This window comes from Nicotiana sylvestris, chromosome 2 (genome assembly GCF_000393655.2).
Source record: "Nicotiana sylvestris chromosome 2, ASM39365v2, whole genome shotgun sequence".
NCBI lineage: Eukaryota > Viridiplantae > Streptophyta > Magnoliopsida > Solanales > Solanaceae > Nicotiana > Nicotiana sylvestris.
The window spans coordinates 2,041,402-2,113,490 of record NC_091058.1 but is presented as its reverse complement, the minus strand read 5'-3'; the positions used below and the strand labels follow the sequence as shown (position 1 = coordinate 2,113,490).

General features: G+C 34.8%; 5 protein-coding genes across 6 annotated transcripts in view; 3 read left to right on the top strand and 2 right to left on the bottom strand.

Moving 5' to 3' along the window:
• Positions 1-1,665: 1,665 nt before the first annotated feature.
• Positions 1,666-5,021, bottom strand: LOC104249100 (protein LYK2). Its single transcript, XM_009805479.2, has 2 exons — positions 3,642-5,021; positions 1,666-3,133 (listed from the first exon to the last, which is right to left on the bottom strand). The coding sequence occupies exons 1-2, from the start codon at positions 4,339-4,341 to the stop codon at positions 1,830-1,832; spliced, it is 2,004 nt and encodes a 667-aa protein (XP_009803781.1). The 5' UTR covers positions 4,342-5,021; the 3' UTR covers positions 1,666-1,829.
• Positions 5,022-29,871: 24,850 nt separating this feature from the next.
• Positions 29,872-33,113, top strand: LOC104249099 (uncharacterized protein At3g27210). Its single transcript, XM_009805478.2, has 3 exons — positions 29,872-30,253; positions 32,032-32,112; positions 32,437-33,113. The coding sequence occupies exons 1-3, from the start codon at positions 30,052-30,054 to the stop codon at positions 32,859-32,861; spliced, it is 708 nt and encodes a 235-aa protein (XP_009803780.1). The 5' UTR covers positions 29,872-30,051; the 3' UTR covers positions 32,862-33,113.
• A 3,421-nt stretch (positions 33,114-36,534) lies between these two features.
• LOC104249098 (triacylglycerol lipase 2-like) lies at positions 36,535-43,212 on the top strand. The gene is made up of 9 exons (XM_009805477.2): positions 36,535-37,019; positions 37,146-37,256; positions 39,691-39,831; positions 39,996-40,106; positions 40,939-41,082; positions 41,511-41,551; positions 41,642-41,721; positions 41,828-41,923; positions 42,637-43,212. The coding sequence occupies exons 1-9, from the start codon at positions 36,813-36,815 to the stop codon at positions 42,957-42,959; spliced, it is 1,254 nt and encodes a 417-aa protein (XP_009803779.1). The 5' UTR covers positions 36,535-36,812; the 3' UTR covers positions 42,960-43,212.
• A 1,897-nt stretch (positions 43,213-45,109) lies between these two features.
• On the top strand, positions 45,110-47,081 carry LOC104249097 (basic blue protein). Its single transcript, XM_009805476.2, has 2 exons — positions 45,110-45,385; positions 46,541-47,081. Exons 1-2 carry the CDS (start codon positions 45,214-45,216, stop codon positions 46,888-46,890), a joined length of 522 nt encoding a protein of 173 aa, XP_009803778.1. The 5' UTR covers positions 45,110-45,213; the 3' UTR covers positions 46,891-47,081.
• An 8,864-nt stretch (positions 47,082-55,945) lies between these two features.
• Positions 55,946-72,089, bottom strand: part of LOC104228320 (vacuolar protein sorting-associated protein 52 A-like) — a 17,280-nt gene continuing 1,136 nt past the window's right edge. The window contains exons 2-22 of one of the 2 annotated variants that reach the window (XM_009780756.2): positions 70,674-70,772; positions 70,496-70,565; positions 70,315-70,397; positions 70,146-70,203; positions 69,901-69,996; positions 68,731-68,832; positions 68,374-68,457; positions 66,698-66,778; positions 65,871-66,014; positions 65,011-65,102; positions 64,046-64,127; positions 63,423-63,605; positions 62,138-62,253; positions 61,929-61,996; positions 61,476-61,576; positions 58,727-58,777; positions 57,953-58,132; positions 57,735-57,869; positions 57,207-57,281; positions 56,515-56,572; positions 55,946-56,443 (exon numbers count right to left, since the gene is read on the bottom strand). In XM_009780756.2, coding sequence (XP_009779058.1) covers positions 56,139-56,443; positions 56,515-56,572; positions 57,207-57,281; positions 57,735-57,869; positions 57,953-58,132; positions 58,727-58,777; positions 61,476-61,576; positions 61,929-61,996; positions 62,138-62,253; positions 63,423-63,605; positions 64,046-64,127; positions 65,011-65,102; positions 65,871-66,014; positions 66,698-66,778; positions 68,374-68,457; positions 68,731-68,832; positions 69,901-69,996; positions 70,146-70,203; positions 70,315-70,397; positions 70,496-70,522 — 2,121 coding nt within the window. In that variant the 5' untranslated portion in view covers positions 70,523-70,565; positions 70,674-70,772 and the 3' untranslated portion in view covers positions 55,946-56,138. The remainder of the gene's footprint in view (positions 56,444-56,514; positions 56,573-57,206; positions 57,282-57,734; positions 57,870-57,952; positions 58,133-58,726; positions 58,778-61,475; positions 61,577-61,928; positions 61,997-62,137; positions 62,254-63,422; positions 63,606-64,045; positions 64,128-65,010; positions 65,103-65,870; positions 66,015-66,697; positions 66,779-68,373; positions 68,458-68,730; positions 68,833-69,900; positions 69,997-70,145; positions 70,204-70,314; positions 70,398-70,495; positions 70,566-70,673; positions 70,773-72,089) is intronic. The other variant, XM_070167601.1, reaches the window with a different exon arrangement.

The following is a 72,089-nucleotide window of genomic DNA, read 5'->3' as shown; positions in this document are numbered from 1 at the left end:
ATCAAGATGGAATCTGTCAACTCTTGGTAATGAGTTTAAGCTCCATGTTGTCATGAATTATAAACGAACAAACTAAGACCTTGGCCAGGGCAATTGAATGAAAGAAGAAATGAGTTTCTTAGGTCATTCAATGGTCGATTATATTTGACATGAACACGTAGTTGGTCGCCTATTAGGATTTGACAGTTGAACCATATCCTAGGGTGATCCAGAGCTATAAGGACAGAAGGAATTACTATATTATTCTTCTACTCGTTCTTAAGAGTAAATTGTATACTTCATTCTATCCGGTCGTTAAAGAGTGTTTCTAGATGCCACCCTTGATTAGTATATTGATGTGATCAATTTACTACCGGCTTAGTATTGAACCTATGGGGTCGCACACTAACGAGTGTTCTGATCTTTGCTAAAGGATTAATTAACTTATTATTTGATAATTAAATTAAGGAATTTAATTAGTCAAATAGATCCAGTTTTTAGTTCAAATAAAATATTATTATATTCTTTGCTAGCACAGAGAGTATAATTAATATTGTGAACAAATTAAAGTTTTTTATTTGGAATAGATAATTAAATTATCCCTTGGTTAAAATATATATGTGATATATATAATTAATACTTATTTTATATAAGATATGTTATATAAAATAGTAATAAAATATTAATGGAAAATTACTTGGGAAATACAATGTTGAATTGAATTCACGTTAAAGTCCATCAAAGGACTAGCTGCCAACGTGCACATATAATCTCATTTGGAATGGGATATATTTTTCCAATGAAAAACTTTTACAAAGTTTATTTTTGGAACTAGACTTGTACCCAAAGTAATTCACCACCTTAACCAATAGGAAATAGGTTTAGGTGATGTTATAAAAGGGGTCATGGGAAAGTGCCGTATGTATTCCTTTTGAAACAAAACACTTTGCGAAAGTGTATGATTAAAAACAGTTCTTTGAAGAAACCAAAAACTAAGAGATATATTCTTGACAAGAAAATCAATTTTCTTGTTGCATTATTTGCTGGAGTTTTGAGAAAATTTCAGCACAAGTTTTACATTGAATTTGTTCGCGGTTTCATTAATCAAAGAGTTGATAGCAAGGATCGGTCTCGGTGTGGATACGCATAGAGTCTTCGCACTATCGAAGAATTTGAAACGAGTCTTTCTTCACCAGGTACGTCTTACATTCGATCTTTGACATGTAAATAAATTTTAAACACGAAAAGACCTGCCTAGGATTGTTATTTTCTTCCGCTGCGTGTTACGAACACTTATAAAAGTATTCTGTACTTTAGTAGAAGACTGTTTCTTCTTCAATCTGCTATGATCTCTAATATCCCTTTTGTTTTAGGGAATTAAACCAAATAGCCGCCCACCTAACTGCTTAAACTAAAAATAACCGGTGGAGGTATAATGTATGTGTAATTTATGTATTATATGTGTATAACTATGTATAATGAATGTATAAGCTATATATATGGCTAGAAAAATAAACAATGAATATAACCGGCTATTTGCATGAAGATTAATATACCTTTTGGGTTGTCCTTTGAATCAAGGGAACGAACTTAAGGTCAATCAAGAAAACAATTTTAATGAACTGAAAATTGATTGACAGCAGTAGCTACATAAGAAGATCACTATTGATCAAAGGTAGTTGCTGCATACGTACATATTTACATGTTAATAATACGCGGCATAAAGTTTTCTCTTGTATTTTGCCATAAGTGCAGAGGAGATGAAGATCTTACGAGCCATAAAAACCTTACAAGTTAAACACCTGGAAACTTAATCACTTACAATTCACAAAAGCTCGCAATTTTGGTAATCACATGGTACTGGTGGTTGCAGCCTTGAACAAAGGTTTGCAAGAACGTTCGGAGGTTATGAGTTGCTCTTCCCCTTCCAGTAATTCTTCAACCAATCTTGACAACTTCTCCACAATTTCACCAGCATTTGGTCTTAACGAGGGCTCATCCTCCACGCATGCTCTTGCCAGATTTGCCAATGTCACTGCTGCATCAAATGAATAATTCTCTCCTAATGCACTGTCTATCCATTCCCTTAACTCATCCGCGTTATCTGACTCCAAAATGACCTTTATTTTATCAGACAGCCTAGTTTCATCTTCTCCTTTACCATTGCCACTGCTTATAGGTGTTTGGCCTGATAACACCTCCAGCAAGATCACCCCAAAAGCAAAGATATCAATGCTCGGGGTAAGGTTTCCTCGTTCAAGATACTCTGGTGCCAAATAACCTTTTGCAATATCATCTTCAACGCATCGAGCCATGCCAAAATTACCAACTTTTGCCTTGAAATCTTCGTCAAGAAAAATGTTCCTGCTCTTTATATTTCGGTGGACATAAGCAGGATCCATGATATGGTGCATAAATTGCAAGGCAGTCGCTACATCTAGACAAATCCTTAGCCTCTGATTCCATGTCAAGAAACAATAGCACGAAGCAATGAATCGATTCTTCATTGCTCGACCACCATGAAGCCAGTCTTTTAACGAACCATTTACAGCGTATTCAAACACCAAGAATGAATCAGGACTCTCTGATAAGCACGTCCCTAAGTGCCTGATAATATTTGGATGATGATGAATTGCATCATTGAATAGCCCAAAATCTATTTTTGAGATATTGCAAGTCTCCATCTTTTTTATTGCCAAATCTTTGCCACTGATCCGGCCATGGAATACAGAATCCTCGATAAGATTGGAGGAATCGAAATCCTCTGTAGCCTTCTTTATCTCCTCAATAGTGTAGGTCTCTACCAACAGCTTATGTGGTGTGGCATCAATAATCTGACTGTCAAGTTCATTCTGAGACCCCTCGAATGAAACTTTCTTTTCGCTGGTAGTTCTCACACTTAAGCTTAACTTTTGTAGCTCCAAATCTGCTTCCTTACACAAATCTGCATCCCTCTTCCTCTTGTGCTGGATAAACAAGAAAACTGCTGCAAACGCTACCATTGACATAAAGGCAACCACAGCAACAGCAATATAAACTCCTATCATCCTCATTTTGGACTTCCTTTTATGTTTTTTAGTTGACGCAACGCTTGCTGCTGGATATCCCAAATCCGGCTGTTGTGAGTTTGTAAATGAGCTAAGTCTCGGTTTACCTATTGACACATAATACAACCAACATACCGTTATGTTCTCTCTCTAACAACTTAAACTTTTAAATGAGACGGTCACACTATTCAATTTGGTATCAAAGAAAGCAAGGGAACTTAGATTCAAACCTTAACACCACTCAAAAAGCATAAAACATTTCAACATCTAAATCTCACCACCACCCAAATAGCAAAAAACATTTCTTCATGGTAAGGGGACGTGTTGAGACATAAAAAAAAATAAAAAAAAAAAAAAATGCTGCCCGGTGCACTAAGCTCCAGCTATGCATGGAGTCCGGAAAAAGACCGGACCACAAGGGTCTATTGTATGCAGCCTTACCCTGCATTTCTGTAAGAAGGTGTTTCCACGGCTCGAACCTCTGACAGCAGCTTTACCAGTTACGCCAAGGTCGTGGTAACCCGTGTTGAGACATAATATTATGAAATAACTAAAAATGTGATCTTTTCAAATATTTATAATTCAGATGAGACAGTTACACAATTCTAACATTACCTCCGAGTGGAATCAAAAGAGTTGAAGCTGGTGAAAGGCTTTCAGGTCTAAAACTACCTCCTTCTAATCTCTGATTGGTAGCAATTATTCTTTCAGCTGTAGTATTGAAGCCAATTGCTAAAGCTGCAATTGTATCACCTTGCTTCACTGGATAAGAAACTAAAAGTTTTGTTTTCGGACTAATTTCTTCTGGAGAAAGACAAGCACATCTCAATGGAATTGATAGCAGAAGTTTCTCAGACAAACCAAAAGGACTAATATTTGGATTTTTTTCCTTAATAGCTTTACATGTCGTTAAACCTTCCAATGATTGAGCAATACTGTTAAAGCTCTCTCCTTTAATTGTTGTTTTTGTTAATTCAGCTTCAAAAAATCCGCCAACACATTTACAATCTAATGGAATTAACAAAGGCTGGTCAATTGTAAGAAATTCTGTATCAGACGAAAAGCCATTTGCTTCACCTAGAACGTATCGATTGATACCCAAATAAGAGCTCAGATTGAAAAGAGATGAGTAAAATGAATTGGTACGAAGAATTGCAAATGTTCCACATTGCAATGGCTGGACATTTCGGTCACATTGATAGCCAGAAGCAGCTGGAGATTTCGACTCGCAGCTTAATAAATCCTCTAGTCCAAGAGCAGAAACTGTCACAAATAAGAAGAAAACCAAAGAACAGAGTTGAAGATCGAATGTCATAGTAATGAATTAAGTGAAGGACCACTCAACTCCACGTGGATTGTGTATTTGTGTAGTAGAATAAAAAGGTTGTTTTTGTAGGAGGGCAAAGGAGATGAATATATTTTGGATCTGTACAAATCGCCGTATGAAAAGGTAGAATTTCTTGGACAAGAGTCTTGGTTGGTGCAATTCTTTTATATTTTTTAGTCTAGCTGTGGACAACAACAATAACGACCCACTACAATCCCTACAATCCCGACTCTGGCGTTTGGGTCTGAGAAGAGTAGTATATACGCAAACTTTATCTCTATTCGGGGATAGAGAGGCTGTTTCCGATAAAAACTCAGTTTTCTGGGGAACTCTATTAATTCTAAGATTTTAAATGGCTAACTGTCATGATTAACCCCTCAACGAATTCCTTTTTGGTTTGCTAAAATTGCATTGTTTATTTGTGGTCATAGGAGCTCATACATGCACTTGAAAAAGGTCATTTTGCCTAGGAAGAATGAGCAACAACAAATGAATATACATGCATTGGGGTGAGTACATATATTATGTGTTGATACGAGGATGATAAATGGGCATAACCAATGAAAATCTGCCAGAAGAAGTGCCTAGAAAACCAAGTTTCGAGTTTAAAAATTGGCTAGTGGTTTGGTCTCATAGACCCCTCGTACTGCTAAATTTGTTTAGTTATAGGAGAATAGAGGGGATAAATGCAAGGGAGAGAGGATGAGAGACAGCTCTTAAGGGAGATGGAATTTCTATATTGAACATAGCAATGTGCTCACTTGGGAACATTTTTATATGAGGAAATAAGAAGAGTTAATCACACTTGATAGGTAGACACAATTCTCCGGGCCTGCGGATCTGTATTGCTCGGACTGTTCGAAAATATCGATGAATGTATTTAATATCCTTTCAAAATATTTTTGAAAGATCTGACACAAATACGATAGTATTTTAAAAAGACCGCACAACATAAGCTGCGAGTAAAAATGTAAATTATGCCTATTGAAAGGATGTGAGTGAAATGTTATTTCCTCTTAAGGATGTAATTAGTATTCCATAAATTAGATGAGATACTTTCCTTTTTAGTCTATTCCAAAATAAATGACATATTTCTAAATTTTTCAATAATTCAATTTTAAACTCTTCATTTTACTCTTAATGAGAAGCTTTTATAAGCATACAAATATCATGATCACCCAAATCATTTAAGATCACAAGTTTCAAAAGTTTTTTTTCCCTTAAATTCCGTGTCGAATCATAATATCTAATCTAAATTGAAACGGATGGAGTACGTGATTACGTGCTGCGGCTATTTGGTGGAGGCTCGGAAAAGAAAAGAGTTTTTAAAATTGAGGTAGAAAAGAAACAATACTCTTCAAAGGAGTTATTTAATATTTTCACCAGTTTTTTAGATACTGAAGCTCGGTTTTAAGAATATGATAATCGAACCTCAGCTTCAATATTTGTAAGTGAGATACTTAATGGCCAAAAATGCTCGGGGAAAAGCTACTAATTTTGTGCACGGTTGATGATATTTAATTCCTTAATTCAATTCAAACCACATTATTAACGCTTAATAATCACTATAAAGGGTTACACACAGAGTATATTTTAATCATATACTCCATCAGTTTTAATTTAAATGACATACTTTTCTTATTAGTCCGTTTTAAAAAGAATGACACATTCCTATATTTAGAAACAATTTAACTTTGAACTTTTTATTTTACCCAATTTACACTTAATGAGAAACTTTTATAGTCACACAAATATTACGGCCCCACAAAGTTTTTAGGACCACATATTTCAAAAAAATTCTTTTCTTTCTTAAACTCTGTGTCAAGTCAAACAACGTCATCTAAGCACATGTTACCTCCACCATTATCCCACACCAAAGTGTTCGACATATCTCCACACGCAAATTAAATCGAAATGATGTTTTAAAAAGAAAGATGTTTCACAAAGAATTAAACTCAGTGTGATGATCTCTTGTCTTTGTTCATGACTTAGGGGTGGATAAGAGATCCGTACAATGGACAAGCAATATATGCCAATAAGAACTTGCATTGATGAGACCTTCATTGCTTGCTAAAGCTGAGGCATTTATAGGACGGTTCAAGTTAAAAGATGGATGACTCGAAATTCCATCTACACTTAGGGCCTAGCTATAGGTTATATAGCCAGAGGCGAATATACCTAACCACGTTCAACTGAACCAGTGACTTTAATGCGTAACTTAGATATATATATGTCCAAGATAACCAAAATTCCAATAAATATTGGAGTATATATTTTGACCTTATAATTTTAAACGTCCAATGAATTCGATGGTAAAAATATAAAAATTAAACCTATTAAGTTAAAATGATGAATCTTCCTCGGTATAAAGCCTACATTTGACATGGAACATTTCTGAGATTAAAAGAGTTTAATTTTTACCATGTTCGTTAAGTTGTTTTTTCATTTACAAAATTCTGTTTTTTTTTGGTGGGGGTGGGGGTGGGGGTGGGGGGTGATGTGGGGATATGGAGCAAAAAGAAAGAAAAGCACGTGAGACCACGTGCCCATCACCGTTTAGCAACCTCCATAGATAAACAAAGAAATGAAAGAGGGATACAGAGGTGAAAGTTACACTAATATAATTTATGATGAATACATAATTGTTATACTAATATAATAAATACATAATTGTTATAAATAGAATTTTATTTATGATGAATGTTTATATTTAGAGAGATTTTAGGGTTCATACTTGGTGGCTAAGTTAGTCTCTCCCTATAAATAGAAGGTTCTATTCTATTATAATTCATCCCAAAATCAATAAGAGTTCTCTCTCCTTACTTTTCTCTGCAATACTCTTCTTCTTTTATTGTTTCATAACACGTTATCAGCACGAGACTCTAACCTATTGAGTAGAAGCTTTGGGATTGAGCATAATGATTGTCAATTGTTCCATGAACTTCTTTCACGATTAAATTCAGGATTTAAGATAAGTATTTTACTTTTCTCTTTCAAATTCTTGACATTCTATAATTTGATTTTAAATACAAGCAAAGACGATAAATTGTGATTGTAACTCTAATGGAGTTTGAAAGAAATTACAACCACCCAAAGTGGTAAAATTTATATGCCTTGTCATGATCAAATTCATGTATGATTATGGGCAAAGAATTGAAAACACGTCCCACTGAATTTATTCCATTCTCATTCCCTTTAGAGAATGTGATAGCAGTATGTGATAAGTCTGAAAGAAGACAAAATTATTACTATGAATGTATCAATGCATGTGGACGTGGCAATAGACAAAATAATAATCGTCATTATTGTGGTAATGAGAACAATAAGGATTCTCAAAATAATCCTTCACTCTGTGATAGTAATATTTGTCATCGATTTGACATGAGATTTTATAAAGCACATATAGATTATTATTGTCCATTCATGATGTGAATGTGACAACATCTAATTTATGAATACATATTCATTCTTGGAAAAATATGAACGTGCTAGTAGTAGTGAATATACCACACTCACCTCTAGAGGGAGGTTTGAGATAAAATAAGAAAATAATGTCATTATTATGGCATAAATGGTCGTTAATCACGTACTTATTGTACGCCAAAATATTTTGGCAATATAATTATTAAAAGACAACGGTAATGCAAGAAACAGATCTTGCATATAATTTTGACCATAACTATAATGATATAACTTTCTCTTTAAAAGAGATATTCACCATATGGATGTTGATAAACATGTGGTAGTACCAAATTAATTGAGAGCTCTGGAAGAGCCACTTATTACTATTTTGGAGAAACACAATTGATTACCAATAAGGTATTGTGTTGTAGTAAATCTCAAAGAAACTTATTCAGTTTTCAAAGTACACGCGAAAGCGGTTGATTATATTGAGACTATAAATAAAGGAAAGATTTAATATCTTCTATTACTACAACTTGTAGCGGGATAATATGTATGTGAAAAATTACCCGTTTTATTCTCCAATTTGTACTACATAAATAAAAGAATGCCACAATAAAGTGGATGTTTATTAATATAAAAACTCATATCATAATAAACTTAGAGTTTATTGGTAATGCACATGTCATGTGTAAATCTGAAGTTTATCAATATTGATAATTTATTCAGTTGGCATAATTGGTTTAGCCATATTAATTTAAGTATGATGTGCAAAAATAAAAGAGAAACTACATGGGTAAATATTAAAGAACTAGAAAGTTCTTTACGAATTCTCTTATATTGTTTGTTCTAATTAATTCATAGACTAACTAAAACTAGGATTGAATCCCATGGATGGTGGAAATATAAAAGGTGAATATGGGCCTATTCTCCTGCCATGTATACCACATAAGATGCATCTATGAGATGGTTACATGTGCGGTTATTATTAACCCGCAACATGATGTTTTTTGCAAGATAACTTGCTCAATAATTTGATTTAGAGCATAATTTTCAGATTTTTTATTCAAGATAGTTCATCTTGATAAGTTGGTTTACATCAAAGTTGGTTTAGAAAAATAATTTATTGAGTGTCTCCACTTAATAGCTAAACTATTGCTTGTGAGAACAAAGTTATCTATATCAGTTTGATATACGTTATATACGAAAGTATATTATTTTCTCCCCTCACAAGTGGTTCAGGATCAGGAACCAAATAATTACATCTTATTATTATTGATGTGCGGTGTATATTTTGATTAACACCATGACACACAAAGATGGACTTTCAAAGTTGAGGAAGCAAGTTAGTTTTTCTAACATGAGGGGGAGACATGATAAACAGTTGAGAAAAAGTTACGTGGAATGAATTATCATTAGTATATCTAGATCCTCGAATACGATAATATGAACTTGAAGTTCATAAAAAGATAATTCATCTGCAATATATTGCAAAGTATGCTAGACGCATTTGTTGACCCAAAGAAAGTAACTCTATTCTCATTACAAATGCACATATTAAGTCCTAGAAGGACAAAGTCTATGGTACGCTTATACCATATACACAAATCGGTTTCAAATAAACTTCTTGATAAAGAAGATGAGCAAATGATCATAATAAAGGAGGCAGGTGATCTAGAAAATCACATGACATAACACTTCATAAAATCTCATGAGAGATTCAGGTATCTGAATATATGAGTGAAGAGATCTCTATGTTATATCTTTATGAAAAAATATTGGAACCGATATAAAATGTTTGTCGATAACATCTATCATAGCACTAAGTATAGATGAGGATCTTAAGTCTATCGAATATAGACACAAAAGTATTGGCCAAATGGAAGAGACATAATTCAAGTAGAATTGATTCCATATGAAAGACACATAGTTTTGGACATGCAGTTCAAACACTTGAAAGTATAAACTATAAAGTCAATGATGTATGCAATTACTTTTATCAATCTTATATGTCTAGCATGACATAAAAACTTGATATGCATCTAAAGTCTATTTATATGGCTTATATGACAATCCTTGAAGGATTTTAATTGCTTAAAGCATGTACAATTCTTGGTCCTGAAGTACCATATCCTAAGTGCAATTTGTGCACAAAAGTATCTTGCTATAACTATAAGCATGATAATATGATAGCAAGAGTCTTTACCCCTATGTGAAGATATTGAAGTGACGATTCCAACAAGATCAGATGAAGACAATATATCTATCAGGGATGATGATTTCAAGGTGAAACAAATTCGTTGAAGTTAATATGGCTGATTTGTTTATCAAATCTCTACCAACGATATTTTGAAGATGGTGCACAAGATTGGAATGCGAAGGCTCAAGGATATGAATTGATGCTCTTATGAGGAGGAGTTAATACGCGTTGTACTTTTTTTCCCTTACAAGATTTTGTCCCACTGATTTTCCTTGCAAGGTTTTTAATGAGGCAACCAAAAGGCGTATTGTTAGATATGTGTACTCTTTTTCCTTCTATAGAATTTTTTTTCCATTGGGTTTTATTTAGTTAAGGTTTTAACGAGGCACATTATCTGTTGAATAGACATTCAAGGGGAGTGTTATAAATAGAATTTTATTTATGGTGAATATCTATATTTAGAGAGATTCTAGGGTTAATACTTGGTGGCTAAGTCAGCCTCTCCCTATAAATAGAGGGTTCTATTCTATTGTAATTCATCTCAAAATCAATAAGAGTTCTCTCTTCCTACTTTTCTCTGCAATACTCTTCTTCTTCTTTTATTGTTTCATAACAATAATAATATATTCTATCGCATGCACGTATTAGTAGACATATGTACTGCATCACTATATCATTAATTAATATATATTCTTACCTTAATTTATAACTTAACCATAATTTATAGTTTGATATAAATACCGAACGCGATACATATATTCATAAAGCCAATAAGCTATCACCCCAGATTTCGAGCTCGTGAAAGCTATCTTATTGAAAAGTTAGCTGCGTGCAGATCATTGATCAATTTGCCTGATCTCCATATAAACGTAAACTCGTGATACATGAAAGCAAATACAAGTTTAAAATAAAAAACATTTATGCACAATAATTAAGAAGTGCATCTACTATCTTTAAATTCTGAATTTGCACCTATGGCTCTTTAGATATCGGCTGGATCTACCAACATCATCGGCTGGTCAAGTTTAAAAATTTAGGTTTTTTTTTTTTTTAATTTTTTTTTCTTCGTTTTTCTGCATTAGCCACTCCCCACTCCCAAAATTTTTTTCGACTTACACATTTTAAGGTAAAAGACTTTTTTATGCAAGATGAACATGATTCTAAAATATGGGTCAAGTTGGGCGGGTTGGATTATGACTCATTGTTTAACCAATCTTGACTCAGCCCATCTTAGCCCAAGTACACTTTGGGCTGGGTTGGGCAATGACCCATTTATTGACCTAACCCATCTTGACCCGCCCAAATTCAGCCCAACCCGCCCATTTGTCACTCCTAAATTTACACATTTGTTTTTTTTCTTTTGGTAATAAAGATAGATATTCTATTAAACAAACATATGCATACAGAGGTTTTCGTGGTCAGGTTGCACTACATAAGGTAAACCATTACTACTACTAGCTATATTGTTTGTAGTTTTAGCAAGCAAGTTACTAGTACAACATCCCAAAATATTGTGACTACTGACATAACTTCTAATTTCACACACTGCAGGTTGTACTTGCAGGACATATGTACAATGTGGCAGCAAGCGGGTAGTAGATACACCAAGCTTGTCCTTATCCCATATCTTACTAACAAAAAGTGGTGGTTCAACAAAAGTCTGCATAGTAGAGTCTCCATTCAAAAAGTTTCATGCATTTGCTAGTCGATCTGCTAATCTATTCTGCTCTCTGTACGCATGGCTTACTGACGGATCATGTAGCTGTCTCAGTAGGTGCCTGCAATCATTTAGTATATTAGCATGTAGTATATTATTATTCTGGAGTAGGCTAAGTACCTCTTTAGCGTCAATTTCCACTTGAATTGGTGTTAAATTGTGTTGAACCGCCAATGTAAGTCCCTGTAATAGAGCAAGTATTTCTATGGTAATAGGCGTTTGAGAGAGTACTGTACCTGAGAAGCCCAGTATCCAATTTCCCTCATGATCCTAATTATTCCGCCAATACCATTTTTATTAGTGTGTTGCGAATGTGCTACATCAGTATTTAATTTATATATGCTAGGTTCCGGAAGAATCCATTTTAGTGGTACTCTAATCTTTTTTTGTATTTTATGTGACGAAGCAACTAGATAACAGAATTCAGTCGCTTGTTGCGTGGTGAAATTCTTATTAATGAGATCTTGTCTGCCCTCATACATATTTTTATTTCTAGTTATCCAAACATTCCAAAGACTTAATGGAAGATAAGTGTGCCTATTTAAGTTATAAGGAAATTTTTTCTGACTATAATTTAGTAGAGGAATTAACCATTCCTGGGGTGTGTTATAAGTTAACAGAGTATTTATAAAACTCCCATGCCCAATGGATTCCAGAAATTTTTAGCATTCGTACATGTAAGAAACAAATGATTTAAGGATTCTTCTTTGTGACAGTAAGTGCATTCTGCGTTATCAGTGATGTTAAGATGATGTAGGTATTACAAGGTTGGTAGTCTATTATGGTTAAGTAACCAAATGAAATATTTGATTTTAGGATTTATTGGCAGGTCCCAAATCTATTTAAAATGTACAGTGGTACTATTTTCATTTTTAATTTGATTATGTAGAGCTTTATAGCTAGAATTTACCATAAATTTCCCATCCCTAGTTAATGTCCAGAAAATATGATCAGCTTCGCACTTGTACTTAGAGATATAAGTGCTCCCAGTTACATTTTTTAATTCCTCCGGGAACTGGAAAGGGAAGTTGTTCCAGTTCCAACTATTGCACTTGTAAATTGAACTAATATTATTATTAAGATGTGAATTTGGTAATGGGCCACTTATTAAAGAACGAACCGTTAGGCCAAGCTTTATCCACGTATCATCCCAGAATTTTATATGCTCACATGTACCAATTTTCCACTGTAATACTATTTGGCAAGATTTTCATCCTTTTATTATGTTCCGCCAAATAATGGAGTAATAGTGGCGGAACTTAAAGAAACATATTTATTAATTAAAACTTTAGCCCATAGACTTTGACGCGAATGAAATGCCCTCCATGCTAAACTACCCAGTAAATTTATTAAATGGGAATAAATTTACACATTTGAAGATCCAATGATATCACAATTAATCACTCAAATTTTTAAGTTATTGTACCAAAGTTACTAAACTATTTTGGACATCTGAAAATTGTGTATTTAATTTAGATAGAGTGAGCACATAAACTGTTAATGATCTGATTTCTTTGGAAACATACTAAAGTGAGAAGCAGTGGCAACTAGGATCGAAATATTACCATGGAGTGTATCCTTTTCAACTCCCATCTAGAGGGATTTTGTACTTGTTATTTTGAAAGGCTGGCGAATTAGAATTGCACCCAAGCACTTTCTTTGAATCTCTCATAAACTATGATTCTCTAGGAGTTTTCACCTAATTATAATTTAAAATAGGCAGACTCAGCTTCATTTTCTGAAACAGTTATTGCTTTATTTATCCAAGGGACTCCTCATACTCTTTTGGCATCAAACACGAGATATATCACGATAACTGTTACGCGGTGCCTTCCTTAGATTCTTTGAAAGGGCGACATAAGGCTAAGCAACTGATGTCAGTACAATTATTATCCGCCAATTGAGGTCCCCTCCGTATGCTAGACGAGACTATTAGTGTCGTAAGGAAAACCAATGTCAAGAGAAATTAAGAGAACATAAATGAGAAATGAGAATTGAGAATGAAAGAAAGTTTGATTTTATTAATGAAAGCTATTACAGAAAAAGCAACATGGTGTCAAGGGAGAGAGACACCAGTGTAGAGAATTGTTTGCTTGCTAGAAAGTTTGATTGCTTGATCCCCACTAATAGTGCTTAAAAAAAACCAAAGTTACAAGACTAGACCTAACTAAGCTAGAGAAACAAAATGGAAGTACATGAAATAAAACTACTTTATATCTATAATGAAAAGGACTTAGTTTTCTATAAGGTAGAAATAGGTCCGTTGTCAGCAACCTTATCTTTGGTATCACGATCTGTGCGCGCGGCGCTGTTGGCATCTGCCTGCGGCTGGGCGCTGGCGAGGGATATCAGTGGGGCGATAGAGGCACATGCACGCTTGAGGCCACGGGGCCGTCTGTGGCGCTAAGCGTTGGGAGGCTTGCTAGGACGCCACGGGGTGCGTCCAAGGGGTCATGGGGAATGGCTGGAAAGTCGCCCATGACATAACGCTCGCGGTTGGCTTCTACTTATGCAACCACATTATTAATTTTTGTAGGCCACAAGTTGTTGTTGAGCCATAAATTGTTTTAAGGAGAATCAAAATATAAAGAATTAGATACACGAAACAATGTAGAGAATTCAATATAAAGTAGTACATTTACATAAAGAATAATTTACCTAGTTATACGGTGTAATTATCCAATGAAAATGAGTATCAATTGATATTCTTTGGACAAAGGTGACTCCGCCACTCGTCACAAGCGCCAATCACCTGCAAGATAAAGCCCATGCTATGTAACGTGCCCTAATTAAAGGTCAAAGGTATTGATGAAATCCGAAAAGAACGGCTCTCTGACATCTATACTAGAACAGTAATACGTGAAAGTACGAAAAAAACTTATCCGCACCGGATATTTACACCCGATTTAGTTAAATTAACCACACAAGACATACTAAGGTCTAGAGGCATATTTTTAATAAAGAAAAAAATAAAAAATAAAAAAGAAGCGAAGTCATTAGCGTATAACATTTACAATTGTTAAGGTTGCCATCACCGGGTTTTAGTCATTAGCGAAGTCTTTTGAATTTTGATGGTAGAATTTACATACATTCAAGAAAATCCTTGATTGCTTATGTAGGCTAGTAAAACTTTTGTAGGAAACCCTTGAATGCTTTGTTGGCTAAAACGAACAATTACATAATCAAAATTGTGCTCTTGACTTCATTATATTGGTTGTCGAGTTTGTGAATGAAGATATACCGTAAGCTTTTCATTAGAAAAATTCCTCAATTTAAATGATTTTATCCTTTTAACTACTAGTTGCACACAAATTTCTCATCTTACCAAAATCTTTTTCGTTATTGCAAATATCTGGTTATTATATTCAGGTATAATATTGGCCGCCTATATCACATCTCATATTCTTAACTAAGTTGACATAAGGATATTTACATGAAATAGAAATATGATAAATGAATATGACGATAAATTCAAAATCAACTAATCTTAGCATGGACGTAAATTTCATGTTCATTCTGGAAATAATAGAGTTTAGTGGCATAGGAGTTTTATGAGATTTAATTTCAAGGGGATGTTTTTAACTATTGAAATAAGATCATGTCGATAACTGAGTATGCATGAAGATTTCAAGAGCATATGAACGAAAACATAACAAAACCTACGTGTAAATAGATTGTCGTCATTTAGTTGTTGTTAGATGTTAATTATTTTATATTATTAATTAATATTATGTGCAAAATATATGATAGTTAACCATAGTTAATCACTAATAGTAGTAGTTAAATAAAGTGCCATGTGTCAAATATTTTAGTCGGGTGCAAACACCCGGTACAGGTAAGTTTTTCCCGTGAAAGTATTGGCGTGAAATTCAAAAATAGCTAGATGTACAACTGGTAATTGAAAAATAGCCACAGTTTCAAAAGTAATATAAATTTAGCCACTTTTCATGTAAAGATAATATCTGGAAAAAAAATAATGTCCGAAAATATTCCAACATAATATGTTGGAGTTCAAATTTTTACATATGAGTTTCCAACGTAATATATTGGAATTGATTTTATAGTGTGGTGGATTTCCATCATAATATGCTGAAAATTTAGATGCAGGAGCTCTATAATCTCGCATATTATGCTGAAACTTTTTGTGTCCTCGAGTTCCAATATAATATGTGAAAACTTTATACACAGAAGCTTCATAATCCTGCATATTATGCTGGAATTGTCTATATTTTAGTAAAACAATGATTATTTTGCAATAATTTCGCAAACGCTGGTTATTTTTCGATTTCCAATTCGAGAAATAACAATCCGAGAAATAACTAGCCTGTGCTATTTTGACAAGTATTGCTACAGAGAACCATCAATTCAGCCCATGGATTTAAAGGAAGGGCCATGTCACTGCTCCTCTGTCTATTGTTGTAGCCCACGGAAATAAGAGAAAACATCTTGACAAATAGCAGCCCATGACAAAATATAAATATTTTGGATGATATTTTTCTTATATCTCGTTTGAGCTAGTATGCGCATTCTTTAGATCAGAGGCGGACCCAGGATTTGAGAATAATGGGGGCACTATCAAAAAAATTGTAGCAAGGGAGTTTCGAACCCGTGTCATGTGACAAGGAGCAAGTATTCTTAGAAGCGGGCCATTGCTACAAGCATAATTTTGTTAATGAGAGTGCCAAGAAAAATATTTAAGGGGTCCCCAACGTACATACAACTATGTATATATAGAGTTTTTGCCGAAGTTAACGGGTTAACGTGACCCCTCAAACATGAATGTAGGTCCGCCTCTGGTTTAGACGGCACCCTTAAGGTGAAATGACTAAGATTATCTTGACCCGTTCTATTGTTAATCAAGGAAAGCTAGCTAGAATCCAAATATATTGCTATTTAAATCCAAAAATATATTAGACAAATGTTTAAAGATTAATTGTCAGGTTAAGACAAATTCATCAGGCAAAAATGGTAGGTACTAGGTTCGTCGTGGCGCTAGCAGGCTAGGAACTTGCCATTACATCAACGCATCAACCAATTCGCTGTCTGTTTTTTCCCATTAAAATTTTCTCTATATTAATAAAGCTGTCTCCTTTAAGCATTTTAAACAACGCTTCTAATTATTATTAAAAGGCTTAAGTAGAGGTGTCAAATGGACGGGTTAGAGTGATTTTGCGCGGGTTAAAAATGGGTTGAGTCAATAATCCGTCCAAAAATAACTTGGGTTAAAATGAGTTGGGTCAAGTTAGGCTAAAATTTGGGTCATAGCCCAACCCGTCAAATTCTTACCAAACTTTAATTAATGTGTATTATTTTTTTATGAATTGTTTAATTATCAAATAAGTTTTTTTTTTCTTTTGTTATGGTCATATATAACATAATAAAAAAAATTATTTTTGAGATCTTTTAGCAAAGTTACTCATGGATTAATTTGGGCTAAAAATCAGCCCAACGTTTGACTTGAAATGGGTTAAAAATCAGCCCAACGTTTGATAGGTTAAAATGGGCTAAAAATCAAAATGTATTGAGTTTAACAAATGGGCTGATCAATGACCAGCCTAATCTTGGACAAGTTAGACGTGTCAAATGGGTTTGGACTTAAATTACCACTCTTACGCTTAAACGTAGACTATCACAACTTATATATAGTTCATAATTTATGTATTAGACTTACTTAAAAAAAGGTTTGGTGTGTAAAAAATATTTCGTGCTCATGAGGTTTGTCAAAGGAATTTGGTCTCATATGCAAAGTATGTATTCTGCCATTATCTAACTATGTTTTTTTTTCTCTGAGAATCTTAAGAATGAAACGCACGAAATTTCTTTGAAAACTAGAAAAAATAGATTAAGAAGTTTTGTGTAAAAAAAAGCAAGGGCTAGTTAGTTTTTGGACTACTAATTAAAAAATATTAGCGTTTGAAAAGTCATTAAAAAATAGTCACCATTTTGCCGCAATACGAAAAGTTCCAGTATAATATACTGGAGATTGAAGCACCTGTGTATGAACTTAAATATGTTGGAACTCCAGCACACGAAAAGTTCCAATATAATATACTGGAGATTGGAGTATCTGTGTATGAACTTCCAGCATATTATGTTGGAACTCCAGCATATTATACTGGAACTCCAGTATATTATGCTGGAATATTTTTGATTTTGAACAATTTTTTTGTTTAAATTTATCTTTACATAAAAAGTGACTAAATTTTAATTAATTTTAAAATTGTGACTATTTTTAGTTACCGCTTATAAATCTAGCTATTTTTAAATTTCACTCGGATTTTGCGACCGACTGTAAAGTCCAAGGAAATAAGATGATAATTAAAAAAAAACGTGCATAAACAAAATAGTCATTATCAGTTTCTGATAAGTCATCGAATTTCCTTTCTAAATAATTTATTTAATCAGTGGGTGTCAACATCAACGGTAAGTGTTAGCATTAGATTTGTCAATTTAGTCGCCTTAAACAAATTAGCCATTACGTTTTTAAAATTCGATAATCCAAAATCCTTACATTTGTTTTAGTTACAGCTAGTAGTAATTAGATGACCTTTCCTTCCAAACTCGCCAAACGTCGTAAATAAAATTTATTTTGTTTTTCATGTCTAAAGGCAAATATATTCTATTCTTTTGATTTTCCAATATGAAAATTGAGTAACATAAAATACTTTACTCCACATAGTTTACCAAAAAAAACTATAGTTGGTTGTATTTGAGATCCTAGTAAGTGACTGTGATTCTAAAGAATTTTAATCATATCAAAAACTTTATTCTTTTTTATTTCTTTTTTCGTGGATAAATCCGTCGAGGCCAATCTACGAAGAATATTTAAAATGAATAAGTGCTTATATTCCATCTATCTATTCATGTATATTTCTTTTAATATATCAATTATCATGATTCACATATCACTATTACGAGGAAATTGATGGAAATGGTCTAGCATAAAAGCCAATTTGGTAATGAATTGGTGATGGAATTATACAGAAGAAAACAACGAATAATAACAATAGATAATGATGGTCAAAATAGTGATTGATTACACATGAAAATTAAATAATAAACGATTAATGAAATATGACATGCTAATTAGGTGCCGACCCTTAATTTGCCTCCAATCAGCATGAGTCATGAATCAAATCGCCCAGGTTCAATTCATGCCTAATAAACCATTCATTTTCTCTCTAAATTATGTTTTTTATTTCGTCTTTTGCGTTGTTTTTTTTCTTTTTACATTTCTAGTTGTGCGTGACTGCTAGGTACTAGAAAAATTCCAAACAAAATTATTTGGACTTACATAAATTTATATATGTTTACCCTTAAAATCGGATAACAATTGAATTTATACGCGGTTTTAAGGATACGTGATGTAATTTGATACAAATTAAGAAGACAGATTAAAATTGAACTTGATGATAAGAAAATAAATGCAAACCACACAAACTGAACAGCCGTAGCATTTGAGTTTGATCACCCGCAAGCCAAAAGATGCCTCAACCAACGTTAGAACGAAACAACAAGATGATAAGAACTAGAAACGATCAGTATATTGCTTTCTTTGTGCGTATTACAATGTCCTTTACAAATGATCAAACCTCCCTTTTATATAGTAGGGGAGTCATACTCTTGATACAATTCTATATAAGGTAACCAATCTCATGATTTGCTAATTAATCGGCCTCCCCTTGATACGTGCCGAGAATTCTGCCGTGATCTCCAACCGATCCCGGATATTTTGGCCTTCCGTTATTTGGCTCGGCAAGGTTCCCTCGATCTTGTTCGGTCTTGGAGTCACGAGCTCAACGATTTAATATCGCGGCTTGGTTCGATATAACCCGGGTTCAAGCTCTGACCTATTACATTTCAGCCTCGACTGGTCATACAATGGATGAACCCGATTTCGACCGTATACAGATAGTCCCCTCATTTTTCGGAGAGAAGATGACGAGAAACGATATGAACTTCCGAACCCTGCTTCGATAGATCATGACATAAGCGACAAAAGGATACTGAAACGTCCCGTTGGTCCAGTCTCCAAGGCATTAAATGTGTGTCAGTCGTTGGCCGGCCACTACTGGTTTTGAACCGTCATTAGCAAATTATAAATATCCCAACTTTCATTCATTCAAACTTTATGTTCAAAGCTTCTTCTACTCTTGTTTTTCAAGAATCTCTTCACTCTCCAACTTTTGTACCTAGATTTGTTGAACCTTTTACAAATCATTAAGTGTAACTTCTTAATTTCCTATTCTTCATCTCTACTTTAAAATGGCGAAAACTTCTAAGATTGTTCCACAAAAGGAGACCGCCTCTTTATCACGACCTGCCGGTGACGGGACTGCGGCGAAACCACACCCTAAAGAGTTTGTTCCTGGAGGGTGCTCGACCGTTACTGATTTCAAGGTCGAAAAAACTTCCTCGGTACCGGGTCAATGCGAGTCGGTCTAGAGATATATATGTTTGATCACCAATGATCTCCTCTCCAAGGACAAAAGATGATTGCAACTGGACCGATAAGTATGTGGTGGTTCCTTCATTTGAGGAAGAAATTACTACCCACGTTGAGGGTTTTTTGAGTATTTACACTTACCCCTTCACATTGGGTCCCTTAGACCCGATCATTATCGCCTTTTGCAAGAGGTACGAGGTGACCCTCAATCAAATTCACCCCTCCTTCTGAAGGATAGTGATTCTTCTCTATTTTTTTGTAAACAAAATCGAGGGGTGTCTTTTCACCCTCGATCATCTTATGCGCCTGTGCAACCCCCGGATCTATCGAGGGGGATTAATCAAACTTGCTCGACGGGACACTAGGGCCCTGTTCTCGAGTATAGATAAGGATCAGGACCGAGGCTAGATGGGCAAATTCGTTCGAGTGAAGACCTCGAACTTGATCCCTACCGAGGACATGCTATTTCTCGAGAAATAGAATATGAAGCGTAAATATAACTTCGCCTTAAAGATTTATTTATTTTTTCTCCCATTCTCTCCCTTCTTATCACTGTTTTGTGGTACAACTGTGGTTTGGATGCCGGACGTAGTTCCTCGACTCAAGGAGTGGGTCGAGGACCTTATGTCACAGAGACCATATTCCGAGCACGCATGGCGGGAGCTGTCGAAGGGTCGTTGGGAGGCCCGTAATCATGGTAAGTTTTCTTTTCTGATTTAATAATGTTGGATTTTCTCCTTGCATTGTCGAATTCTTATGGTTTTGCGTTCGTTTGTAGGTCTCCCCAAAGATGTTACTATGAGGCCTCCATCCGGTAATGAAGATGTGCCTCTTGAGTCCCTTGCTCTGAGGCAGGGTGATGAGAAGAAAAGGAAAAGGGCCTTGAGTTCTCCAAACTCGGAAAAGAAAAAACCAAAGAGGAGGCCGACGTGTAAACCCAAGGGAAACACCAGCGCTCTACCCTCGGACTCAGTCCACCGACTAAGGGATGAGTTCAAAGGAGAAGAAGAAGAAGAAGAAGAGAAATCCAAGATGGTGGCCCACATAGTAGGAGCGGTTCAGTCGGTATTCGTCTACGAGAGGCGCACTCGTATGCCTTTCGAGGCTTCCCCCATGTAAATATTCTTAGGTAAGGGTCTCCCGAATAAGGCGTTGTACCTCATGTCCCCTTCGATCACATAAAACTTGGTATCTAGGGTGATTCTGGCTACGTTTACTAGCAATGTTATTTCTCCCTTAGTAGTTTCGCAAGCCATATTGAATCTGCTTAGCACTCGGGCCGCAGGCATGATTTGGTCCAGTAGGCCGAGTTGCTCTACGACCCTCGATCGAATGATGTTGGCCGAGCTACCTAGATCAATTAACACACATTTCAGTCGACTTTTATTCATGAGTACAGATATTACCAGTACATCATTATGGGGTTGCATGATTCTTTCTGCATCCTCGTCATTGAAAGATAAAGTTCCTTCTTGTATGTAATCTCGAGTCTGTTTTTCCCTCGTGATCGATATTTTGGTGTGCTTTAACATCGGACCTTAAGGAACATCGCTTTGATGATTATATGAATGATGTGTTGATGCTCTTCTTGTTCGTTTTGTTTATTGAAATCCTTGTTTCTAAAATGATTCTTGGCTCGGTTGCTCAAAAATTCCTGAAGGTGCCCGTTGTTGAATAACTGGGCTACTTCTTCTCTTATCTATCGACAATCCTCCGTTCTGTGGCCATGAGTGCCATGATATTTGCATATTTGGTTGGGATCTCTTTGGGCTGGAACGGTTCATAAAGATCGAGACCATTTGGTATCTTTGATGCGTCCGATAGCAGATACGATGGCAGCTACATCAACATTAAAGTTGTATTCTGATAATCGTGGTGCTTCTTTAGGTCCGATAGGCCTGTCAAAACCGTTCTTGCTCATGAGCCCTCGAGAGCTCTGGCCTCGATCACTTCTCTTTTCATTTCGTCCAGAATTTTGCCCAGATCCGCTGCTCCTACAATCTTCATTATATGGCTGGTATTGATCTATGTTCAACCTCGGTTCTCGATCAATATCCCTCTTGATTCTATCAATAGGTCTGATAGGATAAATGGACCCGGAAGGAGCCCCAAGTTGATCGTCTTTGACCCTGATCTTCGATTGGTACCAATTATGCATATTGGCCCAAGTAACAGCTATGTATTCTATCAGATTCTGCTTCAACTGCTATGAAGCCACCGAGCTTCGAACATTGAGTCCTTGTGTGAGAGCTTGAACATCCCAATCATCAGCGACCGGTGGCAGGTCCATCCGTTCCATTTGAAATCGAGACATGAATTCTCTGAGCATTCCGTTGTCCTTGTGCCTTACCTTGAAAAGGTTCAACTTCCTGGTTTCAACCTTGATGGCCCCGACATGTGACTTTACAAAAGAATCTACAAGCAAAGCAAATGAGTCAATAGAATTAGGTGGTAAATTGTGGTACCATATCATAGCTCCCTTAGATAGGGTCTCTCCGAATTTCTTTAGCAAAACAAATTCAATCTCATCATACTCTAGATCATTCCCTTTGATAGCACATATGTAAGAGGTGACATGCACATTCGGATCGGTCGTTCCATTGTATTCAGGAATCTCGAGCATGCGGAACTTCTTGGGGATCGGCTTGGGAGCCACACTCGGGAGGAAAGGTTTTTGCACGAACTTTTTGGAGTCCAGACCCTTCAATATCGGAGGTGCCTTCGGGATTTGATCCACCCTGGAGTTGTAAATTTTCATCTTCTTGTCATTTGCCTGATCTTCTTTTCCCCCGACTCAATTCGTTTTTTCAGTTCTTCGAGCATCTTCATGATTGCAAGATTGGTCTCCGATTTTTTCTCGTTCGATTTCCTTGAAACCGATTCGACCCTCTGGACAACTTTCAGTGATGGCTCGGGCTCGATCCTACTCGGTGGGTGATTCTAATTTTGGAGCTGGCTATCGCTGCCTATTGATCCTGTAACATTTCGAAGATCACCCGCAGACTGATCCCGCCATCTTCCCCGCCAAGTGTGCTTTGAGCGGCTAATCGAACATCCCTACAGATGTTGCCCTCGGGATCGACGACTAAATTTACGTTGATGGCTACATGTGAGCTGGAATCGATTGAATCTACATCCGGAACTCCACCGAGGCAAACCGGGGGTACGCCGTTCCTTGGTGTTATGTTATCATTTTCATCGTAGTGGCCGAAATCATTGTCAACGTGTAGAGGTGCTGACTGAGAGTTCGACATTTTGGTCCTGGAATCAAAGATACTCCAAAGAATAAGTGTAAAATAGTGTGTGTTATGAAAATTTGTACTAGGTAATCACTATTATCCTTAGCCCCACAGTAGACGCCAAACTGTCTAACCCTTAAAATCGGATAACAATTGAATTTATACGCGATTTTAAGGATACGTGATGTAACTTGATATAAATTAAGAAGACGGATTAATATTGAACTTGATGATAAGAAAATAAATGCAAACCACGCAAATTGAATAGCCTTAGCCTTTGAGTTTTATTACCCTCGAGCCAAGAGATGCCTCAACTAACGTTAGAACGAAACAACAAAATAATAAGAACAAGAAATGATTAGTATATTACTTTCTTTGTGCGTATTATAGTGTCCTTTACAATATCGGAGGTGCCCTCGGGATTTGATCCACCCTGGAGTTGTAAGTTTTCGTCTTCTTGTCATTTGCCTGATCTTCTTTCCCCCCGACTCAATTCGTTTTTTCAGTTCTTCGAGCATCTTCATGATTGCAAGATTGGTCTCCGATTTTTTCTCGTTCGATTTCCTTGAAATCAATTCGAGCCTGTGGACAACTTTCTGCGATGGCTCGGGCTCGATCCTACTCGGTGGGTGATTCTGGTTTTGGAGCTAGGCTATCATTGTTGTTGATCCTGTAACATTTCGAAGATCACCCGCAGACTGATCCCGCCATCTTCCCTACCATGTGTGCTTTGAGCGACTAATCGAACATCCTCACGGATGCTGCCCTCGGGATCGATGACTAAATTTACGTTGATGGCTACATGTGAGCTGGCATCGATTGGATCTACATCGAAGCCTACCGGGGGTACGTCGTTCCTTGGTGCTATGTTATCTTCGCCATGGTGGCCGAAATCATTGTTAACGTGTAGGGGTGCTAATTGAGAGTTCGACATTTTAGTCCTGGAATCAAAGATACTCCAAAGAACAAGTGTAAAATAGTGTGTGTTATGAATGTTTGTACAAGGTAATCACTATTATCCTTAGCCCCACGGTGGGCACCAAACTGTCTACCCTTAAAATCGGATAACAATTGCATTTATACGCGATTTTAAGGATACGTGATGTAACTTGATATAAATTAAGAAGACGGATTAATATTGAACTTGATGATAAGAAAATAAATGCAAACCACGCAAATTGAATAGCCTTAGCCTTTGAGTTTTATCACCCTCGAGCCAAGAGATGCCTCAACTAACGTTAGAACGAAACAACAAAATGATAAGAACTAGAAATGATTAGTATATTACTTTCTTTGTGTGTATTATAGTGTCCTTTACAAATGATCAAACCTCCCTTTATGTATACGGTTAAAATCGGGTTCGTCCAATGTATGACCGGCCGAGGCTGAGACGTCACCGGTCAGAACTCGAGTCCGGGTTATATCGAACCAATATGCGAAGTTAAATCGTTAAGCTCGTAATTCCAGGACCAAACAAGATCGAGGGAACCTTGTCGAGCCAAATAACGGAGGGAAATTACAAATATGTAATAGTGAAAGGTCAATATTATACTACAGCTCCCTGTGCTTTAACCATTTAGTTTCCAGAAAAGTCAACATTGTTATAAAAAGAAAGGAACAAAAAGATAGGAAAACTGGATTTGGAAAACAAAAAGGAAAAAGGAATCATTACTATGTGAAAAAGAAATATACCAAACTCTCGAGACTCGAGTAGGGGAAGTGATCAAGTCTTACGTTTTATAATTTTTCTTTGTCCAGGATTACACAAAGATAAAGTTTAAGACTTTAGTGCTTGATGCTTAAACTGGCGCAGTCACTCAATATGGTCAGTGCTTCACCATTAAAGTTTAATCATCACTCACATATATATGTCTATATATTTGAGCTAAAAAATGACGACTGATTTTAAGTCTAGTGAAAAAAACTTTTAACTTTCATATTTTCCGTGCTCATTTTACTCTTTTTTGGGGCTTCTGAACGAGATAGTTAATTAGGAAAGGTAAAATAATAAAAATTTGAAAGTTACTGTCAGTTGAAAGGGTAAAAAAAGGATGAACGCGAAATTTAATATTGCCGGTAGGTATAAGCATGGTAAATAGTTATGTAATTTACACGTCAACGTTGAGAAATGAAATATTACTGTATTCTCTCGGTTAGCTATCCCTACAATATGTTAATTTATGTTGTGTAAACATAGATTCTGAAATAGTAGCTCATAATTTATTGTCCTCATGAATCGTAAATGATGGCTCTTCCTAGGAAAGGAAAATAAAGCTGGTATCTCAATCCCTTTCTCTTTTCGTATCTTTAACAAAAAAGACTAATTTCTTTCGTTATGCTATTCGAAATTTGAAAAATTAGTTCGCCATAACATGAGAAATAAAAATAAAAATGGCACGAGCAGGGATTACATGCTATAACTCGGATAGTAGGGGTGCATATTACTCACTCCGTTTACTTATATTTGTTCACTATTGAGTTTACACACCCTTTAATTAAAAAATAATAAATAATAAATAAAGTGTATAATTTATCATGATACCCATATTAATTGGTGTATAATCTTAATAAATTTAGAAAATAATTTGGAATGAGTAATTAATGCTAAGGACAAAACAGAAAAAAAAAATTAATTTATCTTGATATGCGAAAAGTGACAAGTAAAATGATTTTTTTTAGAATAGTTGATAACTAAGAGCCTGTTTGGCCATAATTTTTTTTACTTTTTTCGAAATAAATATTTGGCCATAAATTTTTTAATTTTCACTTGAAAATGAATTTAAAAATTTTTCAAAATAAATTTAAAAACTCCAAAAAGTTGTTTTTCAAAATTTTTCCTCAGATCACTCATAAAAAATTTACCCTAAAGACGGATAATGTGGCGTTATGTATCCTAATACAAAGAGAGACTAGTAAGTAAGAAAGCTATAGAGCAGTAAAATACTCAAATTCTAACTTCAAGAAACGATATATGTTAAATAAAAATAATAATTTAGGTATATATATTTTATATAAAATATTAAATGTTTCATTTTTATTTTTGTTTTTCACTATATATATTGTTTAAAATTTGAAACCAAACCAAGAAACCTAAAATTTTAATTTCTCAATCCGACCAAACCGAAAAACCAATCTAAATTAAACTTTAGTTTGGTTCGGTTCGATTTTTCGGTTTAATCGGAATAATGCATACCTCTAGCAGATATACAATATTAAATCGATTTGATTATTGTTCGAAGTTTTAATAGCTAAATTTCGATATACAATATTTTACAAATAATATAGAGAGAGTTTTATAATTTGTATCTTGCAGTCAGTTGAATCTCCTTCGCAAAAACATTTTATTGCACAATAGGGTAAAATATAATTTGTGTATCCTTCGTCAAAGAACTCAAATACTAGGTGTGACATTTTTAATTTTTTGGAATTTTCTTATTATGATTCCTTGCTCCACCATTAATGTGTCCAGTTCCTCATCATTTTCCTTGTTCTTTTTACTGTTCTTTAATCAATAAGAACCAACCATTTTTTTGTGGTTTTCTTTTGAAAAAGAAAACAGTAAGCACATTTTAGTTGGCTAGGCGCAACCTTCACTATATCACGATAACGTGCAAATTAAAAAGCAGTTGATGGATTTAAAATTTCAAACGAAAAAGATGGAACATTAGCATAGACCAGAACTTGAGGTAAAAAACTAAAAATTTCCCCAAAAGTTCACGCCATTGAAATTAAAATTAATTAGAGAGAGAATATGGTAGTTAGATACTTTCGATTTTGCGCGTTCGAATTGTGTGTGTTAAGTGGCTAAATCTTACGCATATTTTACACGAATAGAACACATATTTTTTTTATTATTTATGACAAGAAAATATTACTCCCTCCGTTTCAAATTTAAATGAGATAGTTTGACTCGGCATGGAGTTTAAGAAAAAAAGACTTTTGAAATTTGTGGTCTTAACAACTTAAGGGGTAAAATTTTTGTGGGGTCATGATATTTATGCGGTTATAAAAACTTCTCATTAAGGGTAAATTAGGTAAAATGAAGAGTTAAAATTAAATTATTTCCAAATTTTAGAAATATGTCATTTATTTTGGAACAGACTAAATAGAAAAATATGTCATCTAATTTGAAACGAAGGGAGTACAAGAAAGATAAAGAAAACTTCGAGGAAATTTCAGATAAGTAGTTTGGCTTGCACCTATCCTTTTGACTTGCACGTATCCATTGAATTATTTCATTGATATGTAGTATATCCATTCTATTGTTATGTATTGAGTCTCCCTTACATTTTTCATTTGAAAATGTAAACTTTAATTTGTTCATTAAAAATTACAACAAAAATTCCTAGACTTTTTACTCGAAAGATAATTTTGGCAAAAAAGAAGATATTTGAAAAAATTAAATATTATGGACCACAAAGAAAAGACCAAAAAATCACTTAAAATAGACCGGAGGGAATACTAACCAACATTATAAAGAGTAGTTACAAAACTATTACAGCCAAGCACACACCTTTTTTTCTAAAAGAAACTACAAATAATTTCTCCAAAAGAATGTTCAAACGACCAAATCAACCTTCAGATTTTTTGTTAATTAACTGGTCAAGAACAGTTGTCTCTAAATTCTTTTTCTCTCTTAATCTCCACGCCGTTAACACAACGTAATATATTAATGTCCATGTTGTGCCTGATGCTGAAAATAATACTCATATTACAAAGAAATCTTGCAGCAACATCGACAGCTGTGAGCTTAAAACAACAACAACAACAACCCAGTATAATTCCACTTAGTGGGGTCTGGGGAGGGTAGTGTGTACGCAGACCTTACCCCTACCCTAGGGTAGAGAGACTGTTTCCAAATAGACCCCGGCATCCTTCCCTCCAAGAACTTCCCACCTTGCTCTTGGGAGACTCGAACTCACAACCTCTCGGTTGGAAGTGGGGTTGCTTACCATCAGAGCAACCCCTCGTCAATTCCATAAAATTCTAAGACCTTAAACGGGGTTTTTTTTTAATTAAATTTTTTATTCTATATTATATTAGAAGGCGATATATTTAAATACTAGAAAAGGTAAATTATCCTATTCAGAAATGGAAACGGGAAAGAGATAACTTAAGCGCATTGATTGATAGAATGTAAATTAATTTGGTGTTGGTGCATGGATTCTTCACATGGCTATAGAATTTTGCCTTAAAAATTAGAGTCAATCATTCAATAATTATGCCATTCTTGCCTATTGATAAGTACGAAGAGGTAATCATAACATTTTACGTGGCCATAAGGGTGGTCGTAGAGTATGAGTTGGGGGTAGAGATAAAAGTGTCATCACAAGAATAATTTATGTAACAATACAATTTTAATCCAATAAATATTACATAGTTTCTATTTTTTAAGTTTATGCACTTTTATGAAAAAAATAGTAATTTTAATTATAATAGTATTTGTTAAATATTTATCTTTTTTAAATGTCTCACTTGATCAATACTTAACTAAATTTAATAATGAAAAAAATAAAAAGGTAACCAATATTTTTATTTTATTTTTTATACAATTAAATAAATAAATTTAAAATAATATAGTTTTGACTTTTGAATAGTCACTGTTGTTTGCCGTGGCTCTTATATTCTTAGGAAAACTCAAATTCAAGAAAGAAACAGTTTCTTACTTATTGCAAATAATGATTTCAACTACAGTTCATGTCAAAGCAGAACTAATTGGACTGAGAGAGAATTCAAACACGGAGCTTTAGGCCCTACTCGAATTGAACAATTTTGCAACGAAAAGCGAGACAGAGAAAGTGGAATTCCAAAATCTCCCCACTATCTTTTTAATTATTCTTTTTGGACTCATTTATTTTTATTGAATTATGATTATAATATCTTACCATAAGTACAATCATCTATTTTTATTGAATATGGGCAGTAATTGGTTAATAAAAATTATTTTATTATTTTCATATCAAATCATTCTTTATTTTGTTTTATTTCACTTTATGAAAAAAATACTCCTCCCTCAAAAACTTCTCGATTTAACCCGTCGCACAGAGCTTGACTAGTGCATTTTATATTTTCTGTGTGGTTTGCAAGCTACTTCCTTTTTCCCTATTTGGAAATAATTTACCTTTATGCAATGATTTATAGCCACATAAAATATATGTGCTTCATTTTACATCACAAGTTCAAAAGTATTCTCTCTTTTCTTAAACTCCGTGCCCAGTCAAATGGGTTCACATAAATTAAAACGGAGGGAGTATTACATAATAATGGGTTTACCCAGTGCGCATTCATCTGAATAACAGAAACCGTGACAGATGCTGTAACGAACGTGGGTTTCCTAGGATTCCAAAAAAATAAAAATAAAATGTGTATATATATTCATTGGGAACACGTTATGAACTCGTAAGAAAAGCCAAATCTAATTAAATTATTTATTTGCAATAATACAAACCTTTTGAGTAGGACCCACACTTATGAGTCCTCCTATTACAAATTACGAGAACTTGATAATCAAAGCCCCCACAATTGGCATATGATATTTTGCTCTTTCAACAATTGTCAAAGCGTAACGCTAAGGCACCACACCACGCCCTTTGTCCCTTCTAATTCTCTCACTTTTACTTCACTCTCTGTATTTTTTTTTCCTTCTCAGGAAAAGTATTCGGTGATGAATTAAAGGGTGTTTGGTGTTAGCAAAATGGGTTCGTGTGCTTCAGTGCATAAAGATCCAAAATCAGCGATGAAGCTCCGTCTTGTTTTTGCCTCTAAAAATGATAAGCTTGTTAGTCCATCGCCGCTCAAAGATAAACCCCTTGAGAATGGTGATATCAAACTCCCTGATCCTCAACTCAAACCTCAACGTTCGCCAGTTGTGGCAGTAACCAGTTTTAGCGACTATGGTACGATCTTCTTGCTTTAACCTTTCGTTTTTTGTTGCAATTATTTTTGGGCTTTTTTTGGTGGTGTATGCGCGGTCTTCTATTTTAAGCATGTTCTGTTTTTTGACGTTGATTCACTTTCTGTTAACCTCTTTTTGTGGGTTTTCTGTGGGAAAAAAAAAAGTGGGGATACTGCTTCTTTTCCTGTTAAGCTCAACAATTTGTTCAAGTTTTAAGTTTTCAGTAAGTCTGGTGTTATGCTAGTTTCTTAAGTTTGTTATATAATTGTTAGGCTGGTTTTTCTGTGTTTGAGAAAATTATAGAGGTGTTCTATTTAATCTGATTCAGCCTTGCGCGTAAGCCCTGAAGTGAGGCTCAAAACATGTCAAGCTCTTTGCCTCGTTTTGCGGACGCTTCATTGTTACATCAAGGCTCTAAAGCATATATTTCCTTGCCAATGCGTGTAATTTTGACAAGGCGACACTAAACAATTGTTATTTCATTTTATCATTATATTTTTCATTTATTCATGCTTATAATTATTGGTCTTCGACTATATATACATATTTTTACATTTACTTCAGTTGCGCGTTTTTTCATTAATGCCCACGCTTTATTTGTGGGTTGTTGTTAAAGCCCCGACCTTAGAGCTTTTTTGAGCTTTTCACCGTTGATAACACCGATCTAATTGACATGATGCTCATGATTATGTTTCAAATTAGTCGCTAATGAAACCGAGATTTTACTGTTTTCATAAAAAAGCAGTTAAAGTTTGTGGCTTTAAAATTACAATTTTAATAAGTTATGTATGCTTTTCCCTTTTTCTTTTGTTATTAGCTGTCCATTTTTTTTTTTTTTGCAATTAGGAAAGATTGACTAACGAGTTATTGTTAAAATTTTGTGCAATGCCAAAATTCTTTTATTGATGGGGCCATCTGCAGCACATGTAGTCATGACACTGCTACTATTTTTTATTTTGCTGGAGACAACCTCTCGTAGAACAACTTAAAAACCTCACCTAACTAATTTAAGGAAGACAAAAACATCCTGTAACTTAATATGAATAATTCAATTGATTCATATCGGGTTGTCGTCAATTTAAAAAAACAGGTACAGGAACAATGAGTTGCACGTCTGATTTCATCATTGTGCTAACCTCACTGTTGAGATTAACATGTCAAATTGTGGTTATTTCAGAGACTTTTTCTTGTTTAGTAGCTGAAGGATAGTCCTCTAAATATTAGTTGCATATTGCCAGTGGCCTTACATGTAATTCCCTTCTAGTCATGCGAGTTTATTATCTTAGTTGGGGTCCTACGTTGACTATTTTCAAGCATCCCAATGCATCGCCTTGTGTTTTTGAATACTTGTCTGATACGAACACTCTCTACTATAAACAAGTTTTGATTTTGTCTATCTATGCAAACAAATTTTTGTGCAATTTTTCAGTGAAGATATAATGCCTACTAGTTTGCTAACAGAAGTTCCTAGCTAATTCTGGTTTCTTATTTGTTTGAAATGGATGGATTTGTTTTGAATGTGATGTTTTGGGATCGTGGTGGAATATTGAATGATGAAAGGACATCGTCTGCACTTTCTTTCAATTTTCTTCTTTTGTTTCTCTAGTATCCTCGAACTGATTACCTGAAACAGAGCGCTTCTAGCTAAGCTTTTAAAATATCTATATGCGAGGGGTGTTTATAGATATATAACAATCATGTTATTGTGCGTTTTCACTATAATTTGTAACCTCTCGATATATTTTATCTCATCTGATAGCCGGCATTCCTTCGTTTTAGGTAGCAAGGAGGAGGCTTTCTTTGATTCCCAAGCTTGGTTGGAGTCAGACTGCGACGACGATTTCTTTAGTGTGAAGGGAGGTAAGATGAACCTTCAATACCTGATGATTTTCCATTTTCTGCTTCCATTTTTTTCCTCGTGTTTTTAAATTCGTAAACTAGAAAAAGCCCCATTATGCATTGCGTTGAAGTTAAATAGCTAGTAATGACTGAAAGTACATGAGTTTTTGTTATAAGGAAAGTGCAACACCAAGTAAATAGTTATTGTTAAGATAGCAACATGCTTCTCAGTAAGAATTGGAATCTCAGCACCAAAGAGATTGTTCTTGTTGCGTGGCAGCCACTTCCTATCTGCGCTTGTCATCATTTTCTGATCTTGTCGTCTTTCTCTTGACTTAAATGCAGATTTTACACCATCACTTGGAAACACTCCTTCACGTGGAAATACGCCTGTGCATCGAGGTGTTTTGGCTGGTAATAGAACCCCTTTTGTAGAAAGACCTCCTGCTTCTTTACCGCAATCTTCTCCAAAACATAAGAGGAAGAATCTACTTGAGCTTTTCAAAGAAAGCTCAAGAAACCGGAATCCCAATGAACAATACGCTGAAGGCAACCAAAATGGACTCGCTGCTGGTCTACAGCTACCACCCAAATCCACATCTAGCACACCTTATGCCCCAGTGTCTAGTGGCAAGAGAACCCCCAATGGAGAGCTAAAAACTGAGGCCAACTCACCGAGGTCAGCACAATGTTGTCTTCCCAGGTTGCGAAGTGGCAGCTTTAGGGAAAGGAGGAAGAGTATGAGTCCTCCTGCACATAGCGTCAGCTAATAACTACAATCTGGCTCTCATAAGTTCTCTATGTATGTATGTGCATGTGCATCAGGAATTCTGAACATTTTGACTTTTGAGATGTGCAATTTGACCATCAGTGATCAACCAAACTTGAAGTCCATGAGATCAGGTGTGCATTGACACAAACATATATTGCTACTATATGTAAGTACTGTATAAAGCTATAGAGAACAGCTTTGTTAATTAATTAACCTGGGCATTGTCCTTATACATATATGTTTTCCAGTCCTCTGTTCTCTGATTGACATTTCTCATTTGCTGCTACTGGAGAAGGCAATTCTTGCTGCCATGGGACTGGAGGTGGGACGTGACCTGTTGAAATGTACCATTCCATTTGAAACTACCTATTTAAACTATGCCATGTTTCTCCTCTTTTGTGTGTTTTGTGGGTGGGGGTGGAGTGGTCCATGGTTCATGAAAACATGCCCGAAAGAATTTCTTACCTAATCGCCTTACTTAAAAATAGCACGGGCTAGCCAGTTTTCGGACTGATAATTGACAAATAGCCAGCATTTGCAAAGTCATTGAAAAATAGTTACTATTGTGCTGCAACACAGAAAGTTCCCGTATAATATACTGGAAATTGGTGACCTATGTATGAACTTTCAGCATAATATACTAGAGAATGGGGCACTTGTGTATGAACTTTTAACATTATACTGGATCAGTATATTATGCTGGAAGTTCACATGTAAAAAATTTGAACTCCAGTATATTATGTTGGAATATATAACGGATTCCATGTATTATGGCTCCTGGTACGATTGCTTTGACGTATGGACGGACATTTGCCGATTGCAACATAATCCTAACTCCGTTTCCTTTTTCTTTCTTGTTATTATATTTTTTGTTCCATCTAATAAAAAAGTTCAGCAAGCAGTGGTATTAAAACATCCAACTTCATTTTTGCAAGCTTACTTAGTAGCTATTACAATTTGATAAATAAATAATTTGGTCTTTCTTTATTTTAAGTAGCACATACGATTACTTAGTATATTAAGCTTCCCAGATCTAATTTTTGTGTCTGTATGAAGACCTACCATTGTTGAGCTTGAAGCTCGTAAATTTAAAATTTTATTTTGAACATTTATTGTTTGATTCGAAGTGGGTGCTATGAAATATTGTTTATAGTACCATCGAGTAAGCTTTACATATCTGAATTTTTGTATGTATTTGAATATCCACCATTGTTGGGCTTGAAGCTCTTGAATTTAAAATATAGTTTTTATTTTGAAGTTTTCTTGTTTGATCCAAAGTAAGTGTTATTAAATATTGCTTATAGTACCTTCTGGAAGTTCATACTGAAATTTGATCGCATCTAGAGCTGATTTGAGGTGATTGAGATCAAATTTTTCTGCTTAAAATCGAAGAACACAGTTACCCAACAATATAGCGCTACGGTATATAATATATTATAGGAATATATAGCTATATTGCAACAATATACTGTTATAGTATACAATATACTATAATAGTATACTATAATAATATGCAATATATTGCAACAATATGATGTAATAGTGTATAATATTAATATACTAATAGTAGTATACTTCGACTGCTATTTATTGAATCATCTAGGTAATATTGTGCAAAGCTAAGTCATGATTGTAGTAACATTATATTGTTATAGTATACAATATAATATAACATTATACCGGTAATAAATAAGTCATTTTTAATTTTAAAAATTTTTCCAACTGGGTCCTTGCAAATATTTTCTTAAATGAATTTTTTTGGAATTCCATGAAAATAATATTCATTATATAAGAAGAAGGTGTCGGAAGACATAAAATAGTAATATACCTATTTGGTATATTTATATACAGTTTTGGTATATATTGTGACAAGTATTTTATAATAACATTAAATACTAATATGCCATTTTATTATACTAATGTATCATTTTATTATAGTGATATATAATTTTGGATCCTATGTGCTAGAAATATCTACAGTAATACATATATTTTAAATAAAAAGAAAAAAATGAAAGAAAAAAAGAAATAAGATATACTATATAGATTATTTTTTTGATAATTGATATGGAGAAAAATAAAAATATGAAACAAAGAAGGTGAAAAAAAATACTCTATCAGTTATTTTTGTAATTATATAACAAAGGGAGAAAAAATAAAGAAAAAAGGATCAAAAGAGTGCCGATCATCAATAAGCAATCTATGATCTATGGAATAGCTAGACCGGGTAAATACATTTAATTAGTCGTTTATTTGTATAATAATAGGCAATTGATGCTAAGTTATTGTGCAAAGCTCCAACTGAAAAAAGAAAAAAAAAAAAAAGTCATGCAGATAACATAACAAAAATGTCCTGTCTTAAACCATTTTTTGTTAGTCTTCTAGTAATTTACATAAATGCAAAGTAAGACTACGTACAATAGACCCTTGTGGTCCGGTCCTTCTTCGGACCCCGTATATAGCTGGAGCTTAGTGCACCGGGCTAGCATAATCCAATTTCAACTGAAAAAATGCCCTTTTCTAGTAATTTACAGAAACACGTGCGAGTCGTTTGGCTAGCATAATCCAATTTCAACTGAAAAAATGCCGAATTAGTTGATGACCTTAGATGATTGGAAGAGAATGTTAACAAATAGAAAATGCCATGCCTGGTATTTGTGTGTAATTAGCGAGAAGAATCAGAAGATATTTAATCTACTATCATTATAGATAAAAGATGGATCAGTTCAAGGACTAACTACGTAGAACTAGTCAAAGCTATAAGATCACAAAATCACGTTTAACGGTTATTACAAAATGAGATGACATATTCATACTCGTTCTGCTGAACTTGGGCTCTGATACCTGTTGTTGGACTAAACTAGTCCAATTACACTCTTAACATGACGTGATATTGTTCGCTCCCAAAAAGTCTCACGCCATTAAAAGATCCCTACACCTTATATGTAGACTCCCAATTATGACAACCGAAGCCCGCAACCAGCTTCTTGTTGTGTGCATGTCGCCCCACACTATCACTCTGCCATCTTCATACTCGTCCTGTTGAACCTGGGCTCTGATACCAGTTGTTGGGCTAAACTAGCCAAAAATACTCTTAACATGGTGTGATATTGTCCGCTTGTGGCCAAACCCGCATGATTTTCCTTAAAAGGTCTCACATCATTAAGAGATCCCTTCACCTTATATGTAGACTCCCAATCTTTTTAGTGTGGGACTTTATTCGCACACCCAACATACGTGCATATTTTAAACAAGTAGAAAACCTTACAAGTTGCAATAAGTATATCAGCCTTGAGATTTAGCTGGATTTGCGCACATATCTAAACATCAACAAATAAATGTAATCTGCCCATTGTGTAGTCCTATATATATGGCGTTATACAAGGAGCCAAGTGGAAAACTAACATGTGTAACAACACAGGCCCCATATTCAAATTCCGCCAACTGTAAACCCAATTAATCTCTACATAAATTGAGTAAATTACACTAGTGAAAGTAGTTCGATTCAAAATTGTTAACAGTAATTCGTTGAGTTTCAACATCAAGAAAGCACCCCATTCCTGACTGACGTTCTACATTACTTAGCCTGCATGTTAATACTGATCAGTTACGTTGATCAAAAAAGGAGATAAGCAACCCATAAAAAATCCAAAATTTGGTGGGCTCCAACATCCATCCCCTCCAAATTCTCAGTTCCCACTAGAAACTGGTAATAGAACTAGCGGGAGAAAAGCTAAGTGACAAATTCTCCACACCTTTTCGAAAATCAAGAAATCAGAAACAAGATTGTCCAGTTAGTCAGTTGACGAATCGAGCGAACAAAGAAGAAATCGTTTTCCCACGTACCAATTCCCAGTTTTTGGCGCATTGCTAATTGCTCTGTTTCTTTCCGTCTATAAATTATTCTTCTTACTTTCAAAGCATCCCAATTTCACACACTTATAGTAAAATGGCGCTCCGTAGATTGTGGAATTTAGGTGTTTTAGGTTTTGTGACATTGATAATATTAGTGTTTGAGTCTCATCGAACATTTGGGTCCAGCACGAGAGGTCCTTTTGGCTTTCTTACTGGTGATAATGGCGTGAATGCTGCAGTACCAAGTGGTATGTGCGCCACTTTTGTGATTATTCATGGTTATAAATGCCAGGAATATGAGGTAATTAATTGCCAATTGATATCAGTCTCTGATCTACTCTGTTTTCAATGGCCACATCATAATGGCATTGTCCACCAGATTAAACAATGGATTTTAAATTTGTTTCTTCAATTTGGGATTTTTCAGGTTACTACTGATGATGGCTATATATTAAGTGTGCAAAGAATTCCGGAAGGGCGCGTAGGTGGTGGTGGGCAGAACAGGCAGCCAGTTTTATTGCAGCATGGGGTATTGGTGGTAAGCATGTTGGGACATACTTCGATTGTCTTAGTTTGACTTGACACAAACTTTAATATATAAGGTAAGACTTTTGATGTGGCTGTAAAACTTTTGAAACTTGTAGTTTGAAACACGTCATAGTATTTGTGTGGATTGATATGTTTCCTATACAGAAAATATTGAAATGTACCAATCTTTTTGAAACAGACTAATAAGAAATAATGTCAATCTTTTTAGACAGAAGGGTAACTTAGTATCAAAGCCTTTATCTTTCTCAAAGATATATCATGTCACGTAAATATATCAAAATAAACTAAATGTGGAAGCGTAATTCGATCCATAAGTACCAATGAAATTCTTTAATCTTATGGTTATTGATCTTTCAAATCAAGATGTTCGAATTTCAAAGAAGGCAACTCTCTCTTTTTTAAAAGTGGAATGCCAGAAAATAATCAGATATTCTAGGAAGGAGTATAATTTTATTAGTTTTAATTTAGTGCATCATTAAATTAGAACCTGAAATAAGTCATTTAAGCGTAAAAATTGATCCCTTGTACGTTGTTAGTTCTTAGGAGTACATTTCTTATAGGGAAATACTATGACAATTAGCTAAGTTCTGTCAGTTCATCTGTTGAACATAGGGATCAGAGCTTCATCTATTTCCTAATTCCTATTCCTCAGTAAGTTTATTTAATGTAAATTTGTGACTGTTGTATCCCTTGTTTCCCCCCGGCAAAAGTACTACTACAACAACAACAACATAGTGAAAATTTCACAGGTGGGGTTTGAGGATAGTAGGATGTATTCAGCCTTACCCTTACAGCCCTATCCTAGGAGGGGTAGAAAAACTGTTTTTGATAGACCATCGACTCAAGAAAATGGAAGAAGCACTGATTCCCCCGGCAAAAATACTGCAATAAAATAATTTCCTAACTATAGCTTAAAGAAGAGCTTATCATAATCTCTTAGTGAGAGAGGATTTGAGGTGTGAAACCTAAAGGATTTTGACCATAATTGGACAAAACAGTAATACTGCGCGTATTTCCTCGTCGTCTATCATTAACTCACTAGATGTACAATTTTCCTAGGTACAATGTGGCCAGCTTAGCAAAAGGAGACATGGCAGTTGATTTTTGTAAAATTTAAACATTAAACATTGTCCAATTTTAAACAAATATCTACTAGAAATTCGTTGTGATCCGTAATTTTAAGAAGAGGGAAAGATGAACCCCCTTTCTTGTAGTGTAATGTATATCACTATTATTAGAACATAACAGAATAAATGATGTCAACCTGCAGAAATGAAAGCTCAGTTTGGAGCTCCCTCCATTCTTATCCCAAAATTAAGATTTTCTTGTTAACTAAGTAGGTAGTAGCTAGCCGTACGTCTGTACCTTAAGCTTTGCCACGTAATGATGAGGGCACAAAATTCCTCATTTTGTCTTGGACCCAATCCCATTAAATTTAGACAAATTAAGCAGATACTCAGATATGGCTGGCTTATTGGCCTTTTGCTTAGCTGCTCACGAGAAGGTAACTTACAAAACATTGATTTATATGCTTATCCGCAGAGGCAAATAAATTGCATTGCAGAAAAAACTCTGTAAAAAATGCAGAAACAACTATGCAAAAATGCTTGTCACTCTTTATTTAAGGATGTAGCCAGTTGTCAATAAATAGGTAAAAATCATAGGAGACGATGACGACAATAACAACAACAACCCAATAAAATCCCACTAGTGGGGTCTAGGGAGAGTAGTGTGTACGCAGACTTTACCCCTAACCCGAAGGAGTAGAGAGATTGTTTCCAAAAGACTCTCGGCTCAAGAAGACAAAAGGAGACAATATCAGTACCACCACAGAAATTATAAGAAAAATGGCACCATGAAAATCAGAAGATTGATGTAAAGCAAAAGCGATAGCCAGTAAATAGACCCAGCACTATGAGAAACGAAAGAGTAATAAGACACAACACATAGAAATAAAAAATTATAGGAGACTAGGGTTTAAATCCTAAGAGAAACCAAAAAAAAGAACATTGTGATTTTTTCTCATACTAAATTTTGATGGCAAATTTATCTGCGGGTTCGGCCGAACCCACTAACTTTGGTTCGAATTCAGTATTTGGCTTAAAAAATCCATTGAATATTCATAAATTATTAATTTAGAACCCAATAACTTAAAACGATTAGAATTACGAACCCATAAGCTTGAAATCTTGATTCCGCCTCCGCTGACTCATATACTGGCAGAAGATAGTAAATACTCATGAATGAAATAGTTACTACGGGTAGGATTTACCTTAAAGAGGCAAAGCTTGTCTCTGAGTAAATATGGCATATTTTAATATACCAAAACGAATAGTACAAGATTTGGACACGTACGGTTAATATTTCAAACTAAAATATTAATTGCAGGTGAAGTAAACAAAATTTTGGACATTATTTTGCAGGATGGAGTAACGTGGCTACTAAATTCACCAGAACAATCACTAGCAATGATTTTAGCAGACAGCGGTTTTGATGTTTGGATTTCCAACACCAGAGGAACAAGATACAGTCGTCGTCATGTGTCTCTTGATCCTAATAATCCGGTATTTCTTACAATTCCACGTTAATCAATAACATATTTTTAATCCTTAAAAATTAATTATATGGTTTTTAACTGTCATTTCTAATGATAAGAGAGATATTAGGCTTGTTAAAGTAATTTTTAATCTTAAAATATATTATTTATCTAAGTTGCGGTATACACCAGGACTACTGGAATTGGACATGGGATGATCTTGTGGTCCATGACTTACCCACTGTCATTAACCTTGTTTTCAATCAAACTGGACAGAAGACTCACTACGTTGGCCATTCATTGGTAAGTTTTAGAACAGAAATAGTCACAATTTCAAAAGTTATCGAAATTTAGTCACTTTTTATGTAAAGTTAAATTTGAATGAACTGTTCAAAATCCGAAAAATACTCTAGTATAATTATTGGAGTTCCAGCATAAGTATACTAGAACTCCAGCATATTATAATGGAGTTCCAGCATAAGTATACTGGAACTCCAGCATAATATATTGGAGTTCTAGTATAATATACCGGTCCAACATAATATGCTGGAAGTTCATACACAGGTGCTCCAATCTCCAGTATATTATGCTGGAACTTTCCGCGTGTTGGAGTTCCAGCATAAGTATACTGGAACTCCAACATAATATATTAGTGTTTTAGTATAATATACCGGTCCAACATAATATACTAGAAGTTCATACACAGGTGCACCAATCTTCAGTATATTATGCTGGACCGATCCCTGTTGCAGCAAAATAGTTGCTATTTTTCAATGACTTTATAAATGCTGACTATTTTTGAATAACCGGTCCGAATACTGGCTAGGCACTATTTTTACCAGAAAGTCAGAAACTAATCTGAATCAATTCATGTAACAACTCAATCCACTAGTGAATTATCTGTTTTATGGACATATGCATGCACTGTTTTAAAAACACGTCACTAAAATTTGATGTGTTTTCTTCATATATATGGCATCCAATATTTCTAGTATATTTTCATGTGGGATTTGCGTAAAATGGTATGTCTCAGTTTACGCGAAGACTTTCATAAAGGAATTATTCTTTCAACTTCTAGTATATAATTTATATATAATTTATGAACAACTAATATGGTTGAATTTTGAAATTATAGGGAACATTGATAGCTTTGGCGTCATTCTCCGAAGGAAAACAAATAGACAAGATAAAATCAGCAGCTTTGCTCAGTCCAATTGCTTACTTGAGTCATATGACCACTGCGCTTGGCGTCGTTGCAGCCAGATCATTTGTTGGCGAGGTAAAAGCAAAATTAATTAATTAAATCATCTTTTGTAATTACATTTATCTTTAGTGGAATTCATTTAATTAAACTCAGAGGGGTTGCTCTGATGGTAAGCAACCCCCACTTCCAACCAAAAGGTTGTGAGTTCGAGTCTCCCCAAGAGCAAGGTGGGAAGTTCTTGGAGGGAAGGATGCCGGGGGTGTCTATTTGGAAACAGTCTCTCTACCCTAGGGTAGGGGTAAGGTCTGCGTACACACTACCCTCGCCAGACCCCCCCCAAACCCCACTAAAAACAGTCTCTCTACCCTAGGGTAAGGGTAAGGTCTGCGTACACACTACCCTCCCCAGACCCCCCCAAACCCCACTAAATGGGATTATACTGGATTGTTGTTGTTGTTATTATTATTGTTGATAATACTAATTTCGCGTATCAATGTCAACAGATCACTACAATATTTGGTCTTGCAGAATTTAATCCAACAGGGTAAATCACTTATGACTAGCCAGCTAGTAGTCATTTTTGGTTTTTTCCTCCTTCTCAATTGATAACAATATAATATTTGTTATTTTTCAGTCAACCTGTGTCTATTTTTGTCAAGGCCTTGTGTGCTTACCCTGGAGTAGATTGTTATGATTTCATGACTGCACTTACTGGTAATAAACCTAATTTAATTAGACATATTCTTCAATAATTGACAAAGTCATTTCCATTTGCTACATTTTTTAAAAGCTTAATTAATTACTTTCCACATGGATATAGGGAAGAACTGTTGTCTAAATGCCTCCACTGTTGAGCTTTTCTTGAAGAACGAACCTCAACCCACATCGACAAAGAACCTTGTGCATTTGGCTCAAAGTAAGTCTCTTCAATAATATTTGTGCTAACACCTTGATCGTAGTATATTTTGTATGACAAGTTTCATTTTTCATGAAATTTATTTTTCACCAAAAACTCATTTTCTAATGTTTAGTTGTCATCAAATATAGAAAAACATTTTCCATCAAAAAGGGAGTAAATGACTTTCTTCTCCGGTGCAAATTTTTAACAAAACACTATTCAATTTTCTAATAGTACTATTAATTTCATTTATATTTTTTCAGAAAATATTTTTTATTCACCAACCAAACGCGGAAAAATACGTTTACCATGAGAAATGTTTTTAACACTGTACAAATTTGTTCAAAATTTTATGTTTTTTTTTTTACAAGAAAGTTTTATTTTTACACATAAATTTGAAAATAACACAACTAAATTGACCAATTTCCATCGAGGAACATGACTTCCGTCATATTAAACACACTAAAAGGGCAGTCCGATGCACTAAGCTCCCGCTATGTGCGGGGTCCAGGGAAAGGTCAGACCACAAAGGTCTATCATACGCAGCCTTACTCTGCATTTTTGCAAGAAGCTGTTTCTACGGCTCGAACCTGTGACCTCCTGGTCACATGACAACAACTTTACCAGTTACATCAAGGCTCGTCATATTAAACACACTATAGAGCTTAACCATTTATTTAGTCATATGCATGTTGCTACTTATTTATCTTAAACTATGTAATTAAATGCAGCTGTTAGAGATGGAATCCTAAAGAAATATGACTATGGGAGCAACAACTACAATTTGGCACATTATGGTGAAGCTAAACCTCCACAGTATGATTTGGCAAATATCCCTCGAGACCTTCCACTGTTTATCAGTTATGGAGGCCAAGACGCACTATCTGATTCTAAAGATGTCGAGACGTTGCTCGATTATCTCAAGTTGCACGATGTTGACAAGTTACACGTTCAATACGTCAAGGATTATGCTCATGCTGATTTCATTATTGGAATCACTGCTAAAGATATTGTCTTTAACCAGATTGTAAACTTCTTCAGAAACCAACACTAAGCTAATCATCCCTTTCATCAAACGGCGTTTGATTATCAGAACGAGAATCTCCTCCCATCTGCCCCTTTCAGGGAACAAAAAAGAGATAGATAGGCAGAGAGATCTAGAGAGAGAGAAAGGAACGAAATAAAAGAAAAGAAAAGAAAGGAAAGGAAAGGGAATGATCAATGATGGAGTTTTTGTATGTACAAAGTCAGTTTGCATGCTCAAGTATTAAGAAATGAAAAGATTTCTACAGACTACTATTGCAAAACTGATCAATCTTCTAGTGTGTCTAACACCTTGGGAACTACAAATAAAAAAGACTGGGAGAGTAAACCAGCTCTTTCCACGAGACAGGGTAATTTCATACATGGTCATATCATTATTAGTTTTTCTACACAACAACAACAACGACAACGACCTAGTATAATCCCACGAGTGGGGTCTGCAGAGGGTAATATGTACGCAGACCTTACCTCTACCCCGAAGGGTAGAGAGGCTGTTTCCAGGAGACCCTCGGCTCAAAGTCATAATAGTAAGTAGTAATGATTATGTTTTTTTATACAAAAATCATAAAATTTTTACTAACTCACACAAAAATCATAATGACCGAAAAATACAACTTTCTAATAGTAGTTTTTTATTTCTCATTCCACGTTTTGTATTCTTTATTTTCAATTTAATTAATAAATTATAATTCAATTAAAATAGGAATGATCCAACCCGACCCAATCTGATTCGGCCCCCACGAGACGAGATTGTTGAAATTCTCTTGATGTAAATTGGGGTAATATCACTATTACGTGCCAGAAACTATTTATATTTAGTAGCCGAGAAAGTATATAAAACTTGTATAATTTTTGTGTATAATTTTTGTATATAACATACAGAATATATATATATATATATATAATGTACAAAAAATATATATTTTTTGACTATTATTTTAAAAGCGGTTATACAGTGTTATTTTCCTACGAAAATTGATGATTATTAGCTATCGATCTAGAAGAGCACGAACAATCACCAATTATATATCTTCGCTAATGATTTTGACTTCACATTTAAGGAAAGCAAAGATTAAACAGGCAAAAGGTGGTATTATCATTTCAAAAGAGTCATGTGTTGGCCTACAAATATACAAGTCTTTCGACTATTAATTAGTTACTAAATCCAAAAGTAATCTGTTGCCAAAATTCTACTGAAAATTAGCTTCCTTTCGCTATATTTCATCAATAATAGGAAATCAATAGCACCTAACTGACATAAAAAAAAATTAGACTGGTTACTTAGATTAAAACCCAAGTCTCCGAAATATCAGTGTACCAACCATAATTATTTCCTTAACGTCCCCTATCACACTCAACTACCTAAGTTTGTTGACAAGCCCATTCTCCTATGTTTGGACAATCAGACACCAAATTGTGTGAACATGATCAAGCAGATAAAGAATAAACCATTTGTTATCATTTTTTGTTGGCAATCCGCTAGGCAAACGTCTAGGGCTAAGTTTTTTATTAATAAAAGAACAGAAAAATACAACAAATAGGAAAAGTATAAATAAGGGGGACAATAGCACCGGTATTGTTACCCATATGCCCTGACTATATAATCACTCATCTGCGCCTCACACTGCCTTATGATGACAGCTTCATGTAGAGGATTCATGGTGTAGCTGTCGGCAACGTCTCACGAGGGCATATAATCTCATAACCGTGTGGATATTTTCCAAAGGCATAGGACCAAGGCAACACAAACCGGGCTAAATCTTACCTTACTAATCCTATTGAGGCAAATAAAAAGCCTCGCTTACTAACAAGTATGTAAAAAGAAAGAACTGGAAAGAACCAAATATTTAATGATCATCACAGAGTTTATAACATACTCTGTGATGATATTACAAATGAGTATACTAACATAATAGTAGAATAAAATGATGAAGGAATTAAAATGTTGTCCCTTCTTGTCCGAACTTGTAATTTCTTCAATTTGTAACTCTTTTTCATCACAATCTCAATTCTTCAACCATAAGACTTGTCACAAAAGTTTGGAATTACAAACAATCTTGAGATTCAAGATTGGTTGGTACCAAATCAATAAAATGGCAATCATGTCAGTACGTAGAGCTTTTAAAAACTGTATTTATACCATTGAAACTTCTCCTTATATGCTAAGCATTTAAATACAACAGGTTCGTCTTAATTAGAAATAAACTAGTACTAGTACCTATAATAAGCTTGGCAAGTTAGGACGAAATCATTTTGTCACCAACATGGAGGCTCTACGAAAATCTTTGTTGATTTTTGCTATTATTATGACGGTAATGATCCAGAATAAAGCAATGGCGGCACAACATGTTGTTGGGGGAAGCCAAGGATGGGATGAATCCACTGATTTTAATGCTTGGGCGTCTGGTGAAACATTCAAAGTTGGAGATACACTAGGTTGGTTGATTGCTCTTCTTTTGTTCATATATATATATATATATATATATATCCAAAATTAGGGATAATAGCACTTTCGGTCTCTCAGTTATTGATAAAATTTTGATTTTGATCTTTGCGATATATGTCTAAGTACATTCGAGTATTCGACCTTTAACTAAAATGTCCATCTTTTATCCTTTATGTAGAAAGTATGTTACATCTATACTACATATAGGACTATATTACCCTCAAATATGGAGTAACAAATGCAAATTTAACATATACGTGAGTAACTAAATGCACCGCTAGAAATTCAGCAAAAAACGACCACGATCGACCAACCAATTTTGGTCGGTTGGTCGGTTTTCCAAAATGTTTTAATTTTTAATTTTTTTTTACGAAACCGACCAACTTTGGTCGGTTTTGTTTAGCGCAAAAATGCGGGAAACTATTTTTGAGAGCCGCAAAATTTATTTTTCAAGAAACTGACCAACTTTGGTCGGTTTTTCATTAAAATAAATTAAAATTTAAATTTAAAAAATCGACCGAAATCGGTTGGTTAATTCGGCCGGTCATTTTAAAAAACCAACCGAATTTTATTTTTTAATAAAAATGACCAACTTTGGTCGGTATAAATAAATGAAAGACAGTCTTAAAACAAAATGCACCAATTGTCTAGTGGTAGAATAGTATCTTGCCATATTACAGACCCCGATTCGATTCCCAAATTGGGCATTTTTTAATTACATAATTAAAATACCGACCAACTTTGGTCAGTTTCTTCGGCAATTGTTTTTTTTTTAATTTAATTGACCGACCAAAGTTGGTCGGCAATTTCCGACCAACTTTGGTTGGTCGGCAATTTCCGACCAACTTTGGTTGGTATGCTCTTCCGACCTTCAAAATACTGACCACACATTAATGGTCGCGTTTTGGACGGTTATTGATCATTACTGACCAATTTTGGTCGATTTTTTTAGACAGTTTTTTTCGAATTTCTAGTAGTGATGGTACATGGTTAAGAATTTACAAAATTTGTAAAGATTCGCGAGCCGAGTGATCAGACATACATATTTCAATTAATTGAAGTTTAGATATATTTAGCCAGATATCACAACGTCCAATCATTTTCATTAATGTGATCAAGTTCCAACTTTTCAATATATTTTGCAGTATTTAGGTACAATCCAGGCCTTCACAGCGTTGTGGAAGTTGAGGGTGAAAGTGCATACAAGAGTTGTGATACAAGCAGTTCAGTGAACTCAATGAGTGCAGGAAACGATGTTGTTAAACTAAACAAGCCAGGGACTCGATATTTTGCCTGTGGAACAGCAGGTCACTGTGATCAAGGAATGAAGCTTAAGATCACAACTGTTACTGGAAATGCACCTTCTAATCAGGCTGCTACTTCTTCGAACCCTAGTTCTTCTTCTGCAGCCGATTCGCGTCGTTTTTCTACTGCGTTCTTCACTTTCATAGCAGCAATATTTACTCTACATATGGCTCTAGTCTTCCAGTTATAAGATAAACTTTTGCTTTATTTGGTTCTATGTTTTGCACTTGATGAGGCGGAGTATATTGCTGGTATTTATAGGGAGTGGAGTACTATGTTAATTTTGTCTATAAGTTGTTCATGTGTTGTATTGTAATTCTGTTACTTCAAATTTTGTAAGGAGATCAATAATGACAGCCATTTGTTTCTTTTGTTGTTTCACATTTTTTTTGACGTATCTATTAATGCTTTTCTTAGTGAAATCATTCTCCTGTGTTGGTTACCCTGAATTGTTGTAAATGTATTGTTCATTAGATGCTACCGGATGACAGGTATTTATTTTATTTTTATGAGCATCATTCTTTCCGGTTACAAATGAAACAGTTGTCTTCGGTCTTAGCTATTATTTGCCTTCGGTTCCACATATCACCCTCTTATGCAATGACTTAACATAGCATATTTCACCCTATACAGATAGTCTTCATGCTTTCCGGTGATATAACTTTGTGTCGTCGGAAAGTTGGTAGAAATATAATAATATAATTGAGCATAATTTTCATGAATATATAATTTAAATTATAAAAATACATTTATTTAAATAATTATTTTTATATTACGTGCGTGGAATATATATTTTACAACTTTTATTTTCTTTCATTCTAAATTGTGTAAATAAATTTTTGAATATTTATTGTTAATACTAAAATTATTATTATGAACACAATATTCTAATTAATTTTTTTACTATGCTCATTATTTTGTTATTCCAGCACTATATATGCTTAAATACTTTTACTTTTTTAATTTATAAATAAAATTTATTTATTCTATAGGTAAGTCCATAATATAAATTAAAAAGGGGAAATCATAATATTAAAAAGTTTTAAAAAAATAAAAAGAAGATAAATGTTTATAATTTAGAGGGTAAAATAGGTATTGGCAATCCAAAATTTGGAAAATCTAGTTGAGTGACCTTCTGAGTGTTATAGGCATAGTTCAGACGTTGTTACAAACGAAAGAAAAGTAACTTTAGGAGATAATTTGGGATAGTTGAGTGACCATTTGAGTAATGGAGTCCAATTTAGTTCTATCAAGTTCAAATTAGATGAATGAGATGCTTTCAATTCCTTGTAGTCTTTTAGATGAGCGGGTCTCTCATATCCAATAACGAAAATAAAAAAATTTTACACTGTCTAGTCAATTAAATGAAATTATTATCTATAAAAAATATGATTATTTCTAGAAAAATAAGACAATCTTACATACTATAACAAGTTAATTAAAATGCACAAGTTTACATTATCATTATATAAAAGTTAAATTCACATTTTTTTTGTGTTGCTATGCAAATTGGCATATTGGTTGGTTAATGGCATGACATGGGTGTATTTTGAAAGGATTGTCGAGGGAGTTTAATAAATATCCCCCAAAAGAGAAACCCAATCTGCAAACCTATTGGGTAAATAAAGGCGAGTAAACTAGATTCGTCTTAAATATATCAATTTACTAATACATGTTAGATGATTACATATAAATACTCAGATATTATAGCCATTTTTATAAGTTAAATTGATAGAAGCAATAGAATTATATTTTCCTCGATCTACACGTTTTCACCAGAAAAAGATTTATTGAGATTGTTTCTCGGGTGAATTCATAGGTTATTACCACTATGGTACCGAAGTTTGTACTATTAATACACACAAAAAAATGTGTCATTTATTAATGGAAATTGATGTTTTAGTCAGCCAATCTCCAAGGATCCTGGGGCATGTAGCATTCTAAATATTACTCTTTTCGGTCCAAAATAAGTGATTTTTTTAGCTATTTTCACACAATTATTAAATTAACGTTTTAACATTAATTAGTAATGAAATTGACCATATTAATCTTTACTATCTCTTTACATAAATACTCCTAACACTATTTACTCCAAGGGCAATGTAGGAAAAAAATAGTTAATTCATTCTTGAAATATGAAAAAATCATTTATTTTGAACCACAACAAAAAATTCCAAAAATTACTTATTTTGGACCGGAGGGAGTAATATGACTACTTCTATTCAATTTAAAGTAAGATAAGATGCTGACTCCTGGGGCATGAAACATGTCAAACATTAGAAAACCTATTTATATGTAGTTTTAAGATACACCTTTTTTTTTTTTTTTTTCAAAACCAATACTTTGCGTTACAACAGCAAAGGGAGTTTTTAACAGACGTGATCGACCAATCATTTCTTCGTATGATACCAATTCGACCGTCCAAATTCTTATCCTAATAGAGTACCTAATAACCAAAAACCAGGGGCGGACCCAAGTGGTGAGAAGTGGGTTCAACTGAACCCGCTTCGTCAAAAAATAATACTGTGTATATATATATATATTATGGCTAAAGCAAGGTAAATTTTGTATAGAAATTATTTTTGAACCCGCTTATACAGCTTATACCGCTTATGTTAGTTATGGACTTCTCCGACTGAACCCGCTTGCACAAAATCTTGGGTCCGCCACAGCCAAAAACACATGTAATTCACACAGCCTCCTCAACCCAAAGAAAAGAAAAGTAAAAATAGAAAGAGAAGAGAGCAAACATCCACCACAAAATCTGAAATCACCAATAAATCTAAAAGAATAAAAATTGACCAATCACTACATTTTTTATAAACCAGAAATGGTTGTTTTCAACTTAAAAACTCGGTAGACAATGGATCACCTCTGTACCCTTCTCCACTTAAGTACCAGACTTGTGTAACGGATTTTAACTTGTAATGTACGTCATTTGCATATAGTATATCGCCCGATATATTACCTTTGCCAGTGAACAAAAGCCTAGGGGCAAATGACCAATATCCTTGCACTTTGAAGTGAACATCTAAAAACTTTTTCATCAAATAAACCTGCTGCTTTTTACACAAGAACATATTTAAAACATCTGTGATACTTAAATTAGCAATGCCTCACACTAATATGTGATGTCTCCCTCGGATATTCTACAAGCAACTGAGAGATCAAAACCATGGAACAGCAAGGTAGTCGCTCGATTTAACACCATGAAGCAAGATTTAACAGTTATGTTTCCACTAGTAAGTTGCAACAAAAGAAACCAGTAAAATACTGTAAGGAAATAATCCCCACCGGATATGACATGAGTAGAAAGCCTCTACAGGATTGAAAATGAGCCACAACCTACCAAGATCCAAAAAGAAAAAAGAGCTGAAAATTGCAGTTAATTGGGGATACCTCCATCAGGAAGTTCCCAATTATCTCCATCATCATCATTCCTCTTGTTCTTGGATGTCTCTTGCTTATCCTGTCCGAAATTTCTTGATGGTGGTGGCCCACGTCTGTTCAAGTGAAGGACGTGAGGTTGATAAATAGGCACAGAAAATTAGTAAATTCGAAACATCTGTTTCGCATCTTAGCGTAAGTTGGTTCATAAGATTTGAATTAGCAGATAATGCATTTGAAAGAGCAACTTCCACAAAGCTCACAGATTAGTAACCTTTTGGATCTCATACATCACAAATCAAGCAAACGACAAGGTGCATAATGATCCACAATCTACATAGCTTTTTCCTTTCAAGATAAAATGAGCATAATCTTTGGCAAGAAACACAGGCTAGTAGAACTAAACTCTAATGTCAGAGGCGCAAAAACATAGAGCACATAGTGTAAAGGTTGTCTTTACAGTGGCAAAGATTTCAACTTTGAATATTTCAAAATCACTTTAGCTACCTCCTTCAAGCTAATGACATGAGAGTTAGATCGAGCGCAATGCAGCTTAACCATAATTCCACCTATCTACAGATCAATCAATCAATTATCATTGTCAAATTAATTGAAGCTGTATGAATCCTCTGTATTCATTTTGCTCTAAGTTAGACTATTGCAATGTCCATCAACCTACGTAATCATCATCCTTTATCTTGACGTGCAGTGGCGGTGGCAGGATTTCCCTCTGAGGGGGTTCAAAAAAAGAAAAAAGTTAAAAAATTAAATGAGATTGTAGCTAGTAGGAATTGAACCAATGACCTTGACCACTAAGCTATGGCTTTGGGCTATGTTAAGGGGATTCAAAACATAATATATATAGAGAGAGATAAAAACAGATTTTACCTTATATATACAGTGTAATTTTTCGGCGAAGGAGTTCGGATAAACCGTTTCCGGCCCCCTAAATCTGCCCCTGCTGACGTGGACTGACTATATTTTACCAAACTCACTTTGACAGAGGTAAATTCTCATCTATCTACGAATTCAAATAATACACAGGAGCCCAAAACAAGTTCAGTATCCTCTACTTATAGAAGTTCTATGCAATATATTTACACAATCATGTCATTGTCAGCTAAATCGCTTCATGAGCATTAATTGGTAATCTATTAAAAATAGTAACTAACATGCTATCACATGTTAAAATTTACTGAAAGTGTAAAAAACTCTTTACACTGTTAATGTATATAACTTAAATCCCTACTTAAATAAGTTATATCACGTTAGTAACTATGAAAAATTGCCAACTAACGCGTACGAAGAAATTTAGCTGTAATTACCTGATAAGTGACTTGATCGTGTAAATAAATCATTTACACTGTCAGTGTATACAACTTAATCAAAACTACATTACTCTACTAACAAGATTCTAAGGAAAGTAAAAAAATAAAAATAAAGCAGCCAAAAACAGATAGTAAAATGGGGAGAGGAGATAATCATTAGGATCACCTTCGACGATTACGCTTAGCAGCCTCACGAGTCTTGCGCTTATCTTTGTCTTGTGTGTTGTCAAAAAACCTCCTTCGCGTACATTCCTGAATAACTCCAGCTCTCATCACCTCCCTTCGAAAGCGACCAATAAGCTTTTCCTCGTGCTCATTATCATCCACAATTACCTGAATATTGTAAGCCGATCTGAAGAAAAGGGTATTTGCGTAGGCAAGAGAGGGACAAACAACGGAGGTAATATCAGAATTTGAAGACGATGATGATAATGGTAAAGGGTTGTGGTTATTACGGTCGTTGGTTGAGATAAGAGGTAGTAATAAATTAACCTGGTTGGGGCTTGAAGATGAAGAAGAGAGGGAATCGGTGGAGAATTGGAGGAGAGGAGTTTTGGGGGGGGGGGGGGGGGTTGAGGGAGTGAAGAAGGAGAAGAGATTGGCTATGGATGAGACTGCCATTTGAGAGTACAGGAATGGATAGAAGGGGATGACCCAAATAACTGAAAAAACAATTCTTTTTTTGTACGTAAATAATTACAACAACAATAGCAATCCAGTATAATCTCACTTAATGGGGTCTGGGGAGTATAGTGTGTACGCAAAACTTAACCCTACCTTAGGGTAGAGAGACTGTTTTTAAATAGAAACTCGACATCTCTCTTTGGGAGACTCGAACTCACGACCTCTTGACTGGAAGTGCCCCTCTTGTCTTAAATAATTCTGCTTCAAAATGGGTCCAAACTTCTAATGGGATTAAACCGTGAATCTATCTAAAAGAATGAATTTTTTCTAAGTGCAATTTTTTTAAAGATACGAGTAATGATCGATCTTTGTACACCTTTTAAAATACTTATAAGGTTTAGCTGACCCGCATTTAGGGGTGTATAAAGGAAACAACAAACCGCACCAACCCGATAATTCAAGTCAAATCGAGAAAAAAACTCGACTATGGTTTGGTTTGATTTGGTTTGGTGTTGGAAAAAAAAACGACCATAATTGGTTTGGTTGGGTTGGGTTGGGTTTTAACTAAACAAAGTCAAATCGAAACCAAACCAACCTGACATTACATATATAGAAATTTTAGATATATTTAATATATAAATATACTTATTGTGATGTAATTTATAAATATTTCTTAAACTTTTTCATAATTTTATCTTTTAAGATATTATTTCAAGGTTGGACTTAGAACTTTTAAATGTTCCCAACTTCCAATAAGTTTTATGGGGAAGTGCACGGTTAGCCACTAATAACACATGTATTTATTTTTAAGCCATTGTTTAAAATGTCTTTAGTTAGCCACTGCTTTAATAAACTTTAACTGCCTGGACGAAAATACCCTTCTGCTCATGTCCTTAATTTTTGAACTTAACTTCAGGACTTCAGGACTACATGTCCTTAACTTTTGAACTTTGAACTCTAAGTTCAGGACTACATGTCCTTAACTTTTGAACTTGGAACTCTAAGTTAAGGACTTCAGAACTACATGTCCTTAACTGTTGAACATAACTTCAGGACTTTAGGACTACATGTCCTTAACTTTTGAACTTAACTTCAGGGCTTCAGGACTACATGTCCTTAACTTTTGAACTTGTAACTGTAAGTTCAGGACCAAGTGTCCTTAACTTTAGAGCTTGTTAGTCTAAGTTCAGGACATATTGTCCTTAACTTTTGGGTTTCTTAGCCTAAGTTCAGGACCTATTGTCCTTAACTTTTGAGCTTGTTAGTCTAAGTTCAGGACTTCAGAACCTATTGTCTTTAACTTTTAAACTTGTAACTGTAAGTTCAGAACTTATTATCCTTAACTTTTGAGCTTGTTAGCCTACGTTCAGGATGCTAAAACTCAAGATCAACCACCCTTTCACTGTTTAAGGGGAAGCATCTCCTCCTGGTAACCATCATTTTACTGAAGGATCAATAAAGTAATAGGAAAAGAATCAATAAAGTAATTGTAAGCATAGTTATTCTAGATTGATGCATTTTTCTGATTGTAGATGCTTTGTTTTCTATTTTCACAAATCAAAAACGACTAAAACTTCTACAAATCTTCTGCAAAAAACAGTCTACAATTTATCTACAATTGCTGCAATTCTTCTTCTTCTTCTTCGAGTTTCAATCCGAAATTCAGCCAAAATCAAGTCTAAATCTTCACCAAAACTCCTCAAAATTGAGATATAAACTCCAAAACATATTCCCAATTATTTACAACAACGCCCAATCAAAACAAATAATGATTTTTAAAAATCCAAATTTGAATTCAAAGTTTCAAAGCTTTTTAATGGCTGTCAATGGTGGAATTGCTGCTCTCTTGTCTCTTTGAAGGTTTGTTCTTCTTCATTGAGAAAATTTGAAGCTGAAGGTAAATGTGTGTATGAACTTTGAAGATTTGACTTCAATTTTGATGAACTTTGTTGTTCTTCATTGATGAACTTCAACTGGAATGGGGAACCGACTTTGTTGAAGGGTTTCTTCAATTTTCTGTGAATTTAGAGGGAGAATTTGGTTTCATAAGATGAAAAATAGTAAAAAGAACGTGGGTATGGGTGGGACTGAGGGGTTATTGAATATCTATTTTTTGTTTTGCAATTATTTAGATAAAAATGCATAATCTAATTTTATTTTTTCTTTAGCGTTTAGTCATGTAATTAATACTCCCTTATTAGTCTACTTATTTTAGCATGACTTAGTACTTTTAGATTATTTTTATTTTTATTATGGCTTTTTAATTAGCAATATTTATATTACACAATTTTATTGTCTTTATTGTTGAATATTTTAGGATAATGCCATGACACATCTCATATTTTGTATTATTTTCTTGGAAAATGCCTTATATAGTTATATCTTACTAGGATTAAAGAAATATTTTGAGCACAAGTTATATGTTTTGTGCTATGAAGATTTTACCGGAAAAAAATCCGAATAACCCGAAAATCCGAGAAAAACCGAGATTGAAAAACCCGAATTTTATTGGTTTGATTTGGTATTTAGATTTAATAACCCGATACAATTGGTTTGGTTTAGTAATTACAAAATCCGAACCAACTCGATCTATGTACATCTCTACTAGTAGTAATAAATTACTGCTAATTCATAATCTTACAGACTTACACACCTCAAGCAATAATTTACTTTTTAGGGTGTGTTTGGTATAACAGAAAATGTTTTCCGTGAAAAATATTTTCCAAGAAAATATTTTCTTGGAAACAAGTAGTAATCTTATTCATTTTCCGATGTTTGGTACGCAAATTAAGGAAAATGACTTCTCAAGAGTATTCATAAATAATTTAGATATAATAAACATGAAGCCATAAACTTTCAAACCAACAACCTTCCGGACCCTCAAATTTCATAAACCTTCGAACCGCTAAACTTTCAAAACCGCGGAATTTTGAACCCGTAAACTTTATAATTTCTAAACTCGTAAACTTCCAAATATATAAACCTCTGAATTCATAATTTTGGAACTTGTAAAATTTTGTGCCTTTAAACCGATAAATAAAAAAACTAAAACTGAAAAATATATTTTTAAAAAAATGGGGGGGGGCGGGGCAGTAAAACGAAAAAAACAGAAATTTAAATTACAAAAAAAAAGTAAAAAAAAAAATTGTGCGGGGTGGGGTTGGGGGAAGGTGGGATGGGGAGGATGGGGGAATGGAGGGGTAGTAGGGTGAGTGGTAACGGAAAAACTAAAATTTGAGAAGAAAAAAAAAACCTTTTTTTTGGAGAGGGGGTAAGGTGGGTTGGTGAGGATGGGGAAGGTTGAGAAGGAGTTTTGGAAAATGTTTTCCCTTCTCTTGATAAGGAAAATATTTTTCTTCCAAAAGGAGTTCATAAGAAAAATGTTTTCCAAAATATTTAAACCAACCAAACATGGAAAAATTGAAAAAAAAATTCCTTCATACCAAACACACCCTTAATCTTTTCTGTTTTCGTTTTATAGGTGAAAAAGCTTAGAGTAAGAGATTCTTTTGTCAAAATGAGTTGTTGAATCAGAAAAGATGAAGTTTGGACTATGAACCTAGACTATACTCCTGTAAGGAAATACACCACATATAACTTTTTAACGAACAGAAAAAAACAACAACAACAACAAAAAAAAAAAAAAAAAAAAAAAAAGTTTGATCCCATAAATGGGGTCTGGGGAGGGTAGTGCGTAGCAGACCTTACCCCTACCTCATAGAGAGACTATTTCTGATAGACTCTCGGCTTTAATGAATAGAAAAGAGAATGAAAAACGGGAATATCACACAACTGACACTACTTGTGTGAGACAATTTTGTTGTGAGATAAAACAAAGCCTTGCATAACTAATGTCAGTTATGTGAGGCACAAAATAAAAAAATTCACGGAACAGAAAATCAAGAATATCATAAGGATTACCTATATTTAGAAGATGTCATTGAAACACATAAGATCTTACAAAATGTCAGTTGAATAACAATGTAATGGTCAACTGAAACTCTTTACACGCAAATACAGAGATTCAAGAGACTAAACAGAACAAGAAAAAAAAGAAGCAAAAGAGACAGTAAAACGAACACGAAAATAGAATAATGTCCTAGAAAGTCCTTGAGTATTTTCTGATCTCATACATTATGGATGAAATTGAAACAAGATCTTTGTTCAATGTAGACCCACCATTTATCCTCTTTATACAATCTGAAAGCCTCGTATAATAAAGAAGAAGTTGAGTTAATGCAGCTCTTAGAATGTCCATTCCACACAGGAAATTGCTGAAAGAAGTAATGACATCATTGTGCATAAGTTCAATTGCGGCTTTCCATCTGCTTGCAAAGTCCTTTACAATCGGCTCGACTTCAGCAATAGTTATAGGCCTTTCAGTGCCAATACTTGGATCCTCAGCTGCAATAAATAATATTCATGGCATCTGAGAATGTTGGAGATAAATTGATATGCATATAGTTAACACTTACACCCTCTCGTCTTTACAAACTTGATAAGATCGCTAAAATGTTCCAATAGCAATTCTTCCTGCAATAAAATCAAACATAAGAACAAACCCTTCAACTTTAGTTTATGATTGTAAAATGCTCGAATATCGATTGTAGAATCAGGTAAAACAGGCTTGACATGAAAATTGTTCAAGAAATCTCCTACATATTAGAAGGGTTGATTAGAAATCCTACTTATGCCATCCACAATAAGGAAACTCATCTAGGAAAAGGTATCCACTATTTGTGATTGCAATCAAGACCAAATATTTTCTCGGTAAATCAAGTATCCAACAACAAATATAGATGAACTGTGTTACTGGTTCAATCTATTTCAAAGCTGATTTTTTTTTTTTTTGAGATGGGAAAAAAAAACATCAGCTTTGAAATAGATTGAAACAGTAAAGCTGATGTTTTCTGGAAGGACATAATGGATTTTATTTTCAACAGATCACTAAGTCTACTTTAGCACCTAACTGATAGTCAAAGCAATAATAGAAGTCAGGTTCATTTTTGTCAGAGAAATATACTGCGCCTCAGTCCCAAACAAAGTTGGGGTCGGCGATATGAATCCTCACTTCTTTCTTTAAGCTCAACTGATATCATCATCAGAGAAATATAACTACAACCAATTCAAACATTCTTGGATTGCAAGAATTGATGTGTGTGCTCACCACGAATATGGATGTGTTATTCTTTAGAAGCTCTTCAAAGTGCTGCTGGATCTTCCCCCCATCTGGACCAGCTTCCTGAAAGCAAATGAAGATTGCTTGGTCTTTTAAGTCTTTAGCAGTAAATAATAGTATAAAATTAATAAATTAGACTTCCAAATTATGTAAAATCTGCTAACAATGGTATCAAATGTTCAGATAGCAATTAGTCAATACTGTAACAGTTACAATTTGATGGTTTGCAAAATTTCAGACTAAAGGAATTAGTGCCAGTGACATGCCACTATCCAGATTTGCAATGTAATAAGAACAGGAATCATGACTTTGATATCTCTTTTCATTTGACAGACAAGGAGGCCAGGGAAATGGTCTGATAGACCCCCAATTTCCTTACAATTCATCTTTCTTTTCATTGGAAATTTATCCAACTAATACATGAGCATTACCCATATAAATTCACGACAATGACTTGCACTTTTCATGACTCATTTCCTGTTGATCAAAGAAAAGGAAAATATAGTAACTTCTTACCTTCAGAACCGATATTGTCATGTCGTAGTTGTTTATAAGGAATACGGTTTGCTGCTTTTGTTTAGCGAACATTTGTGCTAGCTTGACAAGCAAGTCATCAACAGCCATTCTGAGTCTCTCCAGATTCAGTTCAAGCTACAAAAATTAGCAGCCAGCATGAAAGCCAGTTTGGTGCAAGTAAACCATGAGGTAAAAAGTGGACCTTCATGTTCTCCAACCTGCCCATCTCCATATTCTACATTAAGGTGAATAAGGGAGGCAGTAAACTCAGCATAGCGCCTTATGACATAATGTGGGTGAACATCATCTTCCCAGAGAGTCCTGATATTGGCATTTCGCAGGCTGTTGAGGTGCAAGTCAAAGACCATCTTGAAACGTGGCCATAAAGCAATATTGACCTGCCCAGATTCATTAAGAAACAAGTGGAAAGCAGTCCATTGTAAAGGCAAGATAACTAGGAGAAAACATTTTATCTTTAATTTTCTTTTGGTCCCAACATCATGTTAAACTTTCTAAAAGACCTTAAGGAGTTGTGGCACATTTATATTCACCTTTTTAACCTTTCTAGAATTATGAATCCTAATTTCTTCTTCCTCGTTTTAAAATGGTCCACCTGACCATATTCTATCAGTAAGCTGTTTAATTTTCTCGTTTTACTGATGCTATGTAAGTCCTGCCAAACACCATGTGTCCCAAGATGAAACTTTATACCCCAAATTCATAATATTATATACTTTCAGCACATGAAATCCTGCATGTCCCAGCTATGCTTGTGCAATTATTCTTTTTCCACATCACAGTAATAACAAATGGGAAACAACAACAAGGACAAACATCACCGCAATAGAAGGCAACAGGTGAAAAATAAGTATCTGATGAAATTAACAACTGCCAAATCCTTTAAGTTCGTTTAGACACAAGTATCCCACATGCATGTGTAATTGCCATTGATGCTGGTGACTTAGGTGGTAAAGTGAATAGATGATACATACCTTGTCTAAGTATGAATCCAGGCATGGAATTCGGCGTCTGGACATTACAAGCTGGAAAATAAAAGCAGTCCTTTGATAAGAAAAGATTCCAGCAATAACTAAGAGCCAAAAAGGACACACATTTGCTGTCAAGTTCATAAACACGATTTGGCATGCTATAGGACCATCATACACGTGCATTAAGCACATGATTCCTCAATGAATTTTCTAATGAGACAAATATTTCTATAAGCTTTAAATAAAAGGAAAAATGTAAAAAAGAATATCTGACATATTTCATTTGCTTTTTATCAAAAAGAAAAAAAGAAAAAGAAAAATGTAATTGAAGAGGACTGAGGTAAAATTGGTGCTTATTGCTAAAGTGTGAAAGAACGGTCATCAAAAGGTCCAATGTATAGCCCATCACGAATTATATTTGAAATTCCCAATCAGTGTTGTCAAAGGCGAAAAACTCTAAAAAGCACTCTAGGTCCATTGGGGCTTTAAGCGCAAAGCGCAATTTAAGTGTGGGCTTTAGTTATTAGAAAGGCTAATTGTTTACTTACCCTTTTTAGCTGGGTGAAGTTAACCCCTGTAATTAGCATTGATCACCTTTTGGACTTTGTTAGCTCCTTAGTTATAGTTTAGCACATCTTAAAGGGGCTTACAAACTCTTATTTTTCTGTATTTTTGTCTTCTGATTTTGTAACTATTGCATCTACTTGATGCCTTTCTAATGAAATACCTTACTTCATCAAAAGTGTGTGCTTTAGTTATAAAAGGCACAATGCAAGAAAAAAATAAAAATATATATGCAATTCAAGAGAAATGTAACAAACTCATTCATATTGTTTTTCTTAACAACTAATACACTTATTTGCTGATTATATTTGTAGGCTAGTATTGCTCCATTTAAGATAGAACGCATGGGCAATAAGGGGCACGTCTTGGTGCCTTGCCTACACTGAAGCGCGGCTTAAGTGAGGTGAAGCACCCTCCCTGAGTTTTTCTGAACTTCAGGGCTTAAGCGCGCCTTAAATGAGCCTTTGGCGACACTGTTCCCAATTAAAGATTTTGGGAGAATTCACATTGTACGATTCAGAAAGTAGATATCTCTGCTTCCACAGTCCATTTAAACGTAGAATTTCCAGAAAGAGGAATATACAATACACGCTTAGAATGATTCCTACTAAGCAAATGCATTAAAAACACAAAAGCAGGATTTCTGCTATCATCAAATGCATTTAAAAACGTAGGAAAGGAAGTTTAAAAAGTAAGGGCCTCTATATAATGGATTATTTCATCGCATGCAATTAGTTTCTCTGATAAATCAATTTCATCAGTAACAGTCATTGTTTGGTTATCATATGAGAAAACCAATTGTCGAACTTAAGCCCACATATTTCCGTGATAAGCTTTTAAATGATTATTCAATAATGTTAATTTGTTTTTAGTAAGGATAACTTTACAGTGAAAAGCCAGGAGGTGTTAGATTCTGGTGCCAATTATTGAAGATAGACAGACAACAACAACAACTCAGTAAAATCCCACGGGTGAGGGGTCCGGGGAGGTAGTATGTACGCAGACCTTACCCCTACTCCGATGGAGTAGAGAGGCTGTTTCCGGTTCGGCTCAAGAAAACGAACAAGACAAACAAGACCAAAAGAGACAATATATCAGTACCGTCAACAGAAACCATAGAAATAATAACAGCATCATAAGAACCAGAAAATAGATGAAACACTAATAATAACCAGTAAATAAGGCCCGGTGCTATGAAAAACGGACGAATAGTGTGAATACAACATTAACCCCTAGCAGTCTAAGTCAAACCCTATCAGACTAGCATCACACCCGATATAAAAAGAAAAATGTTCAACTACCTCTTAACCCACAACCCTAATGCTCGACCTCCACATCTTCCTATCAAGGGTCATGTTCTCCGAAATCTGAAGCTGCGTCATGTCCTGCCTGATCACCTCTCCCCAATACTTCTTAGGTCGCCTTCTACCTCTTCTCGTACCCGCCAAAGCCAACCGCTCACACCTTCTTACCAGGGCAACAAGGCTTATCCCCAGCACATGCCCAAACCATCTGAGTCTCGCTTCCCCCATCTTGTCATCTATAGGAGCCACGCCCACCTTCTCCCGAATATCTTCATTCTTAATCTTATCCATCATAGTGTGCCCGCACATCCACCTCAACATCCTCATTTCTGCTACTCTCATCTTCTGTATATGTGAGTTCTTAACCACCCAACACTCTACCCCATACAACATGGCCGGTCTAACCACCGCTTATAAAACTTACCTTTGAGTATTGATGGCACTTTCTTGTCAAACAAGAATCCAGATGCTAATCTCCATTTCATCCATCCCACCCCTATACAGTGTGTGACGTCCTCGCCGATCTCCCCATCCTCCTAAATAACCGACCCAAATGGGATGACCTGTGATCCAAGCCTCACGTCCATGCCCACTTCCCTCAACTCAGCACTGGACTTGCACTCCATGTATTCTGTCTTGAAGATAGACAACTGGTGATTTAAGCTTGAGTACATTGCACTCCAATTGGCTACACACAATGACAGAACAGTTGTTTGTTTGTCTTCCAAAGGACATCAAAGCACAATGATCAAGAGAATCTTGGAACTTCACCAGACACAAATTCCCCTTTAGATGATTTCAATTCCTCTGATGCATTATAGGATTTTAATACTAGCTGCATTTATTCTGAAAAGTAATACCAGAATAGAAGCTTAGGAATATACCTGGTGGTGGTATATGATGCGAATCATGAGCAGTAAGCCAATTGCATCAAAACTATTGGGAAGGATTGTACCGAAATGCTCATCAATTACTGAAAATGGGCCTGATATCATACAAATGTTTATCATTAATCTCGTTGAAAATCCAAGAATTTGCATTATTCCTATCAAGTTAGCAAGTGCAGATTTCAGCATGTACTGAAGGTCTTTGAGAATTATTATAATACAGACTGAGAGAGGGAGATCTCAACTTAATGTAACAGATTAAAGGTAACATGAGATATAATTGATAATCCGAAGAACTGCATATACAGTTTCTTCTAAACAGGCTGATCTGGAGTTGAGAAGATACTTTTGAAATCTGAGTTTTATTTTACAGATAATACTCTAAGAAGCACAACTGATATTATCTGCAGCAAGGTGCATGACAAGGAAATGTTTACTCTAACTCACTACCTCCCGTACCAGCAAATATATCATAAAACATGGTCTGCTCTCCAAAGAAATCATCACAGAAAAGGTACCTAATCAAATGAAACAAAGGAAGCAAGTTAAATATATTTAAAAGGAATGCTACCACTCTTTTATCAGTAGGTAAGGTATACTGTTTCAAAGTGAGTTACAAATCAGAAGCTTGGAATTCAAATAGAGAATATCAAGAGTACTCCGAAGAAGCAGTATCCATGAGCAGCTTGTGCAAACTCCTGAAAAGGACCTCATACGGATATTTTTTTGAGCTGGCTTCAGCGATATGTGGAATTAATGGAGGCTCTTCAATCTCCTGAAGTGGAAAGTATATACCGTAAATACTTCATCTAATCATCATGAACAATAATACAACACTTTCTTATCTCCTACCAATGGGGTGGACTGGACCAAATCAAGAGTTAATAGAAAACTGAATATGTACATAGGTGATTATTACAATAGATAATTCTACCACTTTTACTTGCAGTTGTCTTTTTAGTGCTAGCTGAACATAAGTAGCAGCCTTTGTGCAACACCCAAAAAGCCTTGGTATAATGGGATTATTTGGATTGTTCACAACCTCTAGCAGATGGCTTCAATTTGATACTAAAAGAACTTATTTCACCAAATAGTGCTGATTTTTTCCTTTTTTAGAATGGCTCCATGGCTAATCTATTGAAATCCGGTAGCTCAGGCTTTGTAACTTTTGATTATAGTGTGGTACTGAAGGATACTTTATTTGCTTCCACATATCACCAGGTGTTTATGGAAGTATAGAGCAAGTTTTTCTAGTAATATGTTGCATATATTCAATCGCCGTGAAACTTGGACCAATAGATTCAAAATGGATCAGAGATGCAGGTGTTGGATGATCTTAATCTAAACAGGTTTTACCCAGGCAAAACTTTGTATAGAATAATGAACCTAGATGCAACTCATATGGTTCTTGGAGCTTAATTTTTCCTGGTATTCATAGAACATTTCAAAGAGAACTTCCTCCCTAACAAGAAAAACTAATACTTAATATGATTTTTTTTATAAGCAAAATAAATAAATAACTAAAAGATGACATTCTACAGAAAAAGCCCAAGAACCAAAGCAGCATAGAATATATGATTTTCAGCAGTCATTAGATAGGTTCCTTCACTTACACGAGCTTCACATTATCTCCATTACGTATTCGCTATATAAAAGGAGCTAAGACCATACGGGTCTGAAGCTAACATTGATGAATTAGTCAGTAGACATATATATTCACTCCACTATCAGCCAGTCCATCCTCTAAACGCACTAAATCAAAGTTATCTTCAAACTAAAAAATAATTCTATCAGAGTGAAATTTGCAGATACCTTTATAACTGAACAAGCTAAAGCACACTAACATTCAATAATGCACAAGATTCACAATCCCAGCACTCCGCAGAATTCTAAAGTGACAATTTTTTGGTCACAAGATCAAGGCTCTAAGAAAGAAGATAAGACCTTGAGAATGTTTATCCTTTCTCCAAGAGCAAAAACTGCAGACCTGTTCTTCAATGGTTCTCTTCCTCTCAAGAAAAGACCTGTGCTTCTGGTCTCAACACCTATCAGATCATTAGATGTTGCTATATCCAACTGAAGCTTTTCTAAAGCTTGAATATAAGCGCGGAACTGTGCACTCAGAACCTGTGATACAAATTTTTGCTTTAGTATTCATGAAAGAGCATATTATGTCTCTTATCACTTGTACATGTGATAACTGTGATTGATAACATTCTCTAGAGCTTAGAGGATGAAAAGGAAGCTCAGGTTTTAAATATAACAATATATTAGGGCAACTCTCGAGAGACATCAGGTGTTGTACCCTCTTCCTTACACCATGGAGAAACAATTACAACTCATGAACAAACATTTAATGCCTTCAAGGATGGGCGCCAAAGGAATAGTCAATTTAAGCACTCATGGACCTTAAGGATATTAAATCTCTTTCTGAACTTGCAAGTCAAGAGCTACCACATTGATCTCACGAGTTAGACATCTAGGAAATCAAAAGCATTAACTTTTGATTCATCAATCAACTAAGCTGGCAAAATTATCCAAAGTGAATTAATAATGTAAGACTTAACCTTGTTCATTGTGTCAGTGTATGCAGCTCGAACCTCAAGATACACCTCCTTGCCATGCTCCTTAAGAAAGGAAAGGATATACCTGTGAAAGTAATTGCAAAGATAACTTTTAAATCCAGGAAATTCAAAGGTGAAAAGGAAATTGGAAAGAAGCTTTGAGGCTGATGATAATCAAAATTTTAAGTTAGGGACCTCTTAAGAAGAACTCGTCCTGCTTGAAATCATTTAGGTGGCACACAATAGCAATAAAAGGTATTACCCCCAAAACTCCAAGATAGCCATAAGCTTGGCTTTCGTTTGTACATAGTTTTTAGATTTTTTCTAAGTTTTTGAAGAACCTGCCTTGTCTTTAAAAAAGAAGAACCTCTTTGTTTTAATGTTATCATTCTCAAAAAAGAAGAACCTCTTTGTTTAAATTTTTTCCCAAACAGCTTTTTCAAGTTCTTCCAAATAAATTTTCTGTGAAGAATAACAATGAAGCATCTTCCCTTAAAGAATTCTTCTTCCACGCACAAAACATTTACAGATTTTCAGCACTCACAAAACCGCAACTCTTCAACCATGTCTTCTTCTTGCACATACTTTTTCTACAATTTCTTTTCCAAAAAGACAGCAAGAAAAAAAACGAAAGAAGTTTCTCAAGTGCCAAAATTTCGTTGTCATTGTTAGGTGAAAGTATATTTGTTTGGAGATTCTCTAATGTCCTGACAGCTGACAAGGAAATAGTAGCTAAACAAAACAGAACTGCAGTTAGGAACGCGAAAGACCAAGCGAAAAAATGTTGCTATCTATGTTATGTTTAACACAAAAATTTATATCGAGGGTTCTTCTCGGATGCAGTCATTCAAGTGAATTGTAGAGAAGCAAATGTGTGTGAACAAACAAATTAGCTAGTTTTCAGTAGTCAGGAAGAGAGTAATGAGCAATACAGTATATGATAGAAACTAGAAGAAGACGCAACTCACTTATATTTTAGAAGGACACTCTGCTGAAGGATCTGAATATTAGTTTTGGGTTTCCTTAAAGAGTATAGCTTCTGAACCATGAAATCAAACACCTAGAAGAGGAACGAGAAAGTGGATTAGATGAGACATGACTGAAATGTAACAGAGGTGTAACAGTTAGGAAAAGTGGAGAAACGTGCTTGAGAGACTAAGCCAGACAAGGAGGTTCACATAAACAGAAGGCAGCAACGAAAATTACACGCAGCTAAGGCTGATACAAAATTCAGAACATGATGGAAAAATGTATCAAATCTTGATACAAGTAAGAGTCTGTAGAATTAAACTGGGGGTTACTCATTCAACAGTGAAAGGCAGTGTTAATTTCAACACCAACACAAGCCATCCCAACCACCCAATGAAAGGCAATGTTAAAGCAGTCATATATTTCTAGTAGCAGTGGACACAGCCTGGATATGTAGGTTGGAACAGATGCTAGGTTTGCATCCCAATTTTATTGTTTCATCCCAAATTGTATTGTTTCTAACACGACTGAACATAGCCTGCTTATTGATGTGCTAGGTAGGCATCCCAATTCATCTGTCTCATCCCTACTTAAATAACATTGTTGAATTTAGGAACATTGTCGAATAACAGGAATCACTATTGCATCCCAAACCATCTCAAAATCCACTTGAGATGATTTCCACAGACAAAAGTCAGGATAATGAAATATCAAGAGTGTTCGAGCACTGCATTGAGCAATACCACAGACATTCATGTGTTGGTTAAGCTATCCACAAGGTTTGTGTTTGAACCCAAATGCTCCAATCAAATGGTAAAGTCAAACCTAAACATGCTTAGACTATTCGGCATATACATACCTTGGAGACCGCTTTCTGCCTAAGTCTTTCTAGTTCAGGCCGAACATCTTTCAGAGCCTTTGATGTTTTAACCATGAGATCTGCATCTGAATACTTCAGCTTTTTACTCAAAATCTCAAGGGTCCTCATGTATTCCTCATTAACCTATAAACATCAGTGTTGCATGGCAGGTTAGAAGTCGTGAGTGAACAAGGCATTTAAATATGAAATATTTGAAAGTTAAACATCTGACAGACTGATGTCTACATGCTATCCAATAGGGAAAGGTCAATGCTTGGTAAGAGAAAGAAAAAAGAGATAATGCATAATAAGTGCCCTGGTTCAGAAGAGAAGAGCTGGTGAATAACTAGAAGAAACTTTCCAAATAAAGCCCCATTATCAAATGTAGTACCAGCAGAGCCAAGACCAAAAATGAAATGAGGGGGAAAAATAGCAAAAGAAGGGAGAAGGAGAAAGCCTGTCCAGTGTTAACAGTCAACTACCAAAAAAGGAGAGTGTTTTATTGTAAGATTCGTATGCCAGGAGGGAGAAATGATGAAAAGAAGGGAGAAGCAAAGTCCAGTATTAACAGTCTACAACAGAGAAGAAGAGTTTTCTATTGTAACTCGATAAATTCATTAGCTATAAACCATTTTTTTATAAGGTAAATTGTATTAATCAAAAGGGAGAGAACTCACGTATACAGGAAATATACCAAAAAGTAGAGAATTTACATCAGAACATGATTCTACACAGTCTGTTGCACCAACATGTCACATCATTGACTCAATATTGGATACAATGTCAGAATAAATATTATGACGAACAAATTAAAGAACCAAAAGTACCTCTCCATCAACAATTATGTCTATCATCCTTGGAGGAACAATAATATCCTCGACAAACTTTGCCAGCTTTGACTCTGCCACCTACAAAATAACATAACCATTTAGCAAGTACACTACAAACATCAGAAAGTATCAAACACTAGGACTCAAATATGGTTGTCATATCAAGTATACTGGACACCACAGCATGACTAATTTGCTAGCAACCATCTAATAAGTCTAAGAAGAGGTATATCATGAAGAAACATAAGGAAGAAGTGAAGTTTCTGAGAGATTGAATTGAGATACTTTTTTGATAAGTAACTTCAAAACATTTTATTGGAACTACCAATTGCGCTACGGCTGTGCTGAAGAAGCTTTACAAACAGTGCAAGGCACTGATCAGATCAATGATATCATCCATGTCTTTTACAAAAGAATGTCTGCACCAAAAATCTAACAAAAGGATGGTTCTATTCTTAATGCTGAAATTCGCAGTAAATTATTGTCAACATATCTGTGAACAACTAATTTTAGAGTCTTTCAGAAGTTCATGCAATAAAATAGACACCAGTAAAATAGGCAATGATATTCAACAAAATAAACGGAGGACACATGCGATGATCCAAACACTAACAGTAACAACGCCTACGAAGACGACAACAGCAACAGCAAGAATTTATGCTTTCATCTATTCATTGTCCTTAAACTAGGCACCTCCATGTGGTAACGATCATTGCCAAAAAGTACTAGAAGATATGAGAATTCTATTGATCTATATAAGGATGATCAACCAAGAGGTTTTTCTGTTTCCTTGGGGGTGTTGATGCCTTTTGAGAAAATATATATAGACAGAAATGAAAAAAAAATTAGACAGACATTGCCATCCCTAACAGCTAAAAGGACATTAAAACCAAGGACTAACTTAGGATGATTTCTTTACTCTGGCATTACTACTATAGCACGTAAATATTGTAGCTTTTATACACTGAAACACAACATTTGGTCATTAAATCTTTCAGGCAAATCGATATGATTATCCTGAAAAATCCAGTTTACTCTGCAAGCAGAATAAGGAGAAACAAAAGTGCAACTACTCATGCAACTTGCAAAACAGCATGTCTATTGTTAGGACAGTTTGGTAAAGGCCAACATACAAGATGCATACAGTAAGTAGCGAAACCTACAAAGAAATGTGATTCTCCATAAAGAGTATTCAATCATCCACACCTGTTGGAATATTACATATGCTCCAGAAATGTATCAAAATAAAAATATTCCTCTGATTTCTACATAGGAGATTTCAGCTCCTTCAAGTACGTTTCTGTTCCTCTTTTTCCATGTCGTCTATGTTAGTAAAAGAGCACAACCATCCATGACCCATTACTCATGAGGTCTTTTACAGAAAGTAATGTAAAAAGTAAAGCAAGATAACGAAATGGTCAAATACCACACGTTCAGACGAGATAATAACTTCTTCACACATAAAACATAGTTAGTACACACTTTATTCATTTATACTGATAATTTCTTCATGTATGAACATTAAGATACATTTCAATAGTCGTCAGTATGAACATTGCTTCTGAATCAGAAGATAGCATTATCTACAGATGTAACTTACATTTAACCAAATAAAGGAAGCTCAAACCTAGACTGTAAACAGTAAAAGAAGGTCCATCCTTTAACAATAATACCTTGCGATTCTTCAGCCTCAGTCCCATATCCATAGACTTCTCTTGGAGAATTTTGATATCTGAACTTATAGAACCTATCTCTCCCTGGCAGATAAAACAGTGAATATCAAGTTTAATGACAAAAGATATAGGCAACTAGACCTTTAAGATGCTATGTCGTTTTCCTTTAATTTCTTCCATTTTCTTCTTTGTTTGGTGAGTGAAGTCAGAGACAAAGAAATCATGTTAGAGATTTTGCCTCAAAATTAAACCGAAGTCATCCCAGCATGTGAACATGAATGATATTATAGAAAATATTACTAAAGGTGACACTGGCAAAAACTGTCACCCACTTTAACATGATATTGACGGAAGTACCTGAAATCCACTGAGAAGAGTCTCCATTTGGGTAAGAATCATGTCGCAATCACGAATTTGATCATGAAGTGAGACTAGATTATCACTTTCCTTTATGTAATCCTATTAATTTCACGAAAGAGCACATATCATAATAATGTCATCATAACCAAGTTTACAAGGCACTTAAAGAAAACTAGCACATAAGTATGAAATAATCGATCATCATTATAACCCAAGTTCATTAGGCTTCACATGATTTTGTGTTGTGACAACTAGATTTATTGCATCGGTTTCTGAAAGAAATATAACTTTTGACTAAGGATATACAGAAAATTCTAAACTGTAGTGCACGGATATTAAGGAGGAATCGTTATGATTGGAAAATAAGCAGTCTATTGAATCAGCTTAGTAATTGCAAAGAAAAGGAATGGTTGAGAGACAGAAATAGTTCTCTGTTTTGGTTACACGATAGAAGAGGCATATGCTCTGTGAAATCAGGGCACAGAACAAAGTACCACCTAGAGTTGTATGCTTTGAATGGATTGCAGTGAAATGATGCATGCCTAACACAAGAAAATTTATTAAAAAGATGTTTTGTGCTATGCAATAGATGCTTTTCCCGTCAAAGTAACAGGAAAGTGGCTGCCATTTATTTCTACATTGTCCACTGGCATGGGAGATATGCAGCATGTTTCTGATCTATTCAACATCCTTGGCCAACTCATGGTAATGTGAAGGAGGTGCTATGCTGTTGGAGAGTGTGCAGAAGAGTAAAAGAAAGCTTTGGTATTCAATTCCTTTCTGATTTATTTGAGTGATGTGAAAAGAAAGAAATAGGAGATGCTTCAAGTCAAACAGAGTAAAGTTGCGACATCTCAGTTCAGATCCAGCTGCAGATACTTTTCGTCTTTGGGCTGTGTACCGTAAATAACCAGAGAAGTAACTAGATTTATTGATTCACTACACAGTTAAACAAGGAAGCCTTTGTATTTGTAAATACTGTTGTTATTAGCACTCACTGGGTACTAAGTTGAACGAAAATATCTTACCTTTCTTTCAAAAATTAGAAAATAAATAAAGATTCATAAAGTAAAATGCATGATATACCTAAATATCAAAGCTGGAACAACTCGAAATCCCAAGTTACTAATACAGACAGAACAATGCTAATGTATTAGTACAGCAAACCTGGATAGAATCCAATTCAACTTGCCGCAAATTGTTTTCAACGCCTTTAGTGTATTCCCGCAACGTTGTACCTTTAGAAAGTATGTTTGCGACAACCTTTGTATTGAAATAAGCCAAATTTAGACTCATCATTAGTGTCCCTCAAGGGGGATAAAACTCTACCAAATTGTAACAAATATCGATCTTTAATTGAAATATATTCAGCTGTTACTATGAGTGAAGTGAAATAAATACGGTATCCTTACATCATCAGTTTTACATTCCTGTAACTCTTCCTCAAGCCCCTCAAGGGATATATCAGCGCTGCAAAGAAAGAAGAGTCCTAAATTTCTTCATATATAGAGGATCGAGAATGAAAAACAAACCAGCATTATAGCACAATTAGCAAAATGAGGCCAGGAAATGAAACCACACCTGGCAATTTCATCCTCAATATTCAAATCGCCAACGAAGGATCCCAAATCAAAGAAAGATTTCTGCCCATTATTCGCATTGGCCTAAATTCACAGATGTAAGGCAACACAAGGAAGGATATGAAAATGTGCACAAACTAAAACATGAAACTTTCTGGGAAATGAGAAAAACAAGTGTTTACCGATGTGTTGTCAGCCACCTCCGCCATAGCAACTTGAGCAAATCAACAACTTTTTACAGCGTAAAGCTATCTAAGAGTGAGCCAGATCAAGCATTTCTATATTATTACTTTTTTTAAATAAGGATCAAGCATTTCTATATTACGAATTGAACCACACAACAAGAAGATTCTCTAAAACCTGCTTTGTGATGCTGTCTTGGTAATAATCTAGGGATGGTCTTTAGAGTTCAACGACTATGTTCCGACTTCCTTATGACCAGAAAGGATACAAGCTTTACTGCATGCAGTACAAATATATTGAATGTTACACAGGCGACTTTATCAACAACACCCTGGAATACAATTCATCAATTCAGGGTAATAATAATAAAAATAATAATAATTATTATTATTATTATTATTATTATTGATCTGTCTTGTATACATACATTCAACTTATCCAAAATAAACTAAGCGTGTTAGAATGGATAGTTAAAATATTTTTTATTAAAAATTTATAGCAACTTGCATAATGAACTTTGCAGCAAGAAATTATTTGGTTATTTGGTGCTAGGTAACAAAAATATATTAGGTGTAAATCTCATGGGTTAAATATTTAAAAGAAGATAGCCAGCCACAAAGATATGCTGCTTCAAAAGTTACATCCTGAACACAACATTACAGAGTGTAACGAGCTAACAAAATCAACAATGGGGATGGTATCATTTACATCATCATTAGCCATGTCATACCAAAATCTAAGCAAAGATATACATATAAACATAATAAAGACAAAATTATCTTTGAAGTTCTCAAACTCCGAGTGTTGCTTTCTTTCCAAGTTGTCCACCAAACTACAGCTTGGTGTTCCAAATGGACAGAGACTAAAGTTGCATAAGTCATGGAGAGGGAGATATTTGCCATTTAGGTGATTCCAACTAATACTGCTATGTACAGAATCAGCAAAATCATTAATATCAAATAAGCATATGCAAACCAACTAAAATATCTAACAAATTCAGGATCCCATATCAAAATTAATAATTAAACATAGAGCACTAAGACCCTATTAATATTCATTTAGATACAAAAGGCATCATAACCACATCCTCATTGATAACTGGTAGCTTGTTTGGTCAAGCTTTTGGGAAGTCAAAAGCACTTCTCTTAAATAAAAATAAGAGCACCTTTTCGGAATTTGAGGTGTGTGGTGAAAAAGGGAAAAGTGCTTTTGAGCAGCAAAAGCAATTTTTCTGTTGCGGGGGTGAAGATACAAATAAGCTACATTAAGAAAATTACTATCTTTAAGTACATGCATTCCTCAAGATATATCTTTCTAGAAAGGACCTAAGAGGTTGCGTGGTTGGGAAACAAGTTATCCCAGGATTAACTATCCCGGGATTAGTTATCCTGGAATTGTTATGCCCGATAAAAATAACACTACAATCCCGGGATTAGTTATACCGCAATCTAATCCCAATCAAATGTGGGATAAACTATCAAATTTAATCCCGAGATTAATAATCCCTTATCTCTCGTACCAAACGAGCCCTAAGGCTCATAATTAGTAAGTAATTGATTTAGGCCAATAAACCCCAGACTCTTGCTCTGGAAT

What these genes read in the sequence shown, in the direction of transcription:
- LOC104249100 (XM_009805479.2), bottom strand. Translation starts at nt 4,341, where the DNA reads ATGACATTCGATCTTCAACTCTGTTCTTTGGTTTTCTTCTTATTTGTG. An exon ending in TCTTTTGATTCCACTCGGAG is followed by an intron (nt 3,134 to 3,641) that starts GTAATGTTAGAA and finishes ATGTGTCAATAG; the next exon opens with GTAAACCGAGACTTAGCTCA.
- LOC104249099 (XM_009805478.2), top strand. Translation starts at nt 30,052, where the DNA reads ATGGGTTCGTGTGCTTCAGTGCATAAAGATCCAAAATCAGCGATGAAG. An exon ending in AACCAGTTTTAGCGACTATG is followed by an intron (nt 30,254 to 32,031) that starts GTACGATCTTCT and finishes CCTTCGTTTTAG; the next exon opens with GTAGCAAGGAGGAGGCTTTC. An exon ending in TTTCTTTAGTGTGAAGGGAG is followed by an intron (nt 32,113 to 32,436) that starts GTAAGATGAACC and finishes ACTTAAATGCAG; the next exon opens with ATTTTACACCATCACTTGGA.
- LOC104249098 (XM_009805477.2), top strand. Translation starts at nt 36,813, where the DNA reads ATGGCGCTCCGTAGATTGTGGAATTTAGGTGTTTTAGGTTTTGTGACA. An exon ending in GCAGAATTTAATCCAACAGG is followed by an intron (nt 41,552 to 41,641) that starts GTAAATCACTTA and finishes GTTATTTTTCAG; the next exon opens with TCAACCTGTGTCTATTTTTG. An exon ending in TTTCATGACTGCACTTACTG is followed by an intron (nt 41,722 to 41,827) that starts GTAATAAACCTA and finishes ACATGGATATAG; the next exon opens with GGAAGAACTGTTGTCTAAAT.
- LOC104249097 (XM_009805476.2), top strand. Translation starts at nt 45,214, where the DNA reads ATGGAGGCTCTACGAAAATCTTTGTTGATTTTTGCTATTATTATGACG. An exon ending in CAAAGTTGGAGATACACTAG is followed by an intron (nt 45,386 to 46,540) that starts GTTGGTTGATTG and finishes TATATTTTGCAG; the next exon opens with TATTTAGGTACAATCCAGGC.